Source organism: Pygocentrus nattereri, chromosome 11 (genome assembly GCF_015220715.1).
Source record: "Pygocentrus nattereri isolate fPygNat1 chromosome 11, fPygNat1.pri, whole genome shotgun sequence".
In the NCBI taxonomy this organism is placed as follows: domain Eukaryota; kingdom Metazoa; phylum Chordata; class Actinopteri; order Characiformes; family Serrasalmidae; genus Pygocentrus; species Pygocentrus nattereri.
The window spans coordinates 824427-895341 of record NC_051221.1 but is presented as its reverse complement, the minus strand read 5'-3'; the positions used below and the strand labels follow the sequence as shown (position 1 = coordinate 895341).

General features: G+C 44.1%; 2 protein-coding genes across 2 annotated transcripts; one reads left to right on the top strand and one right to left on the bottom strand.

Annotated features, from left to right (window-relative positions):
• Nucleotides 1-54875: 54875 nt before the first annotated feature.
• Nucleotides 54876-60370, top strand: LOC108415561 (MYC binding protein). The gene is made up of 5 exons (XM_017688606.2): nucleotides 54876-55003; nucleotides 56896-56968; nucleotides 57262-57310; nucleotides 58983-59112; nucleotides 60073-60370. Exons 1-5 carry the CDS (start codon nucleotides 54989-54991, stop codon nucleotides 60115-60117), a joined length of 312 nt encoding a protein of 103 aa, XP_017544095.1. The 5' UTR covers nucleotides 54876-54988; the 3' UTR covers nucleotides 60118-60370.
• A 6713-nt stretch (nucleotides 60371-67083) lies between these two features.
• On the bottom strand, nucleotides 67084-70631 carry LOC108415560 (gap junction alpha-9 protein-like). The gene is made up of 3 exons (XM_037542912.1): nucleotides 70552-70631; nucleotides 68977-69238; nucleotides 67084-68344 (listed from the first exon to the last, which is right to left on the bottom strand). The coding sequence occupies exons 2-3, from the start codon at nucleotides 69217-69219 to the stop codon at nucleotides 67097-67099; spliced, it is 1491 nt and encodes a 496-aa protein (XP_037398809.1). The 5' UTR covers nucleotides 69220-69238; nucleotides 70552-70631; the 3' UTR covers nucleotides 67084-67096.
• Between the last annotated feature and the right edge of the window lie 284 nt (nucleotides 70632-70915).

The following is a 70915-nucleotide window of genomic DNA, read 5'->3' as shown; positions in this document are numbered from 1 at the left end:
GGGAAAGTGGCAAAAGACGCCACAGAGGTAAAACTCCTATTGCTGACTCCCATCCTGAATCTACTAAATCTACTGAAATGAGCACTGAAGTGGTGACCTTTTCTGAAAGTTCCAAAAGTCTGAGGTCCCATGAGGAAGGCAAAAGTAGGGAAAGTGGCAAAAGACGCCACAGAGGTAAAACTCCTATTGCTGAATCCCATCCTGAAACTCCTAAATCCTCTGAAATGAGCACTGCAGTGGTGACCTCTTCTGAAAGTTCCAAAAGTCAGAGGTCCCATGAGGAAGGCAAAAGTAGGGAAGGTGGCAAAAGACGCCACAGAGGTAAAACTCCTATTGCTGAATCCCATCCTGAAACTACTGAATCTACTGAAATGAGCACTGCAGTGGTGACCTCTTCTGAAAGTTCCAAAAGTCAGAGGTCCCATGAGGAAGGCAAAAGTATGGAAAGTGGCAAAAGACGCCACAGAGTTAAAACTCCTATTGCTGAATCCCATCCTGAAACTCCTAAATCTACTGAAATGAGCACTGCAGTGGTGACCTCTTCTGAAAGTTCCAAAAGTCAGAGGTCCCATGAGGAAGGCAAAAGTAGGGAAGGTGGCAAAAGACGCCACAGAGGTAAAACTCCTATTGCTGAATCCCATCCTGAAACTACTGAATCTACTGAAATGAGCACTGCAGTGGTGACCTCTTCTGAAAGTTCCAAAAGTCAGAGGTCCCATGAGGAAGTCAAAAGTATGGAAAGTGGCAAAAGACGCCACAGAGTTAAAACTCCTATTGCTGAATCCCATCCTGAAACTCCTAAATCTACTGAAATGAGCACTGCAGTGGTGACATTTTATGAAAGTTCCAAAACCCCGAGGTCCCATGAAGAAGGCAAAAGTGGGGAAAGTGGCAAAAGACGCCACAGAGGTAAAACTCCTATTGCTGAATCCCATCCTGAAACTACTAAATCTACTGAAATGAGCACTGAAGTGGTGACCTCTTCTGAAAGTTCCAAAAGTCAGAGAACCCATGAGGAAGGCAAAAGTAGGGGAAGTGGCAAAAAACGCCACAGAGTTAAAACTCCTTTTGCTGACTCCAATCCTGAAACTCCTAAATCTACTGAAATGAGCACTGCAGTGGTGACCTCTTCTGAAAGTTCCAAAAGTCTGAGGTCACATGAGGAAGGCAAAAGTAGGGAAAGTGGCAAAAGACGCCACAGAGTTAAAACTCCTATTGCTGAATCCCATCCTGAAACTACTAAATCTACTGAAATGAGCACTGCAGTGGTGACCTCTTCTGAAAGTTCAAAAAGTCCAAGCTCACATAAGGAAGGCAAAAGTAGGGAAAGTGGCAAAAGACGCCACAGAGTTAAAAGACCTTTTGTTGAATCCCATCCTGAAACTACTAAATCTTCTGGACTGAGCACTGAAGTGGTGAAATTTTCTGAAAGTTCCAAAAGTCTAAGGTCAAATGAGGAAGGCAAAAGTAGGGAAAGTGGCAAAAGACGCCACAGAGGTAAAACTCCTATTAGTGAGTCCCATCCTGAAACTACTATATCTACTGAAATGAGCACTGCAGTGGTGACCTCTTCTGAAAGTTCCAAAAGTCAGAGGTCACATGAGGAAGGCAAAAGTAGGGAAAGTGGCAAAAGACGCCACAGAGGTAAAACTCCTATTGCTGAATCCCATCCTGAAACTCCTAAATCTACTGAAATGAGCACTGCAGTGGTGACCTTTTCTGAAAGTTCCAAAAGTCCAAGCTCCCATGAGGAAGGCAAAAGTAGGGAAAGTGGCAAAAGACGCCACAGAGTTAAAAGACCTTTTGTTGAATCCCATCCTGAAACTACTAAATCTACTGGACTGAGCACTGAAGTGGTGAAATTTTCTGAAAGTTCCAAAAGTCTAAGGTCAAATGAGGAAGGCAAAAGTAGGGAAAGTGGCAAAAGACGCCACAGAGGTAAAACTCCTATTAGTGAGTCCCATCCTGAAACTACTATATCTACTGAAATGAGCACTGCAGTGGTGACCTCTTCTGAAAGTTCCAAAAGTCAGAGGTCACATGAGGAAGGCAAAAGTAGGGAAAGTGGCAAAAGACGCCACAGAGGTAAAACTCCTATTGCTGAATCCCATCCTGAAACTCCTAAATCTACTGAAATGAGCACTGCAGTGGTGACCTCTTCTGAAAGTTCCAAAAGTCCAAGCTCCCATGAGGAAGGCAAAAGTAGGGAAAGTGGCAAAAGACGCCACAGAGGTAAAACTCCTATTGCTGAGTCCCATCCTGAAACTACTATATCTACTGAAATGAGCACTGCAGTGGTGAAATTTTATGAAAGTTCCAAAAGTCCAAGGTCCCATGAGGAAGGCAAAAGTGGGGAAAGTGGCAAAAGACACCACAGAGGTAAAACTCCTATTGCTGAATCCCATCCTGAAACTCCTAAATCTACTGAAATGAGCACTGCAGTGGTGACCTCTTCTGAAAGTTCCAAAAGTCAGAGGTCCCATGAGGAAGGCAAAAGTAGGGAAGGTGGCAAAAGACGCCACAGAGGTAAAACTCCTATTGCTGAATCCCATCCTGAAACTACTAAATCTACTGAAATGAGCACTGCAGTGGTGATCTCTTCTGAAAGTTCCAAAAGTCTGAGGTCGCATGAGGAAGGCAAAAGTGGGGAAAGTGGCAAAATACGCCACAGAGGTAAAATTCCTATTGCTGAATCCCATCCTGAAACTACTAAATCTAGTGAAATGAGCACTGAAGTGGTGACCTCTTCTGAAAGTTCCAAAAGTCCAAGCTCCCATGAGGAAGGCAAAAGTAGGGAAAGTGGCAAAAGACGCCACAGAGGTAAAACTCCAATTGCTGAATCCCATCCTGAAACTACTAAATCTACTGAAATGAGCACTGAAGTGCTGACCTTTTCTGAACGTTCCAAAACTCTGAGGTCCCATGAGGAAAGCAAAAGTAGGGAAGTTGGCAAAAGACGCCACAGAGGTAAAACTCCTATTGCTGAATCCCATCCCGAAACTACTACATCTACTGAAATGAGCACTGCAGCTGTGACCTTTTCTGAAAGTTCCAAAAGTCCAAGCTCCCATGAGGAAGGCAAAAGTGGGGAAAGTCACGAAACTGGCAAAAGTCGTGGAAGTGGAGAAAGTACTACTCCTGAATCACCTACTGAAACAACAAAAGATACTGAAATGAGCACTGCAGCTGTAACCTTTTTTGCACATTCCACAAGTCCAAGCTCCCATGAGAAAGGTAAAAGTGGGGAAAGTCATGATATTGGCATAAGTCACAAAAGTGGTGCAAGTACTGTTGTTGGATCCTCAGCTGAAAGTACAAAAGCTAATGAATTGAGCACTGCAGCCATAACCTTTTCTGAAAGTTCCAAAAGTCCAAGCTCCCATGAGGAAGGCAAAAGTGGGGAAAGTGGCAAAAGACGCCACAGAGGTAAAACTCCTATTGCTGAATCCCATCCTGAAACTACTAAATCTACTGAAATGAGCACTGCAGTGGTGAAGTTTTCTGAAAGTTCCAAAAGTGCGAGGTCCCATGAGGAAGGCAAAAGTGGGAAAAGTGGCAAAAGACGCCACAGAGGTAAAACTCCTATTGCTGAATCCCATCCTGAAACAACTGAATCTACTGAAATGAGCACTGCAGTGCTGACCTTTTCTGAAAGTTCCAAAAGTCTGAGGTCCCATGAGGAAGGCAAAAGTAGGGAAAGTGGCAAATTACACCACAGAGGTAAAACTCCTATTGCTGAATCCCATCCTGAAACTACTAAATCTACTGGACTGAGCACTGAAGTGGTGAAATTTTCTGAAAGTTCCAAAAGTCTAAGGTCAAATGAGGAAGGCAAAAGTAGGGAAAGTGGCAAAAGACGCCACAGAGGTAAAACTCCTATTAGTGAGTCCCATCCTGAAACTACTATATCTACTGAAATGAGCACTGCAGTGGTGACCTCTTCTGAAAGTTCCAAAAGTCAGAGGTCACATGAGGAAGGCAAAAGTAGGGAAAGTGGCAAAAGACACCACAGAGGTAAAACTCGTATTGTTGAATCCCATCCTGAAACTACTAAATCTACTGAAATGAGCACTGAAGTGGTGACCTCTTCTGAAAGTTCCAAAAGTCAGAGAACCCATGAGGAAGGCAAAAGTAGGGAAAGTGGCAAAAAACGCCACAGAGTTAAAACTCCTTTTGCTGACTCCAATCCTGAAACTCCTAAATCTACTGAAATGAGCACTGCAGTGGTGACCTCTTCTGAAAGTTCCAAAAGTCCAAGCTCACATGAGGAAGGCAAAAGTAGGGAAAGTGGCAAAAGACGCCACAGAGGTAAAACTCCTCTTGCTCAATCCTATCCTGAAACTACTATATCTACTGAAATGAGCACTGAAGTGGTGACCTCTTCTGAAAGTTCCAAAAGTCTGAGGTCACATGAGGAAGGCAAAAGTAGGGAAAGTGGCAAAAGACGCCACAGAGTTAAAACTCCTATTGCTGAATCCCATCCTGAAACTCCTAAATCTACTGAAATGAGCACTGCAGTGGTGACATTTTATGAAAGTTCCAAAACCCCGAGGTCCCATGAAGAAGGCAAAAGTGGGGAAAGTGGCAAAAGACGCCACAGAGGTAAAACTCCTATTGCTGAATCCCATCCTGAAACTACTAAATCTACTGAAATGAGCACTGAAGTGGTGACCTCTTCTGAAAGTTCCAAAAGTCAGAGAACCCATGAGGAAGGCAAAAGTAGGGGAAGTGGCAAAAAACACCACAGAGTTAAAACTCCTTTTGCTGACTCCAATCCTGAAACTCCTAAATCTACTGAAATGAGCACTGCAGTGGTGACCTCTTCTGAAAGTTCAAAAAGTCCAAGCTCACATAAGGAAGGCAAAAGTGGGGAAAGTGGCAAAAGACGCCACAGAGTTAAAAGACCTTTTGTTGAATCCCATCCTGAAACTACTAAATCTTCTGGACTGAGCACTGAAGTGGTGAAATTTTCTGAAAGTTCCAAAAGTCTAAGGTCAAATGAGGAAGGCAAAAGTAGGGAAAGTGGCAAAAGACGCCACAGAGGTAAAACTCCTATTAGTGAGTCCCATCCTGAAACTACTATATCTACTGAAATGAGCACTGCAGTGGTGACCTCTTCTGAAAGTTCCAAAAGTCAGAGGTCACATGAGGAAGGCAAAAGTAGGGAAAGTGGCAAAAGACGCCACAGAGGTCACTCTTCTGAAAGTTCCAAAAGTCCAAGCTCCCATGAGGAAGGCAAAAGTAGGGAAAGTGGCAAAAGACGCCACAGAGGTAAAACTCCTATTGCTGAGTCCCATCCTGAAACTACTATATCTACTGAAATGAGCACTCCAATGGTGAAATTTTATGAAAGTTCCAAAAGTCCAAGGTCCCATGAGGAAGGCAAAAGTGGGGAAAGTGGCAAAAGACACCACAGAGGCAAAACTCCTATTGCTGAATCCCATCCTGAAACTCCTAAATCTACTGAAATGAGCACTGCAGTGGTGACCTCTTCTGAAAGTTCCAAAAGTCAGAGGTCCCATGAGGAAGGCAAAAGTAGGGAAGGTGGCAAAAGACGCCACAGAGGTAAAACTCCTATTGCTGAATCCCATCCTGAAACTACTAAATCTACTGAAATGAGCACTGCAGTGGTGATCTCTTCTGAAAGTTCCAAAAGTCTGAGGTCGCATGAGGAAGGCAAAAGTGGGGAAAGTGGCAAAATACGCCACAGAGGTAAAATTCCTATTGCTGAATCCCATCCTGAAACTACTAAATCTACTGAAATGAGCACTGCAGTGGTGACCTCTTCTGAAAGTTCCAAAAGTCCAAGCTCACATGAGGAAGGCAAAAGTAGGGAAAGTGGCAAAAGACGCCACAGAGGTAAAACTCCTCTTGCTCAATCCTATCCTGAAACTACTATATCTACTGAAATGAGCACTGAAGTGGTGACCTCTTCTGAAAGTTCCAAAAGTCTGAGGTCACATGAGGAAGGCAAAAGTAGGGAAAGTGGCAAAAGACGCCACAGAGTTAAAACTCCTATTGCTGAATCCCATCCTGAAACTCCTAAATCTACTGAAATGAGCACTGCAGTGGTGACATTTTATGAAAGTTCCAAAACCCCGAGGTCCCATGAAGAAGGCAAAAGTGGGGAAAGTGGCAAAAGACGCCACAGAGGTAAAACTCCTATTGCTGAATCCCATCCTGAAACTACTAAATCTACTGAAATGAGCACTGAAGTGGTGACCTCTTCTGAAAGTTCCAAAAGTCAGAGAACCCATGAGGAAGGCAAAAGTAGGGGAAGTGGCAAAAAACACCACAGAGTTAAAACTCCTTTTGCTGACTCCAATCCTGAAACTCCTAAATCTACTGAAATGAGCACTGCAGTGGTGACCTCTTCTGAAAGTTCAAAAAGTCCAAGCTCACATAAGGAAGGCAAAAGTGGGGAAAGTGGCAAAAGACGCCACAGAGTTAAAAGACCTTTTGTTGAATCCCATCCTGAAACTACTAAATCTTCTGGACTGAGCACTGAAGTGGTGAAATTTTCTGAAAGTTCCAAAAGTCTAAGGTCAAATGAGGAAGGCAAAAGTAGGGAAAGTGGCAAAAGACGCCACAGAGGTAAAACTCCTATTAGTGAGTCCCATCCTGAAACTACTATATCTACTGAAATGAGCACTGCAGTGGTGACCTCTTCTGAAAGTTCCAAAAGTCAGAGGTCACATGAGGAAGGCAAAAGTAGGGAAAGTGGCAAAAGACGCCACAGAGGTAAAACTCCTATTGCTGAATCCCATCCTGAAACTCCTAAATCTACTGAAATGAGCACTGCAGTGGTGACCTCTTCTGAAAGTTCCAAAAGTCCAAGCTCCCATGAGGAAGGCAAAAGTAGGGAAAGTGGCAAAAGACGCCACAGAGGTAAAACTCCTATTGCTGAGTCCCATCCTGAAACTACTATATCTACTGAAATGAGCACTCCAATGGTGAAATTTTATGAAAGTTCCAAAAGTCCAAGGTCCCATGAGGAAGGCAAAAGTGGGGAAAGTGGCAAAAGACACCACAGAGGCAAAACTCCTATTGCTGAATCCCATCCTGAAACTCCTAAATCTACTGAAATGAGCACTGCAGTGGTGACCTCTTCTGAAAGTTCCAAAAGTCAGAGGTCCCATGAGGAAGGCAAAAGTAGGGAAGGTGGCAAAAGACGCCACAGAGGTAAAACTCCTATTGCTGAATCCCATCCTGAAACTACTAAATCTACTGAAATGAGCACTGCAGTGGTGATCTCTTCTGAAAGTTCCAAAAGTCTGAGGTCGCATGAGGAAGGCAAAAGTGGGGAAAGTGGCAAAATACGCCACAGAGGTAAAATTCCTATTGCTGAATCCCATCCTGAAACTACTAAATCTACTGAAATGAGCACTGAAGTGGTGACCTCTTCTGAAAGTTCCAAAAGTCCAAGCTCCCATGAGGAAGGCAAAAGTAGGGAAAGTGGCAAAAGACGCCACAGAGGTAAAACTCCAATTGCTGAATCCCATCCTGAAACTACTAAATCTACTGAAATGAGCACTGAAGTGCTGACCTTTTCTGAACGTTCCAAAACTCTGAGGTCCCATGAGGAAAGCAAAAGTAGGGAAGTTGGCAAAAGACGCCACAGAGGTAAAACTCCTATTGCTGAATCCCATCCCGAAACTACTACATCTACTGAAATGAGCACTGCAGCTGTGACCTTTTCTGAAAGTTCCAAAAGTCCAAGCTCCCATGAGGAAGGCAAAAGTGGGGAAAGTCACGAAACTGGCAAAAGTCGTGGAAGTGGAGAAAGTACTACTCCTGAATCACCTACTGAAACAACAAAAGATACTGAAATGAGCACTGCAGCTGTAACCTTTTTTGCACATTCCACAAGTCCAAGCTCCCATGAGAAAGGTAAAAGTGGGGAAAGTCATGATATTGGCATAAGTCACAAAAGTGGTGCAAGTACTGTTGTTGGATCCTCAGCTGAAAGTACAAAAGCTAATGAATTGAGCACTGCAGCCATAACCTTTTCTGAAAGTTCCAAAAGTCCAAGCTCCCATGAGGAAGGCAAAAGTGGGGAAAGTGGCAAAAGACGCCACAGAGGTAAAACTCCTATTGCTGAATCCCATCCTGAAACTACTAAATCTACTGAAATGAGCACTGCAGTGGTGAAGTTTTCTGAAAGTTCCAAAAGTGCGAGGTCCCATGAGGAAGGCAAAAGTGGGAAAAGTGGCAAAAGACGCCACAGAGGTAAAACTCCTATTGCTGAATCCCATCCTGAAACAACTGAATCTACTGAAATGAGCACTGCAGTGCTGACCTTTTCTGAAAGTTCCAAAAGTCTGAGGTCCCATGAGGAAGGCAAAAGTAGGGAAAGTGGCAAAATACACCACAGAGGTAAAACTCCTATTGCTGAATCCCATCCTGAAACTACTAAATCTACTGGACTGAGCACTGAAGTGGTGAAATTTTCTGAAAGTTCCAAAAGTCTAAGGTCAAATGAGGAAGGCAAAAGTAGGGAAAGTGGCAAAAGACGCCACAGAGGTAAAACTCCTATTAGTGAGTCCCATCCTGAAACTACTATATCTTCTGAAATGAGCACTGCAGTGGTGACCTCTTCTGAAAGTTCCAAAAGTCAGAGGTCACATGAGGAAGGCAAAAGTAGGGAAAGTGGCAAAAGACACCACAGAGGTAAAACTCCTATTGCTGAATCCCATCCTGAAACTCCTAAATCTACTGAAATGAGCACTGCAGTGGTGACCTCTTCTGAAAGTTCCAAAAGTCCAAGCTCCCATGAGGAAGGCAAAAGTAGGGAAAGTGGCAAAAGACTCCACAGAGGTAAAACTCCTATTGCTGAGTCCCATCCTGAAACTACTATATCTACTGAAATGAGCACTGCAGTGGTGATATTTTATGAAAGTTCCAAAAGTCCAAGGTCCCATGAGGAAGGCAAAAGTGGGGAAAGTGGCAAAAGACGCCACAGAGGTAAAACTCCCATTGCTGAATCCCATCCTGAAACTACTAAATCTACTGAAATGAGCACTGCAGCTGTGACCTTTTCTGAAAGTTCCAAAAGTCCAAGCTCCCATGAGGAAGGCAAAAGTGGGGAAAGTCACGAAACTGGCAAAAGTCGTGGAAGTGGAGAAAGTACTACTCCTGAATCACCTACTGAAACTACAAAAGATACTGAAATGAGCACTGCACCTGTAACGTTTTTTGCACATTCCACAAGTGCAAGCTCCCATGAGAAAGGCAAAAGTGGGGAAAATCATGATGTTGGCATAAGTCACAAAAGTGGTGCAAGTACTGTTGCTGGATCCTCAGCTGAAAGTACAAAAGCTAATGAATTGAGCACTGCAGCCATAATCTTTTCTGAAAGTTCCAAAAGTCCAAGCTCCCATGAGGAAGGCAAAAATGGGGAAAGTGGCAAAAGACGCCACAGAGGTAAAACTCCTATTGCTGAATCCCATCCTGAAACTACTAAATCTACTGAAATGAGCACTGCAGTGGTGACCTTTTCTGAAAGTTACAAAAGTCTGAGGTCACATGAGGAAGGCAAAAGTGGGGAAAGTGTCAAAAGACGCCACAGAGGTAAAACTCCTATTGCTGAATCCCATCCTGAAACTACTAAATCTACTGAAATGAGCACTGCAGTAGTGACCTCTTCTGAAAGTGCCAAAAGTCTGCGGTCCCGTGAGGAAGGCAAAAGTGGGGAAAGTGGCAAAAGACGCCACAGAGGTAAAACTCCTATTGCTGAATCCCATCCTGAAACTACTAAATCTACTGAAATGATCACTGCAGTGGTGACCTTTTCTGAAAGTTACAAAAGTCTGAGGTCACATGAGGAAGGCAAAAGTGGGGAAAGTGTCAAAAGACGCCACAGAGGTAAAACTCCTATTGCTGAATCCCATCCTGAAACTACTAAATCTACTGAAATGAGCACTGCAGTAGTGACCTCTTCTGAAAGTGCAAAAAGTCTGCGGTCCCGTGAGGAAGGCAAAAGTGGGGAAAGTGGCAAAAGACGCCACAGAGGTAAAACTCCTATTGCCGAATCCCATCCTGAAACTACTAAATCTACTGAAATGAGCACTGCAGCTGTGACCTTTTCTGAAAGTTCCAAAAGTCCAAGCTCCCATGAGGAAGGCAAAAGTGGGGAAAGTCACGAAACTGGCAAAAGTCGTGGAAGTGGAGAAAGTACTACTCCTGAATCACCTACTGAAACTACAAAAGATACTGAAATGAGCACTGCACCTGTAACGTTTTTTGCACATTCCACAAGTGCAAGCTCCCATGAGAAAGGCAAAAGTGGGGAAAATCATGATGTTGGCATAAGTCACAAAAGTGGTGCAAGTACTGTTGCTGGATCCTCAGCTGAAAGTACAAAAGCTAATGAATTGAGCACTGCAGCCATAATCTTTTCTGAAAGTTCCAAAAGTCCAAGCTCCCATGAGGAAGGCAAAAATGGGGAAAGTGGCAAAAGACGCCACAGAGGTAAAACTCCTATTGCTGAATCCCATCCTGAAACTACTAAATCTACTGAAATGAGCACTGCAGTGGTGACCTTTTCTGAAAGTTACAAAAGTCTGAGGTCACATGAGGAAGGCAAAAGTGGGGAAAGTGTCAAAAGACGCCACAGAGGTAAAACTCCTATTGCTGAATCCCATCCTGAAACTACTAAATCTACTGAAATGAGCACTGCAGTAGTGACCTCTTCTGAAAGTGCCAAAAGTCTGCGGTCCCGTGAGGAAGGCAAAAGTGGGGAAAGTGGCAAAAGACGCCACAGAGGTAAAACTCCTATTGCTGAATCCCATCCTGAAACTACTAAATCTACTGAAATGATCACTGCAGTGGTGACCTTTTCTGAAAATTACAAAAGTCTGAGGTCACATGAGGAAGGCAAAAGTGGGGAAAGTGTCAAAAGACGCCACAGAGGTAAAACTCCTATTGCTGAATCCCATCCTGAAACTACTAAATCTACTGAAATGAGCACTGCAGTAGTGACCTCTTCTGAAAGTGCAAAAAGTCTGCGGTCCCGTGAGGAAGGCAAAAGTGGGGAAAGTGGCAAAAGACGCCACAGAGGTAAAACTCCTATTGCTGAATCCCATCCTGAAACTACTAAATCTACTGAAATGATCACTGAAGTGGTGACCTCTTCTGAAAGTGCCAAAAGTCAGAGAACCCATGAGGAAGGCAAAAGTAGGGAAAGTGGCAAAAGACGCCACAGAGGTAAAACTCCTATTGCTGAATCCCATCCTGAAACTACTATATCTACTGAACTGAGCACTGCAGTGGTGACCTCTTCTGAAAGTTCCAAAAGTCCAAGCTCTAATGAGGAAGGCAAAAGTAGGGAAAGTGGCAAAAAAGGCCACAGAGGTAAAACTCCTATTGCTGAATCCCATCCTGAAACTACTAAATCTACTGAAATGAGCACTGCAGTGGTGACCTTTCCTGAAAGTTCCAAAAGTCTAAGGTCCCATGAGGAAGGAAAAATTAGGGAAAGTGGCAAAAGAGGCCACAGAGGTAAAACTCCTATTGCTGAATCCGATCCTGAAACAACTGAATCTACTGAAATGAGCACTGCAGTGGTGACCTCTTCTGAAAGTTCCATAAGTCCGAGGTCCCATGAGGAAGGCAAAAGTGGGGAAAGTGGCAAAAGACGCCACAGAGTTAAAACTCCTATTGTTGAATCCCATCCTGAAACTACTAAATCTACTGAAATGAGCACTGAAGTGGTGACCTTTTCTGAAAGTTCCAAAAGTCTGAGATCCCATGAGGAAGGAAAAATTAGGGAAAGTGGCAAAAGAGGCCACAGAGGTAAATCTCCTATTGCTGAATCCCATCCTGAAACTCCTAAATCTACTGAAATGAGCACTCCAGTGGTGAACTTTTCTGAAAGTTCCAAAAGTCTGAGGTCCCATGAGGAAGGAAAAAGTAGGGAAAATGGCAAAAGAGGCCACAGAGGTAAAATTCCTATTGCTGAATCCCATCCTGAAACAACTGAATATACTGAAATGAGCACTGAAGTGGTGACCTCTTCTGAAAGTTCCAATAGTCAGAGAACCCATGAGGAAGGCAAAAGTAGGGGAAGTGGCAAAAGACGCCACAGAGGTAAAACTCCTTTTGCTGACTCCCATCCTGAAACTACTAAATCTACTGAAATGAGCACTGCAGTGGTGACCTCTTCTGAAAGATCCAAAAGTCCAAGGTCACATGAGGAAGGCAAAAGTAGGGAAAGTGGCAAAAAAGGCCACAGAGGTAAAACTCCTATTGCTGAATCCCATCCTGAAACAACTGCATCTACTGAAATGAGCACTGCAGTGGTGACCTCTTCTGTAAGTTCCAAAAGTCCGAGGTCCCATGAGGAAGGCAAAAGTAGGGAAAGTCACGAAACTGGCAAAAGTCGTGGAAGTGGAGAAAGTACTGCTCCTGAATCACCTACTGAAACTACAAAAGATACTGAAATGAGCACTGCAGCTGTAACGTTTTTTGCACATTCCACAAGTCCAAGCTCCCATGAGAAAGGCAAAAGTGGGGAAAGTCATGATATTGGCATAAGTCACAAAAGTGGTGCAAGTACTGTTGCTGGATCCTCAGCTGAAAGTACAAAAGCTAATGAATTGAGCACTGCAGCCATAATCTTTTCTGAAAGTTCCAAAAGTCCAAGCTCCCATGAGGAAGGCAAAAGTGGGGAAAGTGGCAAAAGACGCCACAGAGGTAAAACTCCTATTTCTGTATCCCATCCTGAAACTACTAAATCTACTGAAATGAGCACTGCATTGGTGACCTTTTCTGAAAGTTCCAAAAGTGCGAGGTCCCATGAGGAAGGCAAAAGTGGGGAAAGTGGCAAAAGACGCCACAGAGGTAAAACTCCTATTGCTGAATCCCATCCTGAAACTACTAAATCCACTGAAATGAGCACTGCAATAGTGACCTCTTCTGAAAGTGCCAAAAGTCCGCGTTCCCGTGAGGAAGGCAAAAGTGGGGAAAGTGGCAAAAGACGCCACAGTGGTAAAACTCCTATTGCTGAATCCCATCCTGAAACTACTAAATCTACTGAAATGAGCACTGAAGTGGTGAACTTTTCTGAACGTTCCAAAAGTCTGAGGTCCCATGAGGAAGGCAAAAGTGGGGAAAGTCATGAAACTGGCAAAAGTCGTGGAAGTGGAGAAAGTACTACTCCTGAATCACCTACTGAAAATACAAAAGATACTGAAATGAGCACTGCAGCTGTAACCTTTTTTGCACATTCCACAAGTCCAAGCTCCCATGAGAAAGGCAAAAGTGGGGAAAGTCATGATATTGGCATAAGTCACAAAAGTGGTGCAAGTACTGTTGTTGGATCCTCAGCTGGAAGTACAAAAGCTAATGAATTGAGCACTGCAGCCATAACCTTTTCTGAAAGTTCCAAAAGTCCAAGCTCCCGTGAGGAAGGCATAAGTGGGGAAAGTGGCAAAAGACGCCACAGAGGTAAAACTCCTATTGCTGAATCCCATCCTGAAACTACTAAATCTACTGAAATGAGCACTGCAGTGGTGACCTCTTCTGAAAGTTCCAAAAGTCCGAGGTCCCATGAGGAAGGCAAAAGTAGGGAAAGTGGCAAAGGACGGCACAGAGGTAAAACTCCTATTGCTGAATCCCATCCTGAAACTCCTAAATCTACTGAAATGAGCACTGAAGTGGTGAACTTTTCTGAAAGTTCCAAAAGTCCAAGCTCCCATCAGGAAGGCAAAAGTAGGGAAAGTGGCAAAAAAGGCCACAGAGGTAAAACTCCTATTGCTGAATCCCATCCTGAAACTCCTAAATCTACTGAAATGAGCACTGCAGTGGTGAACTTTTCTGAAAGTTCCAAAAGTCTGAGGTCCCATGAGGAAGGAAAAAGTAGGGAAAATGGCAAAAGAGGCCACAGAGGTAAAACTCCTATTGCTGAATCCCATCCTGAAACAACTGAATCTACTGAAATGAGCACTGAAGTGGTGACCTCTTCTGAAAGTTCCAAAAGTCAGAGAACCCATGAGGAAGGCAAAAGTAGGGAAAGTGGCAAAAGAGGCCACAGAGGTAAAACTCCTATTGCTGAATCCCATCCTGAAACTACTAAATCTACTGAAATGAGCACTGAAGTGGTGATCTTTTATGAAAGTTCCAAAACTCTGAGGTCCCATGAGGAAAGCAAAAGTAGGGAAGTTGGCAAAAGACGCCACAGAGGTAAAACTCCTATTGCTGAATCCCATCCTGAAACTACAAAATCTACTAAAATGAGCACTGCAGCTGTGACCTTTTCTGAAAGTTCCAAAAGTCCAAGCTCCCATGAGGAAGGCAAAAGTGGGGAAAGTCACGAAACTGGCAAAAGTCGTGGAAGTGGAGAAAGTACTACTCCTGAATCACCTACTGAAACTACAAAAGATACTGAAATGAGCACTGCAGCTGTAACCTTTTTTGCACATTCCACAAGTCCAAGCTCCCATGAGAAAGGTAAAAGTGGGGAAAGTCATGATATTGGCATAAGTCACAAAAGTGGTGCAAGTACTGTTGCTGGATCCTCAGCTGAAAGTACAAAAGCTAATGAATTGAGCACTGCAGCCATAATCTTTTCTGAAAGTTCCAAAAGTCCAAGCTCCCATGAGGAAGGCAAAAGTGGGGAAAGTGGCAAAAGACGCCACAGAGGTAAAACTCCTATTTCTGTATCCCATCCTGAAACTACTAAATCTACTGAAATGAGCACTGCATTGGTGACCTTTTCTGAAAGTTCCAAAAGTGCGAGGTCCCATGAGGAAGGCAAAAGTGGGGAAAGTGGCAAAAGACGCCACAGAGGTAAAACTCCTATTGCTGAATCCCATCCTGAAACTACTAAATCCACTGAAATGAGCACTGCAATAGTGACCTCTTCTGAAAGTGCCAAAAGTCCGCGTTCCCGTGAGGAAGGCAAAAGTGGGGAAAGTGGCAAAAGACGCCACAGTGGTAAAACTCCTATTGCTGAATCCCATCCTGAAACTACTAAATCTACTGAAATGAGCACTGAAGTGGTGAACTTTTCTGAACGTTCCAAAAGTCTGAGGTCCCATGAGGAAGGCAAAAGTGGGGAAAGTCATGAAACTGGCAAAAGTCGTGGAAGTGGAGAAAGTACTACTCCTGAATCACCTACTGAAAATACAAAAGATACTGAAATGAGCACTGCAGCTGTAACCTTTTTTGCACATTCCACAAGTCCAAGCTCCCATGAGAAAGGCAAAAGTGGGGAAAGTCATGATATTGGCATAAGTCACAAAAGTGGTGCAAGTACTGTTGTTGGATCCTCAGCTGGAAGTACAAAAGCTAATGAATTGAGCACTGCAGCCATAACCTTTTCTGAAAGTTCCAAAAGTCCAAGCTCCCGTGAGGAAGGCATAAGTGGGGAAAGTGGCAAAAGACGCCACAGAGGTAAAACTCCTATTGCTGAATCCCATCCTGAAACTACTAAATCTACTGAAATGAGCACTGCAGTGGTGACCTCTTCTGAAAGTTCCAAAAGTCCGAGGTCCCATGAGGAAGGCAAAAGTAGGGAAAGTGGCAAAGGACGGCACAGAGGTAAAACTCCTATTGCTGAATCCCATCCTGAAACTCCTAAATCTACTGAAATGAGCACTGAAGTGGTGAACTTTTCTGAAAGTTCCAAAAGTCCAAGCTCCCATCAGGAAGGCAAAAGTAGGGAAAGTGGCAAAAAAGGCCACAGAGGTAAAACTCCTATTGCTGAATCCCATCCTGAAACTCCTAAATCTACTGAAATGAGCACTGCAGTGGTGAACTTTTCTGAAAGTTCCAAAAGTCTGAGGTCCCATGAGGAAGGAAAAAGTAGGGAAAATGGCAAAAGAGGCCACAGAGGTAAAACTCCTATTGCTGAATCCCATCCTGAAACAACTGAATCTACTGAAATGAGCACTGAAGTGGTGACCTCTTCTGAAAGTTCCAAAAGTCAGAGAACCCATGAGGAAGGCAAAAGTAGGGAAAGTGGCAAAAGAGGCCACAGAGGTAAAACTCCTATTGCTGAATCCCATCCTGAAACTACTAAATCTACTGAAATGAGCACTGAAGTGGTGATCTTTTATGAAAGTTCCAAAACTCTGAGGTCCCATGAGGAAAGCAAAAGTAGGGAAGTTGGCAAAAGACGCCACAGAGGTAAAACTCCTATTGCTGAATCCCATCCTGAAACTACAAAATCTACTAAAATGAGCACTGCAGCTGTGACCTTTTCTGAAAGTTCCAAAAGTCCAAGCTCCCATGAGGAAGGCAAAAGTGGGGAAAGTCACGAAACTGGCAAAAGTCGTGGAAGTGGAGAAAGTACTACTCCTGAATCACCTACTGAAACTACAAAAGATACTGAAATGAGCACTGCAGCTGTAACCTTTTTTGCACATTCCACAAGTCCAAGCTCCCATGAGAAAGGTAAAAGTGGCGAAAGTCATGATATTGGCATAAGTCACAAAAGTAGTGCAAGTACTGTTGTTGAATCCTCAGCTGAAAGTACAAAAGCTAATGAATTGAGCACTGCAGCCATAACCTTTTCTGAAAGTTCCAAAAGTCTGAGGTCCCATGAAGAAGGCAAAAGTGGGGAAAGTGGCAAAAGAGGCCACAGAGGTAAAACTCCTATTGCTGAATCCCATCCTGAAACAACTGAATCTACTGAAATGAGCACTGCAGTGGTGACCTTTTCTGAAAGTTCCAAAAGTCTGAGGTCCCATGAGGAAGGCAAAAGTAGGGAAAGTGGCAAAAGACGCCACAGAGTTAAAACTCCTATTTTTGAATCCCATCCTGAAACTACTAAATCTACTGGACTGAGCACTGAAGTGGTGAAATTTTCTGAAAGTTCCAAAAGTCTAAGGTCAAATGAGGAAGGCAAAAGTAGGGAAAGTGGCAAAAGACGCAACAGAGGTAAAACTCCTATTAGTGAGTCCCATCCTGAAACTACTATATCTACTGAAATGAGCACCGCAGTGGTGACCTCTTCTGAAAGTTCCAAAAGTCCGAGGTCACATGAGGAAGGCAAAAGTAGGGAAAGTGGCAAAAGACGCCACAGAGGTAAAACTCCTATTGCTGAATCCCATCCTGAAACTCCTAAATCTACTGAAAAGAGCACTGCAGTGGTGACCTCTTCTGAAAGTTCCAAAAGTCCAAGCTCCCATGAGGAAGGCAAAAGTAGGGAAAGTGGCAAAAGACGCCACAGAGGTAAAACTCCTATTGCTGAATCCCATCCTGAAACTACTAAATCTACTGAAATGAGCACTGAAGTGGTGATCTTTTATGAAAGTTCCAAAACTCTGAGGTCCCATGAGGAAGGCAAAAGTAGGGAAGTTGGCAAAAGACGCCACAGAGGTAAAACTCCTATTGCTGAATCCCATCCTGAAACTACAAAATCTACTAAAATGAGCACTGCAGCTGTGACCTTTTCTGAAAGTTCCAAAAGTCCAAGCTCCCATGAGGAAGGCAAAAGTGGGGAAAGTCACGAAACTGGCAAAAGTCGTGGAAGTGGAGAAAGTACTACTCCTGAATCACCTACTGAAACTACAAAAGATACTGAAATGAGCACTGCAGCTGTAACCTTTTTTGCACATTCCACAAGTCCAAGCTCCCATGAGAAAGGTAAAAGTGGGGAAAGTGGCAAAAGACGCCACAGAGGTAAAACTCCTATTGCTGAATCCCATCCTGAAACTACTAAATCTACTGAAATGAGCACTGCAGTGGTGAAGTTTTCTGAAAGTTCCAAAAGTCTGAGGTCCCATGAAGAAGGCAAAAGTGGGGAAAGTGGCAAAAGAGGCCACAGAGGTAAAACTCCTATTGCTGAATCCCATCCTGAAACAACTGAATCTACTGAAATGAGCACTGCAGTGGTGACATTTTCTGAAAGTTCCAAAAGTCTGAGGTCCCATGAGGAAGGTAAAAGTGGGGAAAGTGTCAAAAGACGCCACAGAGGTAAAACTCCTATTGCTGAATCCCATCCTGAAACTACTATATCTACTGAAATGAGCACTGCAGTGGTGACCTCTTCTGAAAGTTCCAAAAGTCAGAGGTCACATGAGGAAGGCAAAAGTAGGGAAAGTGGCAAAAGACGCCACAGAGGTAAAACTCCTATTGCTGAATCCCATCCTGAAACTCCTAAATCTACTGAAATGAGCACTGCAGTGGTGATCTCTTCTGAAAGTTCCAAAAGTCCAAGCTCCCATGAGGAAGGCAAAAGTAGGGAAAGTGGCAAAAGACGCCACAGAGAGAAAACTCCTATTGCTGAGTCCCATCCTGAAACTACTATATCTACTGAAATGAGCACTGCAGTGGTGATATTTTATGAAAGTTCCAAAAGTCCAAGGTCCCATGAGGAAGGCAAAAGTGGGGAAAGTGGCAAAAGACGCCACAGAGGTAAAACTCCCATTGCTGAATCCCATCCTGAAACTACTATATCTACTGAAATGAGCACTGAAGTGGTGACCTTTTCTGAAAGTTACAAAAGTCTGAGGTCCCGTGAGGAAGGCAAAAGTGGGGAAAGTGGCAAAAGACGCCACAGAGGTAAAACTATTGCTGAATCCCATCCTGAAACTACTAAGTCTACTGAAATGAGCACTGAAGTGGTGACCTCTTCTGAAAGTTCCAAAAGACAGAGAAGCCATGAGGAAGGCAAAAGTAGGGGAAGTGGCAAAAGACACCACAGAGGTAAAACTCCTATTGCTGAATCCCATCCTGAAACTACTAAATCTACTGAAATGAGCACTGCAGTGTTGACCTCTTCTGAAAGTTCCAAAAGTCCAAGCTCCCATGAGGAAGGCAAAAGTAGGGAAAGTCACGAAACTGGCAAAAGTCGTGGAAGTGGAGAAAGTACTACTCCTGAATCACCTGCTGAAACTACAAAAGATACTGAAATGAGCACTGCAGTTGTAACCTTTTTTGCACATTCCACAAGTCCAAGCTCCCATGAGAAAGGCAAAAGTGGGGAAAGTCATGATATTGGCATAAGTCACAAAAGTGGTGCAAGTACTGTTGTTGGATCCTCAGCTGGAAGTACAAAAGCTAATGAGTTGAGCACTGCAGCCATAACCTTTTCTGAAAGTTCCAAAAGTCCAAGCTCCCATGAGGAAGGCAAAAGTGGGGAAAGTGGCAAAAGACGCCACAGAGGTAAAACTCCTATTGCTGAATCCCATCCTGAAACTACTAAATCTACTGAAATGAGCACTGCAGTAGTGACCTCTTCTGAAAGTGCCAAAAGTCTGCGGTCCCGTGAGGAAGGCAAAAGTGGGGAAAGTGGCAAAAGACGCCACAGAGGTAAAACTCCTATTGCTGAATCCCATCCTGAAACTACTAAATCTACTGAAATGATCACTGCAGTGGTGACCTTTTCTGAAAGTTACAAAAGTCTGAGGTCACATGAGGAAGGCAAAAGTGGGGAAAGTGTCAAAAGACGCCACAGAGGTAAAACTCCTATTGCTGAATCCCATCCTGAAACTACTAAATCTACTGAAATGAGCACTGCAGTAGTGACCTCTTCTGAAAGTGCAAAAAGTCTGCGGTCCCGTGAGGAAGGCAAAAGTGGGGAAAGTGGCAAAAGACGCCACAGAGGTAAAACTCCTATTGCTGAATCCCATCCTGAAACTACTAAATCTACTGAAATGAGCACTGAAGTGGTGATCTTTTATGAAAGTTCCAAAACTCTGAGGTCCCATGAGGAAGGCAAAAGTAGGGAAGTTGGCAAAAGACGCCACAGAGGTAAAACTCCTATTGCTGAATCCCATCCTGAAACTACAAAATCTACTAAAATGAGCACTGCAGCTGTGACCTTTTCTGAAAGTTCCAAAAGTCCAAGCTCCCATGAGGAAGGCAAAAGTGGGGAAAGTCACGAAACTGGCAAAAGTCGTGGAAGTGGAGAAAGTACTACTCCTGAATCACCTACTGAAACTACAAAAGATACTGAAATGAGCACTGCAGCTGTAACCTTTTTTGCACATTCCACAAGTCCAAGCTCCCATGAGAAAGGTAAAAGTGGGGAAAGTGGCAAAAGACGCCACAGAGGTAAAACTCCTATTGCTGAATCCCATCCTGAAACTACTAAATCTACTGAAATGAGCACTGCAGTGGTGAAGTTTTCTGAAAGTTCCAAAAGTCTGAGGTCCCATGAAGAAGGCAAAAGTGGGGAAAGTGGCAAAAGAGGCCACAGAGGTAAAACTCCTATTGCTGAATCCCATCCTGAAACAACTGAATCTACTGAAATGAGCACTGCAGTGGTGACATTTTCTGAAAGTTCCAAAAGTCTGAGGTCCCATGAGGAAGGTAAAAGTGGGGAAAGTGTCAAAAGACGCCACAGAGGTAAAACTCCTATTGCTGAATCCCATCCTGAAACTACTATATCTACTGAAATGAGCACTGCAGTGGTGACCTCTTCTGAAAGTTCCAAAAGTCAGAGGTCACATGAGGAAGGCAAAAGTAGGGAAAGTGGCAAAAGACGCCACAGAGGTAAAACTCCTATTGCTGAATCCCATCCTGAAACTCCTAAATCTACTGAAATGAGCACTGCAGTGGTGACCTCTTCTGAAAGTTCCAAAAGTCCAAGCTCCCATGAGGAAGGCAAAAGTAGGGAAAGTGGCAAAAGACGCCACAGAGAGAAAACTCCTATTGCTGAGTCCCATCCTGAAACTACTATATCTACTGAAATGAGCACTGCAGTGGTGATATTTTATGAAAGTTCCAAAAGTCTGAGGTCCCATGAGGAAGGTAAAAGTGGGGAAAGTGTCAAAAGACGCCACAGAGGTAAAACTCCTATTGCTGAATCCCATCCTGAAACTACTATATCTACTGAAATGAGCACTGCAGTGGTGACCTCTTCTGAAAGTTCCAAAAGTCCAAGCTCCCATGAGGAAGGCAAAAGTGGGGAAAGTCACGAAACTGGCAAAAGTCGTGGAAGTGGAGAAAGTACTACTCCTGAATCACCTACTGAAACTACAAAAGATACTGAAATGAGCACTGCAGTGGTGACCTCTTCTGAAAGTTCCAAAAGTCAGAGGTCACATGAGGAAGGCAAAAGTAGGGAAAGTGGCAAAAGACGCCACAGAGGTAAAACTCCTATTGCTGAATCCCATCCTGAAACTCCTAAATCTACTGAAATGAGCACTGCAGTGGTGACCTCTTCTGAAAGTTCCAAAAGTCCAAGCTCCCATGAGGAAGGCAAAAGTAGGGAAAGTGGCAAAAGACGCCACAGAGAGAAAACTCCTATTGCTGAGTCCCATCCTGAAACTACTATATCTACTGAAATGAGCACTGCAGTGGTGATATTTTATGAAAGTTCCAAAAGTCCAAGGTCCCATGAGGAAGGCAAAAGTGGGGAAAGTGGCAAAAGACGCCACAGAGGTAAAACTCCCATTGCTGAATCCCATCCTGAAACTACTATATCTACTGAAATGAGCACTGAAGTGGTGACCTTTTCTGAAAGTTACAAAAGTCTGAGGTCCCGTGAGGAAGGCAAAAGTGGGGAAAGTGGCAAAAGACGCCACAGAGGTAAAACTATTGCTGAATCCCATCCTGAAACTACTAAGTCTACTGAAATGAGCACTGAAGTGGTGACCTCTTCTGAAAGTTCCAAAAGACAGAGAAGCCATGAGGAAGGCAAAAGTAGGGGAAGTGGCAAAAGACACCACAGAGGTAAAACTCCTATTGCTGAATCCCATCCTGAAACTACTAAATCTACTGAAATGAGCACTGCAGTGTTGACCTCTTCTGAAAGTTCCAAAAGTCCAAGCTCCCATGAGGAAGGCAAAAGTAGGGAAAGTCACGAAACTGGCAAAAGTCGTGGAAGTGGAGAAAGTACTACTCCTGAATCACCTGCTGAAACTACAAAAGATACTGAAATGAGCACTGCAGTTGTAACCTTTTTTGCACATTCCACAAGTCCAAGCTCCCATGAGAAAGGCAAAAGTGGGGAAAGTCATGATATTGGCATAAGTCACAAAAGTGGTGCAAGTACTGTTGTTGGATCCTCAGCTGGAAGTACAAAAGCTAATGAGTTGAGCACTGCAGCCATAACCTTTTCTGAAAGTTCCAAAAGTCCAAGCTCCCATGAGGAAGGCAAAAGTGGGGAAAGTGGCAAAAGACGCCACAGAGGTAAAACTCCTATTGCCGAATCCCATCCTGAAACTACTAATTCTACTGAAATGAGCACTGCAGTGGTGAAGTTTTCTGAAAGTTCCAAAAGTCTGAGGTCCCATGAAGAAGGCAAAAGTGGGGAAAGTGGCAAAAGAGGCCACAGAGGTAAAACTCCTATTTTTGAATCCCATCCTGAAATAACTGAATCTACTGAAATGAGCACTGCAGTGGTGACCTTTTCTGAAAGTTCCAAAAGTCTGAGGTCCCATGAGGAAGGCAAAAGTGGGGAAAGTGGCAAAATACGCCACAGAGGTAAAACTCCAATTGTTGAATCCCATCCTGAAACTACTAAATCTACTGGACTGAGCACTGAAGTGGTGAAATTTTCTGAAAGTTCCAAAAGTCTAAGGTCAAATGAGGAAGGCAAAAGTAGGGAAAGTGGCAAAAGACGCCACAGAGGTAAAACTCGTATTGCTGAGTCCCATCCTGCAACTACTATATCTACTGAAATGAGCACTGCAGTGGTGACCTCTTCTGAAAGTTCCAAAAGTCAGAGGTCACATGAGGAAGGCAAAAGTAGGGAAAGTGGCAAAAGACGCCACAGAGGTAAAACTCCTATTGCTGAATCCCATCCTGAAACTCCTAAATCTACTGAAATGAGCACTGCAGTGGTGACCTCTTCTGAAAGTTCCAAAAGTCCAAGCTCCCATGAGGAAGGCAAAAGTAGGGAAAGTGGCAAAAGACACCACAGAGGTAAAACTCCTATTGCTGAGTCCCATCCTGAAACTACTATATATACTGAAATGAGCACTGCAGTGGTGACCTTTTCTGAAAGTTCCAAAAGTCCAAGGTCCCATGAGGATGGCAAAAGTGGGGAAAGTGGCAAAAGACGCCACAGAGGTAAAACTATTGCTGAATCCCATCCTGAAACTACTATGTCTACTGAAATGAGCACTGAAGTGGTGACCTCTTCTGAAAGTTCCAAAAGACAGAGAAGCCATGAGGAAGGCAAAAGTAGGGGAAGTGGCAAAAGACACCACAGAGGTAAAACTCCTATTGCTGAATCCCATCCTGAAACTCCTAAATCTACTGAAATGAGCACTGCAGTGTTGACCTCTTCTGAAAGTTCCAAAAGTCCAAGCTCCCATGAGGAAGGCAAAAGTAGGGAAAGTCACGAAACTGGCAAAAGTCGTGGAAGTGGAGAAAGTACTACTCCTGAATCACCTGCTGAAACTACAAAAGATACTGAAATGAGCACTGTAGTTGTAACCTTTTTTGCACATTCCACAAGTCCAAGCTCCCATGAGAAAGGCAAAAGTGGGGAAAGTCATGATATTGGCATAAGTCACAAAAGTGGTGCAAGTACTGTTGTTGGATCCTCAGCTGGAAGTACAAAAGCTAATGAGTTGAGCACTGCAGCCATAACCTTTTCTGAAAGTTCCAAAAGTCCAAGCTCCCATGAGGAAGGCAAAAGTGGGGAAAGTGGCAAAAGACGCCACAGAGGTAAAACTCCTATTGCCGAATCCCATCCTGAAACTACTAATTCTACTGAAATGAGCACTGCAGTGGTGAAGTTTTCTGAAAGTTCCAAAAGTCTGAGGTCCCATGAAGAAGGCAAAAGTGGGGAAAGTGGCAAAAGAGGCCACAGAGGTAAAACTCCTATTTTTGAATCCCATCCTGAAATAACTGAATCTACTGAAATGAGCACTGCAGTGGTGACCTTTTCTGAAAGTTCCAAAAGTCTGAGGTCCCATGAGGAAGGCAAAAGTGGGGAAAGTGGCAAAATACGCCACAGAGGTAAAACTCCAATTGTTGAATCCCATCCTGAAACTACTAAATCTACTGGACTGAGCACTGAAGTGGTGAAATTTTCTGAAAGTTCCAAAAGTCTAAGGTCAAATGAGGAAGGCAAAAGTAGGGAAAGTGGCAAAAGACGCCACAGAGGTAAAACTCCTATTGCTGAGTCCCATCCTGAAACTACTATATCTACTGAAATGAGCACTGCAGTGGTGACCTCTTCTGAAAGTTCCAAAAGTCAGAGGTCACATGAGGAAGGCAAAAGTAGGGAAAGTGGCAAAAGACGCCACAGAGGTAAAACTCCTATTGCTGAATCCCATCCTGAAACTCCTAAATCTACTGAAATGAGCACTGCAGTGGTGACCTCTTCTGAAAGTTCCAAAAGTCCAAGCTCCCATGAGGAAGGCAAAAGTAGGGAAAGTGGCAAAAGACACCACAGAGGTAAAACTCCTATTGCTGAGTCCCATCCTGAAACTACTATATATACTGAAATGAGCACTGCAGTGGTGACCTTTTCTGAAAGTTCCAAAAGTCCAAGGTCCCATGAGGAAGGCAAAAGTGGGGAAAGTGGCAAAAGACGCCACAGAGGTAAAACTCCTATTGCTGAGTCCCATCCTGAAACTACTAAGTCTACTGAAATGAGCACTGAAGTGGTGACCTCTTCTGAAAGTTCCAAAAGACAGAGAAGCCATGAGGAAGGCAAAAGTAGGGGAAGTGGCAAAAGACACCACAGAGGTAAAACTCCTATTGCTGAATCCCATCCTGAAACTCCTAAATCTACTGAAATGAGCACTGCAGTGTTGACCTCTTCTGAAAGTTCCAAAAGTCCAAGCTCCCATGAGGAAGGCAAAAGTAGGGAAAGTCACGAAACTGGCAAAAGTCGTGGAAGTGGAGAAAGTACTACTCCTGAATCACCTGCTGAAACTACAAAAGATACTGAAATGAGCACTGCAGTTGTAACCTTTTTTGCACATTCCACAAGTCCAAGCTCCCATGAGAAAGGCAAAAGTGGGGAAAGTCATGATATTGGCATAAGTCACAAAAGTGGTGCAAGTACTGTTGTTGGATCCTCAGCTGGAAGTACAAAAGCTAATGAGTTGAGCACTGCAGCCATAACCTTTTCTGAAAGTTCCAAAAGTCCAAGCTCCCATGAGGAAGGCAAAAGTGGGGAAAGTGGCAAAAGACGCCACAGAGGTAAAACTCCTATTGCCGAATCCCATCCTGAAACTACTAATTCTACTGAAATGAGCACTGCAGTGGTGACCTTTTCTGAAAGTTCCAAAAGTCCAAGGTCCCATGAGGAAGGCAAAAGTGGGGAAAGTGGCAAAAGACGCCACAGAGGTAAAACTCCTATTGCCGAATCCCATCCTGAAACTACTAATTCTACTGAAATGAGCACTGCAGTGGTGACCTTTTCTGAAAGTTCCAAAAGTCCAAGCTCCCATGAGGAAGGCAAAAGTAGGGAAAGTCACGAAACTGGCAAAAGTCGTGGAAGTGGAGAAAGTACTACTCCTGAATCACCTACTGAAACTACAAAAGATACTGAAATGAGCACTGCAGCTGTAACCTTTTTTGCACATTCCACAAGTCCAAGCTCCCATGAGAAAGGTAAAAGTGGCGAAAGTCATGATATTGGCATAAGTCACAAAAGTAGTGCAAGTACTGTTGTTGAATCCTCAGCTGAAAGTACAAAAGCTAATGAATTGAGCACTGCAGCCATAACCTTTTCTGAAAGTTCCAAAAGTCCAAGCTCCCATGAGGAAGGCAAAAGTGGGGAAAGTGGCAAAAGACGCCACAGAGGTAAAACTCCTATTGCTGAATCCCATTCTGAAACTACTAAATCTACTGAAATGAGCACTGCAGTAGTGAAGTTTTCTGAAAGTTCCAAAAGTCTGAGGTCCCATGAAGAAGGCAAAAGTGGGGAAAGTGGCAAAAGAGGCCACAGAGGTAAAACTCCTATTGCTGAATCCCATCCTGCAACAACTGAATCTACTGAAATGAGCACTGCAGTGGTGACTTTTTCTGAAAGTTCCAAAAGTCTGAGGTCCCATGAGGAAGGCAAAAGTAGGGAAAGTGGCAAAAGACGCCACAGAGTTAAAACTCCTATTTTTGAATCCCATCCTGAAACTACTAAATCTACTGGACTGAGCACTGAAGTGGTGAAATTTTCTGAAAGTTCCAAAAGTCTAAGGTCAAATGAGGAAGGCAAAAGTAGGGAAAGTGGCAAAAGACGCCACAGAGGTAAAACTCCTATTGCTGAGTCCCATCCTGAAACTACTATATCTACTGAAATGAGCACTGCAGTGGTGACCTCTTCTGAAAGTTCCAAAAGTCAGAGGTCACATGAGGAAGGCAAAAGTAGGGAAAGTGGCAAAAGACGCCACAGAGGTAAAACTCCTATTGCTGAATCCCATCCTGAAACTCCTAAATCTACTGAAATGAGCACTGCAGTGGTGACCTCTTCTGAAAGTTCCAAAAGTCCAAGCTCCCATGAGGAAGGCAAAAGTAGGGAAAGTGGCAAAAGACACCACAGAGGTAAAACTCCTATTGCTGAGTCCCATCCTGAAACTACTATATATACTGAAATGAGCACTGCAGTGGTGACCTTTTCTGAAAGTTCCAAAAGTCCAAGGTCCCATGAGGAAGGCAAAAGTGGGGAAAGTGGCAAAAGACGCCACAGAGGTAAAACTATTGCTGAATCCCATCCTGAAACTACTAAGTCTACTGAAATGAGCACTGAAGTGGTGACCTCTTCTGAAAGTTCCAAAAGACAGAGAAGCCATGAGGAAGGCAAAAGTAGGGGAAGTGGCAAAAGACACCACAGAGGTAAAACTCCTATTGCTGAATCCCATCCTGAAACTCCTAAATCTACTGAAATGAGCACTGCAGTGTTGACCTCTTCTGAAAGTTCCAAAAGTCCAAGCTCCCATGAGGAAGGCAAAAGTAGGGAAAGTCACGAAACTGGCAAAAGTCGTGGAAGTGGAGAAAGTACTACTCCTGAATCACCTGCTGAAACTACAAAAGATACTGAAATGAGCACTGCAGTTGTAACCTTTTTTGCACATTCCACAAGTCCAAGCTCCCATGAGAAAGGCAAAAGTGGGGAAAGTCATGATATTGGCATAAGTCACAAAAGTGGTGCAAGTACTGTTGTTGGATCCTCAGCTGGAAGTACAAAAGCTAATGAGTTGAGCACTGCAGCCATAACCTTTTCTGAAAGTTCCAAAAGTCCAAGCTCCCATGAGGAAGGCAAAAGTGGGGAAAGTGGCAAAAGACGCCACAGAGGTAAAACTCCTATTGCCGAATCCCATCCTGAAACTACTAATTCTACTGAAATGAGCACTACAGTGGTGAAGTTTTCTGAAAGTTCCAAAAGTCTGAGGTCCCATGAAGAAGGCAAAAGTGGGGAAAGTGGCAAAAGAGGCCACAGAGGTAAAACTCCTATTTTTGAATCCCATCCTGAAATAACTGAATCTACTGAAATGAGCACTGCAGTGGTGACCTTTTCTGAAAGTTCCAAAAGTCTGAGGTCCCATGAGGAAGGCAAAAGTGGGGAAAGTGGCAAAATACGCCACAGAGGTAAAACTCCAATTGTTGAATCCCATCCTGAAACTACTAAATCTACTGGACTGAGCACTGAAGTGGTGAAATTTTCTGAAAGTTCCAAAAGTCTAAGGTCAAATGAGGAAGGCAAAAGTAGGGAAAGTGGCAAAAGACGCCACAGAGGTAAAACTCCTATTGCTGAGTCCCATCCTGAAACTACTATATCTACTGAAATGAGCACTGCAGTGGTGACCTCTTCTGAAAGTTCCAAAAGTCAGAGGTCACATGAGGAAGGCAAAAGTAGGGAAAGTGGCAAAAGACGCCACAGAGGTAAAACTCCTATTGCTGAATCCCATCCTGAAACTCCTAAATCTACTGAAATGAGCACTGCAGTGGTGACCTCTTCTGAAAGTTCCAAAAGTCCAAGCTCCCATGAGGAAGGCAAAAGTAGGGAAAGTGGCAAAAGACACCACAGAGGTAAAACTCCTATTGCTGAGTCCCATCCTGAAACTACTAAATATACTGAAATGAGCACTGCAGTGGTGACCTTTTCTGAAAGTTCCAAAAGTCCAAGGTCCCATGAGGAAGGCAAAAGTGGGGAAAGTGGCAAAAGACGCCACAGAGGTAAAACTCCCATTGCTGAATCCCATCCTGAAACTACTAAATCTACTAAAATGAGCACTGCAGCTGTGACCTTTTCTGAAAGTTCCAAAAGTCCAAGCTCCCATGAGGAAGGCAAAAGTAGGGAAAGTCACGAAACTGGCAAAAGTCGTGGAAGTGGAGAAAGTACTACTCCTGAATCACCTACTGAAACTACAAAAGATACTGAAATGAGCACTGCAGCTGTAACCTTTTTTGCACATTCCACAAGTCCAAGCTCCCATGAGAAAGGTAAAAGTGGCGAAAGTCATGATATTGGCATAAGTCACAAAAGTAGTGCAAGTACTGTTGTTGAATCCTCAGCTGAAAGTACAAAAGCTAATGAATTGAGCACTGCAGCCATAACCTTTTCTGAAAGTTCCAAAAGTCCAAGCTCCCATGAGGAAGGCAAAAGTGGGGAAAGTGGCAAAAGACGCCACAGAGGTAAAACTCCTATTGCTGAATCCCATTCTGAAACTACTAAATCTACTGAAATGAGCACTGCAGTAGTGAAGTTTTCTGAAAGTTCCAAAAGTCTGAGGTCCCATGAAGAAGGCAAAAGTGGGGAAAGTGGCAAAAGAGGCCACAGAGGTAAAACTCCTATTGCTGAATCCCATCCTGAAACAACTGAATCTACTGAAATGAGCACTGCAGTGGTGACCTTTTCTGAAAGTTCCAAAAGTCTGAGGTCCCATGAGGAAGGCAAAAGTAGGGAAAGTGGCAAAAGACGCCACAGAGTTAAAACTCCTATTTTTGAATCCCATCCTGAAACTACTAAATCTACTGGACTGAGCACTGAAGTGGTGAAATTTTCTGAAAGTTCCAAAAGTCTAAGGTCAAATGAGGAAGGCAAAAGTAGGGAAAGTGGCAAAAGACGCAACAGAGGTAAAACTCCTATTAGTGAGTCCCATCCTGAAACTACTATATCTACTGAAATGAGCACTGCAGTGGTGACCTCTTCTGAAAGTTCCAAAAGTCAGAGGTCACATGAGGAAGGCAAAAGTAGGGAAAGTGGCAAAAGACGCCACAGAGGTAAAACTCCTATTGCTGAATCCCATCCTGAAACTACTAAATCTACTAAAATGAGCACTGCAGCTGTGACCTTTTCTGAAAGTTCCAAAAGTCCAAGCTCCCATGAGGAAGGCAAAAGTAGGGAAAGTCACGAAACTGGCAAAAGTCGTGGAAGTGGAGAAAGTACTACTCCTGAATCACCTACTGAAACTACAAAAGATACTGAAATGAGCACTGCAGCTGTAACCTTTTTTGCACATTCCACAAGTCCAAGCTCCCATGAGAAAGGCAAGAGTGGGGAAAGTCATGATATTGGCATAAGTCACAAAAGTGGTGCAAGTACTGTTGTTGGATCCTCAGCTGGAAGTACAAAAGCTAATGAGTTGAACACTGCAGCCATAACCTTTTCTGAAAGTTCCAAAAGTCCAAGCTCCCATGAGGAAGGCAAAAGTGGGGAAAGTGGCAAAAGACGCCACAGAGGTAAAACTCCTATTGCCGAATCCCATCCTGAAACTACTAATTCTACTGAAATGAGCACTGCAGTGGTGAAGTTTTCTGAAAGTTCCAAAAGTCTGAGGTCCCATGAAGAAGGCAAAAGTGGGGAAAGTGGCAAAAGAGGCCACAGAGGTAAAACTCCTATTTTTGAATCCCATCCTGAAATAACTGAATCTACTGAAATGAGCACTGCAGTGGTGACCTTTTCTGAAAGTTCCAAAAGTCTGAGGTCCCATGAGGAAGGCAAAAGTGGGGAAAGTGGCAAAATACGCCACAGAGGTAAAACTCCAATTGTTGAATCCCATCCTGAAACTACTAAATCTACTGGACTGAGCACTGAAGTGGTGAAATTTTCTGAAAGTTCCAAAAGTCTAAGGTCAAATGAGGAAGGCAAAAGTAGGGAAAGTGGCAAAAGACGCCACAGAGGTAAAACTCCTATTGCTGAGTCCCATCCTGAAACTACTATATCTACTGAAATGAGCACTGCAGTGGTGACCTCTTCTGAAAGTTCCAAAAGTCAGAGGTCACATGAGGAAGGCAAAAGTAGGGAAAGTGGCAAAAGACGCCACAGAGGTAAAACTCCTATTGCTGAATCCCATCCTGAAACTCCTAAATCTACTGAAATGAGCACTGCAGTGGTGACCTCTTCTGAAAGTTCCAAAAGTCCAAGCTCCCATGAGGAAGGCAAAAGTAGGGAAAGTGGCAAAAGACACCACAGAGGTAAAACTCCTATTGCTGAATCCCATCCTGAAACTACTATATCTACTGAAATGAGCACTGCAGTGGTGACCTTTTCTGAAAGTTCCAAAAGTCCAAGGTCCCATGAGGAAGGCAAAAGTGGGGAAAGTGGCAAAAGACGCCACAGAGGTAAAACTCCCATTGCTGAATCCCATCCTGAAACTACTAAATCTACTAAAATGAGCACTGCAGCTGTGACCTTTTCTGAAAGTTCCAAAAGTCCAAGCTCCCATGAGGAAGGCAAAAGTAGGGAAAGTCACGAAACTGGCAAAAGTCGTGGAAGTGGAGAAAGTACTACTCCTGAATCACCTACTGAAACTACAAAAGATACTGAAATGAGCACTGCAGCTGTAACCTTTTTTGCACATTCCACAAGTCCAAGCTCCCATGAGAAAGGTAAAAGTGGCGAAAGTCATGATATTGGCATAAGTCACAAAAGTAGTGCAAGTACTGTTGTTGAATCCTCAGCTGAAAGTACAAAAGCTAATGAATTGAGCACTGCAGCCATAACCTTTTCTGAAAGTTCCAAAAGTCCAAGCTCCCATGAGGAAGGCAAAAGTGGGGAAAGTGGCAAAAGACGCCACAGAGGTAAAACTCCTATTGCTGAATCCCATTCTGAAACTACTAAATCTACTGAAATGAGCACTGCAGTAGTGAAGTTTTCTGAAAGTTCCAAAAGTCTGAGGTCCCATGAAGAAGGCAAAAGTGGGGAAAGTGGCAAAAGAGGCCACAGAGGTAAAACTCCTATTGCTGAATCCCATCCTGAAACAACTGAATCTACTGAAATGAGCACTGCAGTGGTGACCTTTTCTGAAAGTTCCAAAAGTCTGAGGTCCCATGAGGAAGGCAAAAGTAGGGAAAGTGGCAAAAGACGCCACAGAGTTAAAACTCCTATTTTTGAATCCCATCCTGAAACTACTAAATCTACTGGACTGAGCACTGAAGTGGTGAAATTTTCTGAAAGTTCCAAAAGTCTAAGGTCAAATGAGGAAGGCAAAAGTAGGGAAAGTGGCAAAAGACGCAACAGAGGTAAAACTCCTATTAGTGAGTCCCATCCTGAAACTACTATATCTACTGAAATGAGCACTGCAGTGGTGACCTCTTCTGAAAGTTCCAAAAGTCAGAGGTCACATGAGGAAGGCAAAAGTAGGGAAAGTGGCAAAAGACGCCACAGAGGTAAAACTCCTATTGCTGAATCCCATCCTGAAACTCCTAAATCTACTGAAATGAGCACTGCAGTGGTGACCTCTTCTGAAAGTTCCAAAAGTCCAAGCTCCCATGAGGAAGGCAAAAGTAGGGAAAGTGGCAAAAGACACCACAGAGGTAAAACTCCTATTGCTGAGTCCCATCCTGAAACTACTATATATACTGAAATGAGCACTGCAGTGGTGACCTTTTCTGAAAGTTCCAAAAGTCCAAGGTCCCATGAGGAAGGCAAAAGTGGGGAAAGTGGCAAAAGACGCCACAGAGGTAAAACTCCCATTGCTGAATCCCATCCTGAAACTACTAAATCTACTAAAATGAGCACTGCAGCTGTGACCTTTTCTGAAAGTTCCAAAAGTCCAAGCTCCCATGAGGAAGGCAAAAGTAGGGAAAGTCACGAAACTGGCAAAAGTCGTGGAAGTGGAGAAAGTACTACTCCTGAATCACCTACTGAAACTACAAAAGATACTGAAATGAGCACTGCAGCTGTAACCTTTTTTGCACATTCCACAAGTCCAAGCTCCCATGAGAAAGGTAAAAGTGGCGAAAGTCATGATATTGGCATAAGTCACAAAAGTAGTGCAAGTACTGTTGTTGAATCCTCAGCTGAAAGTACAAAAGCTAATGAATTGAGCACTGCAGCCATAACCTTTTCTGAAAGTTCCAAAAGTCCAAGCTCCCATGAGGAAGGCAAAAGTGGGGAAAGTGGCAAAAGACGCCACAGAGGTAAAACTCCTATTGCTGAATCCCATTCTGAAACTACTAAATCTACTGAAATGAGCACTGCAGTAGTGAAGTTTTCTGAAAGTTCCAAAAGTCTGAGGTCCCATGAAGAAGGCAAAAGTGGGGAAAGTGGCAAAAGAGGCCACAGAGGTAAAACTCCTATTGCTGAATCCCATCCTGAAACAACTGAATCTACTGAAATGAGCACTGCAGTGGTGACCTTTTCTGAAAGTTCCAAAAGTCTGAGGTCCCATGAGGAAGGCAACAGTAGGGAAAGTGGCAAAAGACGCCACAGAGTTAAAACTCCTATTTTTGAATCCCATCCTGAAACTACTAAATCTACTGGACTGAGCACTGAAGTGGTGAAATTTTCTGAAAGTTCCAAAAGTCTAAGGTCAAATGAGGAAGGCAAAAGTAGGGAAAGTGGCAAAAGACGCAACAGAGGTAAAACTCCTATTAGTGAGTCCCATCCTGAAACTACTATATCTACTGAAATGAGCACCGCAGTGGTGACCTCTTCTGAAAGTTCCAAAAGTCCGAGGTCACATGAGGAAGGCAAAAGTAGGGAAAGTGGCAAAAGACGCCACAGAGGTAAAACTCCTATTGCTGAATCCCATCCTGAAACTACAAAATCTACTAAAATGAGCACTGCAGCTGTGACCTTTTATGAAAGTTCCAAAAGTCCAAGCTCCCATGAGGAAGGCAAAAGTGGGGAAAGTCACGAAACTGGCAAAAGTCGTGGAAGTGGAGAAAGTACTACTCCTGAATCACCTACTGAAACTACAAAAGATACTGAAATGAGCACTGCAGCTGTAACCTTTTTTGCACATTCCACAAGTCCAAGCTCCCATGAGAAAGGTAAAAGTGGGGAAAGTCATGATATTGGCATAAGTCACAAAAGTAGTGCAAATACTGTTGCTGGATCCTCAGCTGAAAGTACAAAAGCTAATGAATTGAGCACTGCAGCCATAACCTTTTCTGAAAGTTCCAAAAGTCCAAGCTCCCATGAGGAAGGCAAAAGTGGGGAAAGTGGCAAAAGACGCCACAGAGGTAAAACTCCTATTGCTGAATCCCATCCTGAAACTAGTAAATCTACTGAAATGAGCACTGCAGTGGTGACATTTTCTGAAAGTTCCAAAAGTCTGAGGTCCCATGAGGAAGGTAAAAGTGGGGAAAGTGTCAAAAGACGCCACAGAGGTAAAACTCCTATTGCTGAATCCCATCCTGAAACTACTATATCTACTGAAATGAGCACAGCAGTGGTGACCTCTTCTGAAAGTTCCAAAAGTCAGAGGTCACATGAGGAAGGCAAAAGTAGGGAAAGTGGCAAAAGACGCCACAGAGGTAAAACTCCTATTGCTGAATCCCATCCTGAAACTCCTAAATCTACTGAAATGAGCACTGCAGTGGTGACCTCTTCTGAAAGTTCCAAAAGTCCAAGCTCCCATGAGGAAGGCAAAAGTAGGGAAAGTGGCAAAAGACACCACAGAGGTAAAACTCCTATTGCTGAGTCCCATCCTGAAACTACTATATCTACTGAAATGAGCACTGCAGTGGTGATATTTTATGAAAGTTCCAAAAGTCCAAGGTCCCATGAGGAAGGCAAAAGTGGGGAAAGTGGCAAAAGACGCCACAGAGGTAAAACTCCCATTGCTGAATCCCATCCTGAAACTACTAAATCTACTGAAATGAGCACTGCAGCTGTGACCTTTTCTGAAAGTTCCAAAAGTCAGAGGTCACATGAGGAAGGCAAAAGTGGGGAAAGTGGCAAAAGACGCCACAGAGGTAAAACTCCTATTGCTGAATCCCATCCTGAAATTACTAAATCTACTGAAATGAGCACTGAAGTGGTGACCTCTTCTGAAAGTTCCAAAAGTCAGAGAACCCATGAGGAAGGCAAAAGTAGGGAAAGTGGCAAAGGACGGCACAGAGGTAAAACTCCTATTGCTGAATCCCATCCTGAAACTCCTAAATCTACTGAAAAGAGCACTGCAGTGGTGACCTCTTCTGAAAGTTCCAAAAGTCCAAGCTCCCATGAGGAAGGCAAAAGTAGGGAAAGTGGCAAAAGACGCCACAGAGGTAAAACTCCTATTGCTCAGTCCCATCCTGAAACTACTAAATCTACTGAAATGAGCACTGCAGTGGTGACCTTTTCTGAAAGTTCCAAAAGTCCAAGCTCCCATGAGGAAGGCAAAAGTAGGGAAAGTCACGAAACTGGCAAAAGTCGTGGAAGTGGAGAAAGTACTACTCCTGAATCACCTACTGAAACTACAAAAGATACTGAAATGAGCACTGCAGCTGTAACCTTTTTTGCACATTCCACAAGTCCAAGCTCCCATGAGAAAGGTAAACGTGGGGAAAGTCATGATATTGGCATAAGTCACAAAAGTGGTGCAAGTACTGCTGTTGGATCCTCAGCTGAAAGTACAAAAGCTAATGAATTGAGCACTGCAGCCATAACCTTTTCTGAAAGTTCCAAAAGTCCATGCTCCCATGAGGAAGGCAAAAGTGGGGAAAGTGGCAAAAGACGCCACAGAGGTAAAACTCCTATTGCTGAATCCCATCCTGAAACTACTAAATCTACTGAAATGAGCACTGCAGTGTTGAAGTTTTCTGAAAGTTCCAAAAGTCTGAGGTCCCATGAAGAAGGCAAAAGTGGGGAAAGTGGCAAAAGAGGCCACAGAGGTAAAACTCCTATTGCTGAATCCCATCCTGAAACAACTGAATCTACTGAAATGAGCACTGCAGTGGTGACCTTTTCTGAAAGTTCCAAAAGTCTGAAGTCCCATGAGGAAGGCAAAAGTAGGGAAAGTGGCAAAATACGCCACATAGGTAAAACTCCTATTGTTGAATCCCATCCTGAAACTACTAAATCTACTGGACTGAGCACTGAAGTGGTGAAATTTTCTGAAAGTTCCAAAAGTCAGAGGTCACATGAGGAAGGCAAAAGTAGGGAAAGTGGCAAAAGACGCCACAGAGGTAAAACTCCTATTGCTGAATCCCATCCTGAAACTCCTAAATCTACTGAAATGAGAACTGCAGTGGTGACCTCTTCTGAAAGTTCCAAAAGTCCAAGCTCCCATGAGGAAGGCAAAAGTAGGGAAAGTGGCAAAAAAGGCCACAGAGGTAAAACTCCTATTGCTGAATCCCATCCTGAAACTACTAAATCTACTGAAATGAGCACTGCAGTGGTGACTTTTTCTGAAAGTTCCAAAAGTGCGAGGTCCCATGAGGAAGGCAAAAGTGGGGAAAGTGGCAAAAGACGCCACAGTGTTAAAACTTCTATTGCTGAATCCCATCCTGAAACTACTAAATCTACTGAAATGAGCACTGCAGCTGTAACCTTTTCTGAAAGTACCAAAAGTCCAAGCTCCCATGAGGAAGGCAAAAGTAGGGAAAGTCACGAAACTGGCAAAAGTCACGAAATTGGCAAAAGTCATGGAAGTGGAGAACGTACTACTCCTGAATACCCTACTGAAACTAAAAAAGATACTGAAATGAGCACTGCAGCTGTAACCTTTTTTGCACGTTCCACAACTCCAAGCTCCCATGAGAAAGGCGAAAGTGGGGAAAGTCATGAAAGTGACAAAAGTCACCAAAGTAGTGCAAGTACTGCTGCTGGATCCTCGGCTGAAACTACAAAAGCTACTGAAATGAGCATTGCAGCCATAACCTTTTCTGAAAGTTCCAAAAGTCCAAAATCCCATGAGGAAGGCAAAAGTGGGGAAAGTGGCAAAAGACGCCACAGAGGTAAAACTCCTATTGTTGAATCCCATCCTGAAACTACTAAATCTACTGAAATGAGCACTGCAGTGGTGACCTCTTCTGAAAGTTCCAAAAGTCCAAGCTCCCATGGGGAAGGCAAAAGTAGGGAAAGTGGCAAAAGACGCCACAGAGGTAAAACTCCTATTGCTGAATCCCATGCTGAAACTACTAAATCTACTGAAATGAGCACTGCAGTCGTGACCTCTTCGGAAAGTTCCAAAAGTCAGAGGTCCCATGAGGAAGGCAAAAGTAGGGAAAGTGGCAAAAGACGCCACAGAGGTAAAACTACTATTGCTGAATCCCGTCCAGAAACTATTAAATCTACTGAAATGAGCACTGAAGTGGTGAAATTTTCTGAAAGTTCCAAAATTCCGAGGTCCCATGAGGAAGGCAAAAGTGGGGAAAGTGGCAAAAGACGCCACAGAGGTAAAACTCCAATTGCTGAATCCCATCCTGAAACTACTAAATCTACTGAAATGAGCACTGCAGCTGTAAACTTTTCTGAAACTTCCAAAAGTATAAGGTCCCATGAGGAAAGCAAAAGTAGGGAAAGTGGCAAAAGACACCACAGTGGTAAAACTATTGCCGAATCCTATCCTGAAACTACTAAATCTACTGAAATGAGCACTGCAGCTGTAACCTTTTCTGGAATTTCCAAAAGTCCAAGCTCCCATGAGGAAGTCAAAAGTGGGGAAAGTCACGAAACTGGCAAAAGTCGTAAAAGTGGGGAAAGTACTACTCCTGAATCACCTACTGAAACTACAAAAGGTACTGAAATGAGCACTGCAGCTGTAACCGTTTCTGCCAGTTCCACAAGTCCAAGCTCCCATGAGAAAGGCAAAAGTGGGGAAAGGCATGAAATTGGCATAAGTCACAAAAGTGGTCCAAGTACTGTTGCTGTATCTTCAGCTGAAACTAAAAAAGCTACTGAAATGAGCACTGCAGCCATAACCTTTTCTGAAAGTTACAAAAGTCCAACCTCCCACGAGGAAGCCAAAAGTGGGGAAAGTGGCAAAAGACGCCACAGAGGTAAAACTCCTATTGTTGAATCCCATCCTGAAACTACTAAATCTACTGAAATGAGCACTGCAGTCGTGACCTCTTCGGAAAGTTCCAAAATTCCGAGGTCCCATGAGGAAGGCAAAAGTGGGGAAAGTGGCAAAAGACACCACAGAGGTAAAACTCCTATTGCTGAATCCCATGCTGAAACTACTAAATCTACTAAAATGAGCACTGCAGTGCTGACCTTTTCTGAAAGTTCCAAAAGTCTGAGGTCCCATGAGGAAGGCAAAAGTGGGGAAAGTGGGAAAAGACGCCACAGAGGTAAAACTCCTATTGCTGAATCCCATCCAGAAAATAATAAATCTACTGAAATGAGCACTGTAGCTGTAACCTTTTCTGGAATTTCCAAAAGTCCAAGCTCCCATGAGAAAGGCAAAAGTGGGGAAAGGCATGAAATTGGCATAAGTCACAAAAGTGGTCCAAGAACTGTTGCTGTATCTTCAGCTGAAACTAAAAAAGCTACTGAAATGAGCACTGCAGCCATAACCTTTTCTGAAAGTTACAAAAGTCCAACCTCCCACGTGGAAGCCAAAAGTGGCAAAAGACGCCACAGAGGTAAAACTCCTATTGTTGAATCCCATCCTGAAACTACTAAATCTACTGAAATGAGCACTGCAGTCGTGACCTCTTCGGAGGGTTCCAAAAGTCAGAAGTCCCATTAGGAAGGCAAAAATAGGGAAAGTGGCAAAATACGCCACAGAGGTAAAACTCCTATTGCTGAATCCCGTCCAGAAACTATTAAATCTACTGAAATGAGCACTGAAGTGTTGAACTTTTCTGAAAGTTCCAAAATTCCGAGGTCCCATGAGGAAGGCAAAAGTGGGGAAAGTGGCAAAAGACACCACAGAGGTAAAACTCCTATTGCTGAATCCCATGCTGAAACTACTAAATCTACTAAAATGAGCACTGCAGTGCTGACCTTTTCTGAAAGTTCCAAAAGTCCTAGGTCCCATGAGGAAGGCAAAAGTGGGGAAAGTGGGAAAAGACGCCACAGAGGTAAAACTCCTATTGCTGAATCCCATCCAGAAAATAATAAATCTACTGAAATGAGCACTGCAGCTGTAACCTTTTCTGAAATTTCCACAAGTCCAAGCTCCCATGAGAAAGGCAAAAATGGGGAAAGTCACGAAAGTGGTAAAAGTCACGCAATTGGCAAAAGTCGTGGAAGTGGAGAAAGTACTACTCCTGAATCACCTACTGAAACTACAAAAGATACTGAAATGAGCACTGCAGCTGTAACCGTTTCTGCAAGTTCCAAAAGTCCAAGCTCCCATGAGAAAGGCAAAAGTGGAGAAAGGCATGAAATTGGCATAAGTCACAAAAGTGGTGCAAGTACTGTTGCTGGATCTTCAGCTGAAACTAAAAAAGCTACTGAAATGAGCACTGCAGCCATAACCTTTTCTGAAAGTTCCAAAAGTCCAAGCTCCCACGAGGAAGGCAAAAGTGGCGAAAGTGGCAAAAGACGGCAAAGTGGTAAAACTCCTATTGCTGAATCCCATCCTGAAACTACTAAATCTACTGAAATGAGCACTGCAGCTGTAACCTTTTCTGAAAGTACCAAAAGTCCAAGCTCCCATGAGGAAGGCAAAAGTAGGGAAAGTCACGAAACTGGCAAAAGTCACGAAATTGGCAAAAGTCATGGAAGTGGAGAACGTACTACTCCTGAATACCCTACTGAAACTAAAAAAGATACTGAAATGAGCACTGCAGCTGTAACCTTTTTTGCACGTTCCACAACTCCAAGCTCCCATGAGAAAGGCGAAAGTGGGGAAAGTCATGAAAGTGACAAAAGTCACCAAAGTAGTGCAAGTACTGCTGCTGGATCCTCGGCTGAAACTACAAAAGCTACTGAAATGAGCATTGCAGCCATAACCTTTTCTGAAAGTTCCAAAAGTCCAAAATCCCATGAGGAAGGCAAAAGTGGGGAAAGTGGCAAAAGACGCCACAGAGGTAAAACTCCTATTGTTGAATCCCATCCTGAAACTACTAAATCTACTGAAATGAGCACTGCAGTGGTGACCTCTTCTGAAAGTTCCAAAAGTCCAAGCTCCCATGGGGAAGGCAAAAGTAGGGAAAGTGGCAAAAGACGCCACAGAGGTAAAACTCCTATTGCTGAATCCCATGCTGAAACTACTAAATCTACTGAAATGAGCACTGCAGTCGTGACCTCTTCGGAAAGTTCCAAAAGTCAGAGGTCCCATGAGGAAGGCAAAAGTAGGGAAAGTGGCAAAAGACGCCACAGAGGTAAAACTACTATTGCTGAATCCCGTCCAGAAACTATTAAATCTACTGAAATGAGCACTGAAGTGGTGAAATTTTCTGAAAGTTCCAAAATTCCGAGGTCCCATGAGGAAGGCAAAAGTGGGGAAAGTGGCAAAAGACGCCACAGAGGTAAAACTCCAATTGCTGAATCCCATCCTGAAACTACTAAATCTACTGAAATGAGCACTGCAGCTGTAAACTTTTCTGAAACTTCCAAAAGTATAAGGTCCCATGAGGAAAGCAAAAGTAGGGAAAGTGGCAAAAGACACCACAGTGGTAAAACTATTGCCGAATCCTATCCTGAAACTACTAAATCTACTGAAATGAGCACTGCAGCTGTAACCTTTTCTGGAATTTCCAAAAGTCCAAGCTCCCATGAGGAAGTCAAAAGTGGGGAAAGTCACGAAACTGGCAAAAGTCGTAAAAGTGGGGAAAGTACTACTCCTGAATCACCTACTGAAACTACAAAAGGTACTGAAATGAGCACTGCAGCTGTAACCGTTTCTGCCAGTTCCACAAGTCCAAGCTCCCATGAGAAAGGCAAAAGTGGGGAAAGGCATGAAATTGGCATAAGTCACAAAAGTGGTCCAAGTACTGTTGCTGTATCTTCAGCTGAAACTAAAAAAGCTACTGAAATGAGCACTGCAGCCATAACCTTTTCTGAAAGTTACAAAAGTCCAACCTCCCACGAGGAAGCCAAAAGTGGGGAAAGTGGCAAAAGACGCCACAGAGGTAAAACTCCTATTGTTGAATCCCATCCTGAAACTACTAAATCTACTGAAATGAGCACTGCAGTCGTGACCTCTTCGGAAAGTTCCAAAATTCCGAGGTCCCATGAGGAAGGCAAAAGTGGGGAAAGTGGCAAAAGACACCACAGAGGTAAAACTCCTATTGCTGAATCCCATGCTGAAACTACTAAATCTACTAAAATGAGCACTGCAGTGCTGACCTTTTCTGAAAGTTCCAAAAGTCTGAGGTCCCATGAGGAAGGCAAAAGTGGGGAAAGTGGGAAAAGACGCCACAGAGGTAAAACTCCTATTGCTGAATCCCATCCAGAAAATAATAAATCTACTGAAATGAGCACTGTAGCTGTAACCTTTTCTGGAATTTCCAAAAGTCCAAGCTCCCATGAGAAAGGCAAAAGTGGGGAAAGGCATGAAATTGGCATAAGTCACAAAAGTGGTCCAAGAACTGTTGCTGTATCTTCAGCTGAAACTAAAAAAGCTACTGAAATGAGCACTGCAGCCATAACCTTTTCTGAAAGTTACAAAAGTCCAACCTCCCACGTGGAAGCCAAAAGTGGCAAAAGACGCCACAGAGGTAAAACTCCTATTGTTGAATCCCATCCTGAAACTACTAAATCTACTGAAATGAGCACTGCAGTCGTGACCTCTTCGGAGGGTTCCAAAAGTCAGAAGTCCCATTAGGAAGGCAAAAATAGGGAAAGTGGCAAAATACGCCACAGAGGTAAAACTCCTATTGCTGAATCCCGTCCAGAAACTATTAAATCTACTGAAATGAGCACTGAAGTGTTGAACTTTTCTGAAAGTTCCAAAATTCCGAGGTCCCATGAGGAAGGCAAAAGTGGGGAAAGTGGCAAAAGACACCACAGAGGTAAAACTCCTATTGCTGAATCCCATGCTGAAACTACTAAATCTACTAAAATGAGCACTGCAGTGCTGACCTTTTCTGAAAGTTCCAAAAGTCCTAGGTCCCATGAGGAAGGCAAAAGTGGGGAAAGTGGGAAAAGACGCCACAGAGGTAAAACTCCTATTGCTGAATCCCATCCAGAAAATAATAAATCTACTGAAATGAGCACTGCAGCTGTAACCTTTTCTGAAATTTCCACAAGTCCAAGCTCCCATGAGAAAGGCAAAAATGGGGAAAGTCACGAAAGTGGTAAAAGTCACGCAATTGGCAAAAGTCGTGGAAGTGGAGAAAGTACTACTCCTGAATCACCTACTGAAACTACAAAAGATACTGAAATGAGCACTGCAGCTGTAACCGTTTCTGCAAGTTCCAAAAGTCCAAGCTCCCATGAGAAAGGCAAAAGTGGAGAAAGGCATGAAATTGGCATAAGTCACAAAAGTGGTGCAAGTACTGTTGCTGGATCTTCAGCTGAAACTAAAAAAGCTACTGAAATGAGCACTGCAGCCATAACCTTTTCTGAAAGTTCCAAAAGTCCAAGCTCCCACGAGGAAGGCAAAAGTGGCGAAAGTGGCAAAAGACGGCAAAGTGGTAAAACTCCTATTGCTGAATCCCATTCTGAAACTACTAAATCTACTGAAATGAGCACTGCAGTCGTGACCTCTTCTGAAAATTCCAAAAGTCCAAGGTCCCATGAGGAAGGCAAAAGTAGGGAAAGTGGCAAAAGACGCCACAGAGGTAAAACTCCTATTGCTGAATCCCATCCTGAAACTACTAAATCTACTGAAATGAGGACTGCCGTTGTGACCTTTTCTGAAAGCTCCAGAAGTCCGAGGTCCCATGAGGAAAGCGAAAGTAGGGAAAGTGGCAAAAGACACCACAGAGGTAAAACTCCTATTGCTGAATCCCAACCTGAAACTATTAAATCTACTGAAATGAGCACTGAAGTGGTGAACTTTTCTGAACGTTCCAAAAGTCTGAGGTCGCATGAGGAAGGCAAAAATAGGGAAAGTGGCAAAAGACACCACAGAGGTAAAACTCCTATTGCTGAAACCCATCCTGAAACTACTAAATCTACTGAAATGAGCACTGCAGCTGTAACCTTTTCTGGAATTTCCACAAGTCCAAGCTCCCACGAGAAAGGCAAAATTGGGGAAAGTCACGAAATTGGCAAAAGTCATGGAAGTGGAGAAAGTACTACTCCTGAATCACCTACTGAAACTACAAAAGATACTGAAAGGAGCACTGCAGCTGTAACCGTTTCTGCAAGTTCCACAAGTCCAAGCTCCCATGAGAAAGGCAAAAGTGGGGAAAGGCATGAAATTGGCATAAGTCACAAAAGTGGTCCAAGTACTGTTGCTGGATCTTCAGCTGAAACTAAAAAAGCTACTGAAATGAGCACTGCAGCCATAAACTTTTCTGAAAGTTCCAAAAGTCCAAGCTCCCACGAGGAAGGCAAAAGTGGGGAAAGTGGGAAAAGACGCCACAGTGGTAAAACTCCTATTGCTGAATCTCATCCTGAAACTACTAAATCTACTGAAATGAGGACTGAAGCTGTAACCTTTTCTGAAACTTCCAAAAGTCAAATCTCCCATGAGGAAGGCAAAAGTGGGGAAAGTGGCAAAAGACACCACAGACGTAAAACTCCTATTGCTGAATCCCATCCTCAAACTAGTAAATCTACTGAAATGAGCACAGCAGCTGTAACCTTTTCTGTAACTTCCAAAAGTCCAAGCTCCCATGAGAAAGGCAAAAGTGGGGAAAGTCACGAAAGTGGCAAAAGTCACGAAATTGGCAAAAGTCGTGGAAGTGGAGAAAGTACTACTCCTGAATCACCTACTGAAACTACAAAAGATACTGAAATGAGCACTGCAGCTGTAAGGTTTTTTGCACGTTCCACAAGTCCAAGTTCCCATGAGGAAGGCAAAAGTGGGGAAAGTGGCAAAAGACGCCACAGAGGTAAAACTCCTATTGCTGAATCCCATCCTGAAACTACTAAATCTACTGAAATGAGCACTGCAGTGGTGAACTTTTCTGAAAGTTCCAAAAGTCCGAGGTCTCTTGAGGAAGGCAAAAGTAGGGAAGGTGGCAAAATACACCACAGAGGTAAAACTCCTATTGCTGAATCCCGTCCTCAAACTACTAAATCTACTGAAATGAGCACTGCAGCTGTAACCTTTTCTGAAACTTTCAAAAGTCCAAGCTCCCATGAGAAAGGCAAAAGTGGGGAAAGTCACGAAAGTGGCAAAAGTCACGAAATTGGCAAAAGTCGTGGAAGTGGAGAAAGTACTACTCCTGAATCACCTACTGAAACTACAAAAGATACTGAAATGAGCATTGCAGCTGTAACCGTTTCTGCAAGTTCCACAAGTCCAAGCTCCCATGAGAAAGGCAAAAGTGGGGAAAGTCACAAAATTGGTGCAAGTACTGTTGCTGGATCTTCAGCTGAATCTAAAAAAGCTACTGAAATGAGCACTGCAGCCATAACCTTTTCTGAAAGTTCCAAAAGTCCAAGCTCCCACGAGGAAGGCAAAAGTGGGGAAAGTGGCAAAAGACGGCACAGTGGTAAAACTCCTATTGCTGAATCCCATCCTGAAACTACTATATCTACTGAAATGAGCACTGCAGTGGTGACCTCTTCTGAAAGTTCCAAAAGTCAGAGGTCACATGAGGAAGGCAAAAGTAGGGAAAGTGGCAAAAGACGCCACAGAGGTAAAACTCCTATTGCTGAATCCCATCCTGAAACTCCTAAATCTACTGAAATGAGCACTGCAGTGGTGATCTCTTCTGAAAGTTCCAAAAGTCCAAGCTCCCACGAGGAAGGCAAAAGTGGGGAAAGTGGCAAAACACGCCACAGAGGTAAAACTCCTATTACTGAATCCCATCCTGAAACTACAAAATCTACTGAAATGAGCACTGAGGCTGTAACCTTTTCTGAAAGTTCCAAAAGTCTGCGGCCTCATGAGGAAGGCAAAAGTAGGGAAGGTGGTAACAGACGCCACAGAGGTAAAACTCCTATTGCTGAATCCCATCCTGAAACTACTAAATCTACTGAAATGAGCACTGCAGTGGTGACCTTTTCTGAAAGTTCCAAAAGTCCAAGCTCCCATGAGGAAGGCAAAAGTGGGGAAAGTGGGAAAAGACACCACAGAGGTAAAACTCCTATTGCTAAATCCCATCCCGAAACTACTAAATCTACTGAAATGAGCACTGCAGTGGTGACCTTTTCTGAAAGTTCCAAAAGTCCAAGCTCCCATGAGGCAAGCAAAAGTGGGGAAAGTGGCAAAAGTCGCCACAGAGGTAAAACTCCTATTGCTGAATCCCATCCTGAAACTACTAAATCTACTGAAATGAGCACTGAAGTGGTGACCTTTTCTGAAAGTTCCAAAAGTCCAAGCACCCATGAGGAAGGCAAAAGTGGGGAAAGTCACGAAAGTGGCAAAAGTCACGAAATTGGCAAAAGTCGTGGAAGTGGAGAAAGTACTGTTCCGGAATACCCTACTGAAACTACAAAAGATACTGAAATGAGCACTGAAGTGGTGACCTTTTCTGAAAGTCCCAAAAGTCCGAGGTCCCATGAGGAAGGCAAAAGTGGGGAAAGTGGCAAAAGACGCCACAGAGGTAAAACTCCTATTGCTGAATCCCATCCTGAAACTACTAAATCTACTGAAATGAGCACTGCAGTGGTGACCTTTTCTGAAAGTTCCAAAAGTCAGAGGTCACATGAGGAAAGCAAAAGTAGGGAAAGTGGCAAAAGTCGCCACAGTGGTAAAACTCCTACTGCTGAATCCCGTCCTGAAACTACTAAATCTACTGAAATGAGCACTGCAGCCATAACCTTTTCTGTTCAAAGGTCCAAAGTTCCAAGCTCCCATGAGGAAGGCAAAAGTGGGGAAAGTCACGGAACTGGTGGAAGTCCTTTTGCTGAATCCTGAAAATTGTAAAGCTACTGAAAAAAGCAAGCTAAAAGTGGGTGAATTGGCAAAAGTGGCAAAAGCTATTTGAAATGAGCACTACATCTGTAAACTTTTTTGTAGCTTCCACAAGTCTTGCTGTATGAACATCAACAATAGCAGCATCAGCTGCATCTACTGCAACAGCAGCCGCAGCCCAAGCAACAACTGTAACAGCATGCAACAATGAAGCACCATTGCAACGAGTTCTGTTGTCATTGCTAGTTCAACTGTAGAAACAACATCAGAAGTAACAACTGTTGCTCAATCCCTTTCAACAACCACATCTGCTCAGACAACAACCAAAACTCTTGTAACGACAAAACCTTCTGAAATTAGCACTACTACCATAACCATTTTTGCACCTTCCACAACTTCAAGAGCACCAACCATATCAACATCAGCTTCTTCAAGCTCAACAATTTCACCTCACACAACAGATTTGAGTGCTACAATCACTGAAATGAGCACCAGAAAAATGATTTCAGTTGCTGCTACAAGCACAACTGCAGAAGCAACACCACTGACTTTGATTGCTTGATCCACTTTAACACCCACAGCTGCATCTCAGACAACAACCAAGATGCCTTCAACTACAAAACATCAGCTTCAGGAACAGCAATACCAGGGGTATTCAATTCAATGTCAATGCCACCTCAAACTACAACTGCAACAACATTTGAAATAACCACCTCTACAGAAATGTCTTTACTTGCTGCTACAAGTTCAACTGCAGAAAGAACACCAGCACTGACTTCTACTGCACCTGCTCGTTCCACTTCAACAAACAAAATAGCAGTACGAACTACCACAAAAACTCCTGACATAACAAAACTTACTTAAAAGAGCACTGCAGCCGTAACCTTTTCATCGCTTTCCACAAGTTTAGCTGTAGGAACAACACCAGGTGCTTCCATTGCAACATCAGCAACACCGCAAACTACCACTGCAACATCTGAAATAACTGCTACTGCTGAAATGTCTTTAGTTGCTGCTACACATTCAATGGCAGAAAAAACACCAACACTGACTTCTACTGTTCGTTCCACTTCAACAAACACAACAGCAGCTCAAACTATAACAAAAACCCCTAGAACTACAAAAGCTACTGAAATGGCCACTGCATCTATGATTGCTGCAACAGCTATCACTTATCAAAACAAGTACAGCAATGACCTGATCAGTCTCTGTAACAAGCTCACATGCAGAGACAATCACACCAGTAAGAACTCCTGTAGTTGCCTTAACTACAACAATTTACTCTGCAGAAAGTACAATCTCCACATCTTCAACTGTTATAATCCCGAATCATGACCACTGACTTGAGCTTCCATAAATGTGACAATCTGTGAGGACTTCTGTGGTTGGCTCCAGTGCAACAGTCATTAAATTAGCACCAAATGCTACTTACACTTACAAAATGCAGTGGTACTATGGTTCGAATGAGAGGGCAAACATTCTATAAAAGTGTAATGGTAGACATTCTTCTAGAAGAATGTGCATGGGGAGCACTCTAAAACAATGGAAATAGGTGTGGAGGGGGGCCTAGTTCTGATGGGGTGGTAGTAATGATTTGCAAATACTATGTTTTCTGTAGTGCAAGTTTCTAATAAACACTGTGCTACCTTGTTCTCCTTCATTCTCTGTGTCTTTGTGATTAAAATAGTTTAAAAAAAATACAAAAACATACCTGGAAAAATAACTGGTGAAACCAAAATCTCCACATTTCATTTTATAGAGTGCTACAAACTTTTACATCTGCTCAGTGCAGAACTGATCCTGGGTTTATGTCAGGGCTATTTCAATTTCAGCGTAGGCTTTCCTTCAGTTTGCAATGTATCCCACACACAAACTTTATATCTAACAACATGGATTAATTTCCAGACTCACATCTACGTCAAACGAATGGTGTCGCCTTTGAACAGAATTATGTTTTGGCCCATCTAAAGAGATTTTAACCAAAAGTCAGATTAGATTTTCTGAATTTTCTTTTGGTGGTTCTTATGTATAATTGCAGTGGGTTCCAAAAGTCTTGAGACCACCTTAAAACAGATTTTTCCGCCCTTCTTTTAAACCTGGCTATCAATAACAGAATTCAAGTATTTAGAAACATTTCAAACAAAGTCACGATAAGAAAATTAATAAAACAAATTCAAGACTCTGCACTATTTCTGTCACATTTGTAAAACTGACCATGTTAAGGCCTTCTTGCAAAAAGATCAGACTTATATTTAGTCTGATATCTCCTAGTGAAGGTCATGTTCTGACAACTCTCAGGTCGTTTTTTTCTGCTGATCAGAGACGTTTATGCAAACTTGTTGAGCTCATAACAGCTTGAGTGTCTTTAAAGCAACAGAAGAACATCCTGAACCAAATTCACTCAAGTTGATAGAATATGTCCTATAAAAATAAAAACACTATAATACTTGATCATCAACATTAACAAGGGAAGGTGATCAGAGGGGCGGTGGAGGTCGAGTTGGCAGCGTCTGAGATGTTTAAAACGCAGAGTTAGAAGAGAAAAACATCTCCCAGTGAAAGCCGCGTTTTACAGTAGAAATAAATGGAGCTCATTATGCTGGTAGTGAACTAAAAACTATAGAAACGGACCTTAAACAGAAGTCAGGACCCTGCCATCATTTTAAAACAATTTAAAGCAGAAGCGTGCCAGCTAAAAACTCAGTGTTTTCCACACAAGCATGTAATTATAGATCTGATGACTTGTAGTCAGCATGTAAAGAGATTTTCATTAGATATCTGAGTAGAGTGAGAATATAAACACTTCAGTCTTTATGATCAGAATGAAATTAGATTGGTGCAAAATATTTGGATGTAAACACAGTCAGTGACACATTAGTCCATTTCTTGCTCCCACTGCAATTCAAATCCATAGACAGTGTATATAAATATGACCCAGTCCTCCTGCTGTTTCAAATGGGGACTAGCTGAAGTTAATCATGTTACCACGTGCAGTGGACGACGAGAAAACCCCGCAAGTGCCTTAATGACGCAAATCTCCAGGGTGCAGTTCAAATAACCACACTGGTCTGTAAGAGCTGCCCAGCAACAATTTGTGAACTTGTTGAAGGAACATGAATTATTACAAACATTCCCAAAAGAACAGTACCCTTTTACCAAATAACACATTTTAGTCATTATTTTCTACATCATAAAAACTTGGTACAGAATTTTTTCTTGCTCATTCAACTTTTATAAATTGTAAAGTTATTCTGACTGACATTTTTTTGTCAACGCAACAAGAAACATGTACTTCAGCTAACGAGAACCTTTGTTGTACTAAGAAGCATAACTAGTCTTGAGCGAAGCTCCGAGTTCCGAGAAGCTCCTAACTTTTCTTTCTTTGTTAAACAAAGAAAATTCAGTCTCTGTAACCATAAACAAAGCTTTCTGAGGTTAACTAAAAATACTGTGTTAAATCCAATTTAGTTAGTGCAGTAAGAGTAGAGGATCGCACACAATCTGTTAATCTGGCTTGTTGTATGTAATTTCATACAGTCTCGCCTTCAACATTCACCTAACGCTTGTGTGACTGCGATAATCACAGCAATACCAGACAACCAGAGCAGGCAAAAATAAGCATTTGTGGGATTTATTTTAAAAACGTATTTTCTGAAGTTCTACATCATTCAGTAAGTTTAAGTGTTTTTCATACATCAGTCATAGGGCTGGTTCCACAGTGTATCCCCCTTTTAGCAGCACAGTTTTCTCCCTGTTACAGCTTCTTCCTCAGCCACTCGGACAGCGCCTCTCAGCCGCTGTAACGTCAGTCCCTGAGGACGCCAAGAATATCTCTGAAACAAACCGATGTTATTTACAAATAAAAACATTACTGAACAGCCAATACTTTAAACTAGACTCTCTCTCTCTCTCTCGTTTTAAATGCTGCCTTCCAAATGGGACAGCCTTTGTCTCTGAAGCACAAATGCTGCCTACTCAGACAGCTGCCTCCCAACTGGAACGCACCATATGTACACACTTAATTATGTACAGGTAAGTAGCGATGCTCATTTTCCATTTACTCAGGTCCATTTAATGTATAGCTGCACATCGTAGTTCTGCAGTTGCAGATTGTAGTTGTTCTGTTTCTCTGCATAACTCATTAACCCTTTCACTTTGTTCATCGTCAGGACAACCACAGAACAAGTATTATTAATATTAATCATTTTCAGCAATGCAGTGACACTGGCGAGGTAGTAAGTGTGGTGCTGGTGTGAGGGCATCAGACACAGCAATGCAGTGTCACTGCTGGATTGAGAACCAAAAATATCCAGCCAACAGCGTCCTGTGGGCAACGTCCTGTGGGCAACGTCCTGTGGGCAGCGTCCTGTGGGCAGCGTCCTGTGGGCACTGATGAAGGACCAGAGGATGACCAACACAAACTGTGCAGCAGCAGATGAGCTGTCGTCTCTGACTTTACATCTACAAGGTGGACCGACAAGGTAGGAGAGTCTAATAGAGTGGACAGTGAGTGGACACAGTGTTTAAAAACTCCAGCAGCACTGCTGTGTCTGATCCACTCAGACCAGCACAACACACACTAACACACCACCACCACATCAGTGTTACTGCAGTGCTGAGAATGAAGAACAGCCCATAACAGATGTGGAGGTATATGATCGATTTCTTTGTTTTTATGCACCTGGGAAAAGCTGTAAGTCCTGACCAGCTGAGAACTAGACATTTCTGTCAAGAAGGTTCATGTAGCTGCAAACTGGTGGGTGGGAGGAGCCTGGAAATGAGGAGAAAGAGACTCTGAAACAGGACAATCCCTGCTTCCTGTTCCTGTTTTACCTCACCTGCTCAAGTCTGCAAACCTGTGAATGTCACCCTGTCTCTACCTCAAACTCAACCTGATTCCCTATAGCAAATTAAAATAATGACCCATTAAAACATAAATATGAAATGTCAGATTACCTGTTGGTGAAGGGAACAGAGGGGATTGAAGAGGTGCTGGGTATGTATGGTGTGAAAGACAGAAATGCGGAAGGTCAGATGGTTGTAGATTTTGCAGAGAGAATGGAAATGACTGTGGTGAACACGTATTTTCAGAAGAGGGAAGAACACAGGGTGACATACAAGAGTGGAGGGAGGTGCACACAGGTGGATTATATCCTTAACAGGAGATGCCACCTAAAGGAGATTGGAGATTGTAAAGTGGTGCCAGGGGAAAGTGTAGCAAGGCACCATAGGGTGGTTGTCTGTGGAATGAGATTAGAAACAAAGAAGAGGAAGAGAGTGAAGACAGAGCCAAATATTAGATGGTGGAAGCTGAAGGAGGAGGATGGTTGCAGGCAGTTCAGGGAAAAATTGTAACAGGCCCTTGGGGGCAGTGAGGAGCTACCTGAGGACTGGGAAACTACAGCTCAGGTGGTGAGAGAAACTGGCAGGAATTTGTTGGGTGTTTCGTCTGGTCAGAGGAAAGAAGACAAGGAAAGTTGGTGGTGGAATGAGGAAGTCCAGGAGAGTATTCAGAAGAATAAGGCAGCTAAGAAAAAGTGGGATAACCAGAGAGATGAAGGAAGTAGGCAGGAGTTCTGTGAGGCTAGTCGCATAACGAAAAGAATGGTGGCAAAGGCAAAGGCTCAGGCCTATGATGAGCTGTATGAGAGGCTGGACAGTAAAGAAGGAGTAAAGGACTTGTATCGTTTGGCTAAACAGAGAGATAGAGCTGGAAAGGATGTACAGCAGGTTAGGCTGATAAAGGATAGAGAGGGGAATGTACTAGTGAGTGAACAGAGAGTGTTGAGTAGATGGAAGGAGTACTTTGAAGAACTAATGAATGAGGAAAACGAGAGAGAGAGGAGGACAACGGGGGGAGAGATAGTGGATCAGGAAGTGCAGAGAATTAGTAAGGTGGAAGTGAGGGCAGCTTTAAAAAGGATGAAGAATGGAAAGGCAGTTGGTCCAGATGACATACCTGTGGAGGTATGGAGATGTTTAGGAGAGAAGGCAGTGGACTTTTTAACCAGGTTGTTTAACAGAATCCTGGAGAGTGAGAGGATGCCTGATGAGTGGAGAAGCAGTGTACTGGTCCCCATTTTTAAGAACACGGGTGATGTGCAGAGCTGCAGTAACTACAGAGGTATAAAGTTGATGAGCCACACCATGAAGGTATGGGAAAGAGTTGCTGAAGCAAGGCTAAGGCGAGAGGTTCAGATCAGTGAGCAGCAGTTTTGTTTCATGCCCAGAAAGAGCACCACAGATGCCGTGTTTGCGTTGAGAGTGTTGGTAGAGAAGTACAGAGAAGGTCAGAAGGAGCTGCATTGTGTCTTTGTGGATCTAGAGAAGGCAGATGATAGGGTGCCAAGACAGGAACTGTGGTACTGTATGAGGAAGTCAGGTGTAGCTGAAAAGTATGTTAGGGTGGTGCAGGACATGTATGAGGATAGTGAGACAGTGGTGAGGTGTGCAGTTGGAGTGACAAATGGTTTCAAGGTGAAGGTGGGGTTACATCAGGGATCAGCTTTGAGCCCCTTCCTGTTTGCAATGGTGATGGACAGATTGACAGATGAGGTCAGGCAGGAGGCTCCATGGACCATGATGTTTGCAGATGACATTGTAATCTGTGGTGAGAGTAGAGAGCAGGTGGAAGAGAATCTGGAGAGGTGGAGGTTTGCACTGGAGAGGAGAGGAATGAAGGTCAGTAGAGACAAGACGGAATACATGTGTGTGAATGAGAGGGAGGCAGGTGGAAAGGTGAAGATGCAAGGAGTAGAGGTCGTAAAGGTGGATGACTTGGGTCAACCATCCAGAGCAATGGACAGTGTAGAAAAGAGGTGAAGAAGAGGGTGCAGACAGGGTGGAGCGGGTGGAGACGGGTGTCAGGGCTGATGTGTGACAGAAGGATAGCAGCAAGAGTGAAAGGGAAGGTTTACAAGACAGCAGTGCGTCCTGCTATGATGTACGGTTTGGAGACTGTGGCTCTGTCTAAAAGACAGGAGGCTGAGCTGGAGGTGGCGGAGATGAAGATGCTGAGATTTTCGTTGGGAGTGACAAGGCTGGACAAGATTAGAAATGAGCAGATCAGAGGGACGGTGAAGGTGGAGCAGTTTGGAGAGAAAGCCAGAGAGGCCAGGTTGAGATGGTTTGGACATGTGTTGAGGAGGAATAGTGGATATATTGGGCAAAGAATGTTGGAGATGGAGCTGCCGGGTAGAAGGAGAAGAGGTAGACCTCAGAGAAGGTTTATGGATGTAGTGAAGGTGGACATGGAGATGGTTGGTGTGAAAGTAGAGGAGGCAGTGGATAGGGCAAGATGGAGGCAGATGATCCGCTGTGGCGACCCCTAAAGGGAGCAGCTGAAAGAAGAAGAAGAAGATTACGTCAGTTACTAAACCCCAGATGCTATTAGCGTATAGCAACAATTAGGCAGAAAATTCATAAACACAGTTAAACTCTACAAACCTGCTGCCTTATAATGTAATGCCCTGCTGTCTGGATGTCCCAGTAAAAGCCTCAACAAGCTTCAGCTGGTCCAGAACGCTGCAGCCAGAGTCACAAGAACCAGAAAGTTTGACCATATCAGCCCAGTTTTATCAGCCCTGCACTGGTTACCAGTTAAATTTCACATTGATTATAAAATCCTATTACTGACCTATAAAGCTCTAAACGGACTCGCCCCTCAGTACCTGAGTGACCTTCTCTCCCACTATGAACCATCACGCCTACTTAGATCACAAGGTGCTGCTCACTACTGGTACCTAGAACTAGTAAAGCTCCATCAGGGGGCGGAGCTTCTCATACAAAGCCCCCCAGCTCTGGAATAACCTTCCTGTTAATGTTCAGGACTCAGACTCAGCCTTAGTCTTTAAGTCTAGGCTAAAACCCACTTGTTTACTGAAGCCTTCAGTAATTAGTTTCCCATAGAGTATGATGGTAAGTGGGAGTGTTGGTGCTGTCGTTGCACTGCCTGCCTCACTCACTCACTCACTCACTCAGGTTTGATGACAGGTGGAGTGGAGGGGCGCTGACGTCTCAGGGAGCCTCATGACTCTGTTACCTTTCTGGGTTCTCTCTTTTTGTTAGGCTGTAATAATGAGACCTGCTGGAGTCTCCACTGCTCTGTTTTACTGTAATCTGTGGTCAGCCACTCTTTACAGAACTGACTGTGTTTTTCTTTCCTTTCTCTGCCGAGTTGATCAGCTGCCCATCCTGTGTGTCTGATGCTGCTGCCTCTTCTGCCTCGATGGGTTGCCGCTGCTCACCAGCCTTCTGGACCGGCTTGACCATCACTGAACGTTAGTCTGACACAGGATTTTAAGTCACTTAGAATCCAAATCAATAATAACTTATTGTTTTAACTGCACCTGCAGCTCCAGTGCCTCCCTCAGATTTCTGGCCTGTGCTGTGACGAGCCTCTAGCCTGCTAGCCAGCAACCCAAGAAGCCCAGACATCACAGAAGCTGGTTAGGTTCCCGTTTTCTGTCACTCCAACACCAGAAACTCGGCGTCTCTACCGTCTCTAAGACGTCTCTAACTCAGATTTGAGCCCTTATTCGTCGTGGGTTAGCATAAGTTAGCCGCTCTTCCAACAGCGCTGTTAGCTTAGCCTGCTGACGTCAGATAATAGCGAGCTGACTGGCTACTAGCAGGTGGTGCTTGTTTTCATTTTAACATATAAAGAGTTCAACACTAACAAACAGGGTTAGCTTTTAGTAAAATGTCCGACTGATGCACTTAATATATCAAATAAACCAAGCTTCCCGCCCCTGTGGTGGAACGTTGGTGACGGTGACTCAATACGGGTGGAATATGCCTCAATATGGGTAGAATCGCCTCAATGCAGGTAGAATGTGCCTTAAAATGGGTAGAATCGCCTCAATACGGGTAGAATATGCCTTAAAATGGGTAGAATCGCCTCAATACGGGTAGAATGTGCCTTAAAATGGGTAGAATCGCCTCAATACGGGTAGAATGTGCCTTACAATGGGTAGAATCGCCTCAATACGGGTAGAATGTGCCTTACAATGGGTAGAATCGCCTCAATACGGGTAGAATGTGCCTTACAATGGGTAGAATCGCCTCAATACGGGTAGAATATGCCTTACAATGGGTAGAATCGCCTCAATACGGGTAGAATCGCCTCAATACGGGTAGAATGTGCCTTAGAATGGGTAGAATGTGCCTCAATACGGGTAGAATGTGCCTCAATATGGGTAGAATCGCCTCAATACGGGTAGAATGTGCCTTACAATGTGTAGAATCGCCTCAATACGGGTAGAATGTGCCTTACAATGGGTAGAATCGCCTCAATACGGGTAGAATGTGCCTTACAATGGGTAGAATCGCCTCAATACGGGTAGAATATGCCTTACAATGGGTAGAATCGCCTCAATACGGGTAGAATGTGCCTTAGAATGGGTAGAATGTGCCTCAATACGGGTAGAATGTGCCTCAATATGGGTAGAATCGCCTCAATACGGGAGAATATGCCTTAAAATGGATAGAATCGCCTCAATACGGGTAGAATGTGCCTCAGTCTCGGTAGAATGTGCCTCAATACGGGTAGAATGTGCCTCATGGCTGTTAACTTCTGCAGCAGAAAGATAGTTGTGTGTGTAGTGTTGTACACTGGGCTTGATGTACTTCGTTGTGTACCTCCATATTTAGAACTGGTTGGGCTCTTTTGGGCCCTAGAACTCATGGAAAAGCATTAAATCACCTGGAAATCGCAGCTGAGGCAGCCTGTGTGCTATGAGACGTCATGCAATCAGTCTAGGTTGCCGAGTTCGACCTCGAGGCCACGAGAAAGTTGTGCAAACTGTGTTTGATGTTCAACAGGCGCCTTTCACCACGAACTCAGTCTCAGCCCTTTAACCGAACCGGCGTTCCCCTCTAAACCGGTTTAGAGCGGGGGCTTCCTCATCGGATCGGATCGGGTGATCTGATATCGGGAATATCGGGAAGCGACTGTGATCGATTAAGAGCTCGGCGGCGTTCCCCGCCCCTTCTTGTGTTGCCGGGACAACGGCCTGTTGTGCTCCGCAGTGCGCAGGCGCGGGGAGAGAAAGTTGGCAGCAGTTAGCCACAAAGCTAATCGGTTACCGAAGGACAGTGCAGTGACAATGGCGCATTACAGAGTGAGTAGCGAGCTTTAACCGTCGGTTCGGGGCAGGGCGGCTGCTCGTGGACCGGTTCTGTTTCGTTTCACTCGTGTCTGTGTGCTTTTAGGCGAAACTAGTCATGTCGAAGTTAGCTTCGTGTCCGAACTCCGCGTTCCACCTTAAATGGCGCAGCTGCCGCAGACATGCTCCGACGCCGGGATGGTACTTGTGCACCATTTAAGGTGGAACTGAGAGTTCGAAACCGAAGCCGACTTCATTTCGTACTAACGTTTACCGAGAGTTAAAACGGCTTGTTTTTATCGACACTAGAGACGCAAGTGAACCCCATTCTGCCGTGTTTTGGTGTGAACAGTGTTCAGGGTTTGAGCGGAAGTGGGTTTGTCTTCGATAAACAGGCCAGTTGTTTATTTTTTAAACCTATTGCTTTAACTTGTGTCAGTTTGGACGGAGCGATACCACGTTTCCCGATATATCGATATCAGCCGATACCAACTCTAATAAAGTAGCCTGAAGTCCCGATATTTACAGAGTTACGCCCAGTGAATATATTATAGTGGTAAGAATCTGCCCAGCGTCACTAATGAAACACGCCATGCTGGACTAAATGGCACTGGCTTGTTGGATTATGTGTATTACATGCCTTTAATAAGTGCTTACCATTAAATGTGTGTTCATAAAAAGCAGATCGAACAACTGAAGTAAGTGCTAAATATTTTTATTGTGGAAAACGGAACTGAACAGGTAAACCTGGTGGTGAGAAATGTGATCCGCTTGTACCAGCGCGACACACTACGGGCCGGTTTACAGCCCTGGAGTGAAGTGTAGTGCTTTAATGTGTGTGTGTTCAGTCTTTACTGAGTCCTCAGGTACTCTAGCTAGTTTAAACCGCACGTTTACTAACTCTGGTTAAACCACAAATCCGTAAGTCGTGTCTTAACTAGTAACGTCTAATGTGCACGATGCTCTACAACAGTGCTAATCTGCAGAACCGATCAGGAACCCCGCGGTCACGACGGCACGACGCCAGCTGCTCAGACGATGTTGACCGAACGCTCGTATGCACACTAAATTGAAAGTTACCCAAACGATAATTAGAGTCACTTTGTCTTTTCAACGAAAATCAAACCACTTGGGAGCCACGACATTTTACCGTCTTGGCTGTATGTGGCTCAATACGTGCTAACGTCCTAGTGAAATCCAGAAATATAATGCAGACCAAAAACCGCAGACTCATTCTGCTCCTGCCCAGCTGTAGCCACTTTTCCCGCATCTCCAGTTTGCCTCAAAAGTAGATCAGTTTTTGGTAAAACGTCCCTGAGTGTTCGACGAGGCTGAGGTGAGGTTCACGTTCACATTGTTCTCGTTCCATCTTTAACGCTGCCAGGGTGGAACTGCTGCACCATTTAAGGTAGAACAGGAAAGTTCAAACAAGAAGCTGGAGAACGAGAAACTGACTGTGTTTTTAGTGTTTGACGGGTTCTCGTTGCAGATTAAAGATATCAGGAAACCAGCTGGAGCGACTATAAATGCTAATAAGTCCATTCGTCTCTAAGTTATCGATGTTCGTCTTAAATCTTTCTCCTTGCCTTTTTGCTTTATTTTACCGTAAAGGAGGATTATTTTATTATTACCTATTGATCTAATACTGATGTTGAGCCACACCAGGCCAGTAAAAGAGCCGCAGGTTGCCGACCCCTGAGCTAGCGTGCGGAAGCACTTTGGCTTCTGTAGAGCGTATTCCATCCGTTTTCCGTCCGGTCGTAGTTGTGAAATCAGTCGAGGGGAATTCTCGGTGACGTCACCGGCCCTACGTGTAGCACGTACCGGGCTGTTGTGAAAGCGTGCCGTGCTGGAACGTGCAGTAGATGGGAAAGGGAGTTTAATTTTGGTATCATGTGTTTCTTCAGGCCTCCGAGTCGAAGCGCGAGCAGTTCAGAAGATACCTGGAGAAGGCTGGAGTCCTGGACAGTCTCACTAACGGTATGTCCTGCCCCAAAATGATGCCGATCAGCCGAGAGATGGCCGCGAGAGATGGCCGCTGGAGCTACAGGTGCTCACGTCACTTGACGTGGATTTCCCTTATAGCCTCGTAGCTCCAGTGCTAAAAGTATTGAAGCCAACTTCAGACACCAGTCGTTTCCGGCTGATCGACCACATAGATGAAAAAAGCAAATAACAGCACTACAGCCTAAAAGCCTGTGTGATACTGTAGACTGTGCACGTTTGCAGTAATCCCGCACTAACAACCCGCCCTCTAATGTGTTCCTGTGCAGTGTTGGTGGCGCTGTACGAGGAGACGGAGAAACCCAACAATGCCCTGGAGTATCCTTTACGCTGGGCCTGATGCAGCGAAACAGGCGTATGCAGTGTTTGGACGCACCATGCTGTTGTAGTACTCGAGACCATAAACTAGCGGCCTCCGTCTCGACCTCACTGGGACTCGTCTCCGTCTCGGTTTAAGACTCAAAAATCGCCGTTGAGACCCATCGAGTCGGATGCCTTTGGCACTAGAAGCCGAATAATTATTGAATACCAATAAAACCAGAATAAAGAGTCTTACTCTGTACTGAGCTCCCCGCTCTGATCTTCAGCTGTGGCGCTGATATGCACACATAGTGTTGCTTGGACGCAGACAGAAGCAGCCGAGCAGGAGATCAAACGAAACCGAAAGTTTCAGGCTCCGTTTGAAGCAAGTAACGGGTCATTCTACAGAAACGTCCACTGTCCTGTCTCTCCGTAGGAGTCACTGGAGTTACCGATCCTCATCGATGTTACAGATACAGATTTTTAATGATCAGTGCGTTTTACAGAACATCAAACCGCACGCTGTCCATCAGGGAACGGGAATTTAATCCATTCGTGTTCCTATTTTCCCACAGTGACCTCAGAATAAAGTCGGTCGCACCAGTGACGTCAGCTAGAAGCTTCATATGAGATCATGAGCTGAATGAGAAGATCTCTGAGAACTGAGAGACACAGTGGACTCACCATGAGCTTTTCTCCATAGATCCTCAGAAAACAGGTCAGAGGAGGTCGAGTGATGTCATCAGCGTGACTTTTATTTCAGAATGAGAGACGCAGTAACACCAGTGATGCGACTCCTGGGGACTTTTATTATATAGTTTATAACATTTATTTGGCTGTTGTTTTTATCTCAAAATACGGCCTCAGCCTTCACACACGACTGTGGGGACGAGCTCTTCTGTGGTGACCGGAATTTTATACGACTGATTTAAAAGCCATAAATAAACTATAAGCCTTACATGTTTCTCCAAGTGTAATATATCTGTAAACGCTAGCGACACAAAAACGGACGTTTCTGTAGAACGCCTAATAAAAACGCCACTTTCTTCATTGTGGCACCTGTTGTGTGCACGACGCTGTAAGTAATAGTTTGTTAATAGTTTTTTATTTATAACTGTGAACTTGATGCAGTTTAGCTGGTCACTCAGCTCTATAAGAGTCCGACTTCAGCTGTCCGCAGGCCACTGAGACGTTCAGACGCTATTCAGACACTGCCAGTACAGCTGTAATCTACTCGGAGCAGAAGTTCACTGCCCTCTACACGGATTACAGTCTGTTGATGGAACATCAGGCTCTCCGTATGTAAGACCATTCATTTCGGCCTCGCTCAGGAGCGCCCTCTAGTGTTTGACAAACCCAGAAGGCATTACGGAGGAGTAGTTCTCCTCTATTTCCCACCTCAGCCTTGGCACGAACGCTTTAAACAGTGGCATCACATCACATGACACAGCACTCGTTTAATTTTACTCCTCCAATCGGAACAGTCTGTGTTTGATTACCGGGTTTTGTAAATGAACATTACCCTGAATTTAGATTTCTCAGTAGTCCAGTGACCATGTGAAGCCTTAGCCCTGTGTTCTGTGAGTTCAAACCCAGTCTCATGCTGCTCTGGTTCTGAACGTCTGCGGCAGCTTGGCATGTGGGTGCTGTCCAGCAGAGTGGGTTTGAGCCTTAAACAGAGCCCTGTCAGATTCATAAGGCAGCACCTGGGCACAGGTGAGCCGGACTCGGCTGACGCTGAATCTCTGCGCCTGGAGCTGAAAGAGCTACAGCAGAAACACGACCTGCTACTGGAGGAAAACAAAGACCTGAAGCGCCGGGTAAGAGCTGACGCTACTGCCCCAGGAACAGAATAAATGCCCCGGGAACAGGGTAAGAGCTGACGCCACTGCCCCAAGAACAGAATAAATGCCCCGGGAACAGGGTAAGAGCTGACGCCAGTGCCCCGGGAACAGGGTTAGACCTGACGCCAGTGCCCCAAGAACAGAATAAATGCCCCGGGAACAGGGTAAGAGCTGACGCCAGTGCCCCGGGAACAGGGTTAGACCTGACGCCAGTGCCCCAAGAACAGAATAAATGCCCCGGGAACAGGGTAAGAGCTGACGCCACTGCCCCGGGAACAGAACAAATGCCACAGGAACAGGGTTAGACCTGACGCCAGTGCCCCAAGAGCAGAATAAATGCCCCGGGAACAGGGTAAGGGCTGACGCCAGTGCCCCGGGAACAGAATAAATGCCACAGGAACAGGGTTAGACCTGACGCCAGTGCCCCAAGAACAGAATAAATGCCCCGGGAACAGGGTAAGAGCTGACGCCACTGCCCCGGGAACAGAATAAATGCCACAGGAACAGGGTTAGACCTGACGCCAGTGCCCCAAGAGCAGAATAAATGCCCCGGGAACAGGGTAAGGGCTGACGCCAGTGCCCCGGTGTCTTGGTTAGCAGCACTACTCAATGTTCAGATAGCCGATGTTCGGTGAACGGTGCTCTGAAAATTGTGCATTGCGTTCACTTACTTTGCAGCTGTGTGTGAGAACGAAGTGTTCTGGTATGGTGTGGGGGTCTCCAAACCCCCGCAGGTAGTACCGTATAGCATGGTAATGTCTGGAGAGTGTTTGAAGATTTGAAACAGGTGGTTAGCACCAAACCCCAGCTCTGGACCACTAGATGGAGATGGACTGACAGAAGCTGTATTTACCCCTGAAGGACACTGCAGGACTGATAAACCCCTACAGACTTTTGTTTCTCTCCGTCTCTCTCTCTCTCTCTCTCTCTGTCCAGCTCCTGCAGTACGAGCCATCTGCCGAGGTCGGAGGAGCGGAGTGAAGACTGAAGAGGAAGTCCTCTTTCTTTAGTTTATTATATGAGAAAAGGGAGACTGTCGTTGAGAGTCCAGCTGTGGCGTATTTATTTGCACTTGTGTAATTTTTTGTGACTTTTTTGTAAGATCCTGGAGAAACACTGGAAGGACTAGTTTAGTTGGAGATGTAGCGCCATGTTGGCTTTAGTTAGGGTTCATGTAGGTTTAGTTTGGTATAACGTTAATTCCTGAACTCAATACATATTTTTCTGCATCACCTCCTGTGTGTGAGAGCGGTGTTTCATTTGTTCTACAGATGCTCTGAAGCAGGGAAAAGTGGCCCCGATCTGAGCTTTGTCTCCATATGTGACACAGCTGCGTGTCTGTGTGTCAGTGTGAACAGATAAACACACTGAATCTGATTTCTGAGCTGCTGAGACTCAAAAACATCTCGGCTGTTGTTTGGGAAAATTATATAAACAGTAACGAATAATAAACGTGAAGATCGGTTTTTATCATGGGTTCAAAGTTGACATTATAAATTCAATTCTGTGGGCGGAGCCTTGTTTTAGCTCTGTTCAAAGCTAATATTGTCACTGAAACAGTCACGACTGAAACGTGGTGAAGTTTGGCAGAGTTAAGATTGTTCTGGTAGAGACTAAATGGAATGTTCAGTCATTAATTTTAATAAAATAATCATAATCAAGGTTTAGGGTCACTCAGAGCAGAAGGGTGTAAGTCTAAAGTCTAAATTAAATCAAGTTAAAAGTCCCAAATGTGTTTCAGCTCCGACTCTGAACCAGCTCAGCAGGAATTTATCAATTTGCTTTAATATAGGCTTTAATAATCATTTTAGAAGAAATGTTTTTTCATGTGGTGAGTAGCGAGTCAGATCTAGTCCTCTGAAACCAAACCGAGCAGAAATAGTAATGTTAACGTTCCGCCGATCATCAGAGTGGTAGTCAAACTGGAGTCGCCGTTCCTTCAGCAGATGAATCAGTGAGCTCATCGATTTCACTGTTATGTAATTGTGCCTCCAGCTTATGGACACAGTGATGGGCTGATGGGTTTCTCGCTGGTGGGAACCGCCTGCACGTGTTCTACAGCGTGGACTCCCATTAACTGTTCTTTACAGAGCTTTTTGCGGTTACTTACGTTGTGATGACCAGGCCAACAGAAATGTACAGAAGGCTAAAAAACAGACTCGGTGTCTGCCCGAGTCAGCGTTTATAAGAGAGAACCGCTGAGCAGTGTGACTCTGGGGTGACCGTGCAATGCGACCTCTTCTCTCGCCCTTTGTTGAAGGTCTGTTCAGTTTAGTTGTGGTCAATGCTGGTACAGCATGCTAATGCTTAGCCTTCAGCTCCACAGGGAATCTTTTCACCTGGTCCCTGAAGGCTTATGGTACGGGTCCTCTCACAGCTTCGCCTGGCTACGGCCTGTGCATTTCAAAGAAGGGCTCTGCCGCGCTGCCTTTAGCCAATCAGACGGCTGGCTTTTGTCACGAGTGGCAGCCGTGACTTTCTGTGAGAGCAGAGAAACAGCAGCTCTCTGTCTCTTCTTGAACCCATTGTAGACACAGACCTGTAGAGAGTGAGGATCTGGACAGAAGACGTTTGATTGGATGACGAAAAAATGAACCATACAGAGGTTCCTTGCTGAGCTACCTTGCTAGTGAGATTGACCGAGTGTACGTTTCACCTTCTGTGGACGACGGCTACGTTCTGAAAAGCATGAAGGCCAAATCACTGCTTTCAAAGCAAGCTTTACAGGAGAGGGAGAAAACATACTGTACCCTGAGTGTACGCCAATGGAGCCAGACTTTCCAGGTAATTTTGAAACGTTTCTTTCTGTCCATTCTTCATAAACAATTACTCACAGTGTAAAGAGCAACAGGGATTTTCAAATTAAGTCAAAAACTGATCAACAACAAAAATGGAGATGAGCGGTCTTGTTCTGACAGCAGTGCTGCTGTATGAAGGTGTAAGGTGGTGTTAGTAACCGTTAGAACCAGTAGGTGGCGGTATGCACATTCACCGTTCCTCTTGTTTGCTGTGGCGGCGCCTCCCTGCAATCACAGAGCTGTTTTGTGTTATGAAGGTGAGCCGTGCTGGTTTTGTCTCTGTTAACAATCCATGTTGCGTCTTGGAAAATATCAAACATCCAGTGCTGTTCTGCACAGATTAGAGATGTAGTGACCTCGCCACTTGTTAAGTGGACGTTAGGAATGATTTGTTCATAACCGCTGTAATCTTAAAAGTCGCTCGCTAATCTGAATGTGGGTTTGACACCATCACGCTTTGTTGATCAACTTCATGCAATGTCAGTTGTCTGTAAAAATACAGTTTACATATTTTATTTATTTAAAATGTTAGTTATTCAACTGAACAGGGCTTAAAATATTTCCTAAGCACTTCATGTCTTCCATGAGTTTCACCCTTGAATGTGTTACCTATTGCAGCCACAGTGAATTGAAGAGACTTGTAATAGTGGCTATGTAACTAATTTTATGTAAGCCAATTTTTTTTTCACACACAGCTGCTTGTTTGATGAAGATGGAAACTGCTGCCTGTTGTGATCCAGCTAAGAGAGGTCTGCTAATAAAACAGCGCCACCAGCTGATGCACCAGTTTTGCGCTCCCTGATTTCTTTTATTCCATCACTTCACAGCACAGAGCCTTCCTAGGGAGCTGCTTGAGAAGAAAAGGCTTATATCTGTATTTTAGTCCCACTGTGAGCGTTTGGGTATCAGGTACACTATATTGTCGAAAGTTTTCACTTCCCCATCCAAATCACTGAATTCAGGTGTTCCAGTCACTTCCATGGCCACAGGTGTATAAAGCCGAGCCCCTCGGCCTGCAGACTGCTTCTACGGACATTAGTGAAAGAATGGGTCGCTCTCAGGAGCTCAGTGAATTCCAGCGTGGTACCGTGATCGGACGCCACCTGTGCAGCAAGTCCAGTCGGGAAATTTCCTCACTACTAAATATTCCACAGTCCACTGTCAGTGGGATTATAACAAAGTGGAAGCGATTGGGAACGACAGCAGCTCAGCCACAAAGTGGTCGGCCACGTAAAATGACAGAGCGGTCAGCGGATGCTGAGGGGCATAGTGCACAGAGGTCACCGACTTTCTGCAGAGTCAATCACTACAGACCTCCAAACTTCATGTGGCCTTAAGTTCAGCTCAAGAACAGCGTAGAGAGCTTCATGGAATGGGTTTCCATGGCCGAGCAGCTGCATCCAAGCCTTACATCACCAAGCGCAATGCAAAGCGTGGAATGCAGTGGAGTAAAGCGCCGCCACTGGACTCTAGAGCAGTGGAGACGTGTTCTCTGGAGTGACCAATCACGCTTCTCCATCTGGAAATCCGATGGACGAGTCTGGGTTTGGCGGTTGCCAGGAGACGGTACTTGCCTGACTGCATTGTGCCGAGTGTAAAGTTTGGTGGAGGGGGGATCATGGTGTGGGGGTGTTTTTCAGGAGTTGGGCTCGACCCCTTAGTTCCAGTGAAAGGAACACTTAAAGCTTCAGCACCAAGAGATTTTCAACAATTTCACGCTCCCAACTTTGTGGGAACAGTTTGGGGACGGTCCCTTCCTGTTCCAACATGACTGCACACCAGTGCACAAAGCAGGTCCATAAAGACGTGGATGAGCCAGTTTGGTGTGGAAGAACTTGACTGGCCTGCACAGAGTCCTGACCTCAACCCCATAGAACCCCTTTGGGATGAATTAGAGTGGCGACTGTGAACCAGGCCTTCTCGTCCAACATCACTGTCTGACCTCACAAATGTGCTCCTGGAAGAACGGTCAGAAATTCCCATAAACACTCCTAACCCTTGTGGAAAGCCTTCCCAGAAGAGTTGAAGCTGTTATAGCTGCAAAGGGTGGGCCGACATCATATTAAATCATCTTACTTCCTATGGCGTAAGAATGGGATCTCACTCAAGTTCATATGAAGGCAGAGAGCTGGTTCAGCAGAATGCAGCATGAAAAAGTGCAAGTGGACATGCAGTGAAAGGGTGAGTCTGTAGACCAACTGGTAAACAGAGAGCTTTGCCTTATGGCTCAGCTCCCCCTTCACTACAGTCCAGTAGAGTGACTGCGCTACTGCTGCTGCCTGTCCCAGCCTGTGCTCGATCTCACCATCCCTCTTCCCATCATTCTCAACAAGATCTCAGATACTTAAACTCCTCCACCTGGGGCAGGTCCTCTCCCTTACCTGGAGGGAGTATGCCATCTTATAGTAGAGCCTGATAAAGAGCACAACACTAATGTCATTTTATATCTGGCCCTGGACTATGGGGACCACGGGGACCACGGGGAAATGAGGCCAGAATGGCCAGAGCACAGCTCTCCAGCTAATAGTTCTAGAGCAGAGGTGTCCCATCTAATCCACAAAGGGCCCGTGTGGAGCTGAAGACTGGAGCGGTGATTAAACGAGTACAATCAGCTGAGCTCCTGTTTGTTTGGAATGAAAACCCAGAGCCACGTCCGCCCTTTGTGGGTTAGATTGGACACCCCCCGAGTGATTTGTTGGTGATTGCACATGAACACTCAGGATTCATCTCTGAAGACCCTGATGTGAGGCTGAACTCTTTTTGTGCTTGTGGTTGTTCCAGGGAAAACTGGACGGAAGCATGTACAGTGTAATATTAGTGCCATTTCAGACTTTAGAATGTTTTGGAGGAAAAATGCTGTGCGGTTCCTTTAAGCTTAGTCGTTTACAGCCACCGCTAACTTTAGAGGTCTTTGGAGGCCATCCTCCTTTTCCTCTGCTTTTCAGGAAAGATACCTTCTATCTTCATTTCTACTTTATTTCTCCTCTTAATTCAGTGCTGTCAAGTTTTTTGTGACTCCTGTTGACCATATACATGAAGTTTCTCCAGAAACGTCAAATGAATCAATAATCTATACGACAGCATAAACATTTTTTGAATCAATCTTTAATTAACAAAGAATTACAAGTGAATTTAGTGCAAAGAAAAAGGCAAAAGCATTGCTATTTACTATAGTAGTAGCATTACCTGTCTGACTGTTAAAGAGCTGGTAGCTGTTTGCAGGTGTGGCAGCAGCCGTTGCTTCAGAGGAGCTGAGGGTGGGGCAGAGAATACATAAAAAGTATTCAGAATAATTTCAGAATACCTTCCTCTGCATTACTTTGTGGTTGTGATTCTTATTTAATCCCACTGCTGCTATTACAGTCCCACTGCGGCCCTACAGTCCTACTCCTGCTCCTGTAATCCCACGGCTGCTCCGTAATCCCACTGCTTTTATCATAATCCCATTGTTGCTCCCATAATCCCACTGCTTTTATCATAATCCCATTGTTGCTCCCATAATCCCACTGCTTTTATCATAATCCCATTGTTGCTCCCATAATCCTACTGCTGCTCCTGTAATCCCACCACTACTCTCGTAATCCCACTGTTTTTCCCCATAATTCCACTGCTGCTCCTGTAATCCCACTGCTGCTTATACAAGCCAGTTGTTGCTCCTGGAATCCCACTGTTGCTCCCACAGTCCCACTGCTTTTCCCATAATTCCACCGCTGCTCCCGTAATCCTTTTGCTGCCCCCACAGTCCCACTGTTGCTCCTACAATCCCACTGCTGCTCCCATAATCCCACTGCCACTCTTACAGTCCTACTCCTGCTCCCATAATCCCACTGCTTTCCCCATTATTCCACTGTTGCTCCTGTAATCCCACTAATGCTTACACAATCCCATTGTTACTCCTGTAATCACACTGCTGCTCCCACAATCCCACTCCTGCTCCTGTAATCCCACTGCTGCTCCCACAGTCCTACTCCTTTTCCCATAATTCTACTGCTGCTGCAGTAATCCTACTGCTGCTCCCACAATCCCACTGCTGCTGTACTTATCTCCTAATTTGCCATATTCCAGTAACAAAATCTTGCAAATGTGACTGTAAAATGGGACGCTGTGTGATTTTCAGTAAATGGCCTGTATGTAATTTTCCACAAATCTCCTAATTAATGACTGATCACATGGATTTATGAGTCTATTCATGTCATACAATCCATGTTTGTATTCTAAAAGTAAATGTGTTCTCAATACTTCTGTTACAAAATGTAACTTGGACCGAACACAGACACATAATTTCTGGATTCTGAAATCATGATGCCAAACTTGTTTTCTGTTGCATCCCAACCCTGAAAGAGACATCATTATTTTTGGCAGTATCATCACCTTCTGGCGAGCTGAAACAGCCTTCAGGAGAAAGAACAATGGGCTCTAAAACAGAATAATCAAATGTACTTGGACTGTTGCTGGAAACGAAACAATACAGCACAAACAGAGCCTTAAACCAGCCCCTCCCACAACAGCGCTCTATTAGTCTTGCAAAGCTGATATTCGGTAGATCTGGCAGGCCTTAATTTCACATCCTAAGCCAGTGTTTAAATGATGTTTACAGTGGCGAATGACAGTAGTGTCACTGTGATCTGCATTTTTTTTTTGTCTTTTTCCCTATTTAGTGCACCATACTCATGTCATGAGCAAGATTTTCCCATGCTGACTGAGACGAAATGGCAAATGAAACAGAGGAAAACATACACTAAAATGGTCTGAAGAACCAGCAGTTATTTCTCCAGGCTGTTCTGCATGATAGTGGTGCTGGACTCAAGAAAGCTTTCCAAAGAAAAACTTACAAGATTGATCCTAAAATGACAAAAAAAAGTTCTTAAATCATTTTAAAAAGATAAAGAAGTTAGTTTCTTGTGTAAGTGAGAAGATAAATTTAGAAGAGAAGAATAGCACCTGTTCCTAAAATCGTTCTTTGTTGAAAGAAAAAAAGTTAAATTTTAAATAAAAAAGCTCTTATTTCTTTAGATATACTGCTTTTCTTACTCCAGTAAAGAAAAAAATCTACTGATACTTATCATGATATATCATTTACAATATTAATATAGTTCAGTTACATTTCACTCTGCTGTTAGTAGAAGGTGGCAACTTCTAAGGTTACTTTAAAAGCAGTATTTTTAGATCTGCAGGTCTGTCGCAGCTCTCCTGCTGCTGCCGCTGCTGGCTGGTGAAGTTCGGCGGTTTGTGGAGAGAGCAGGACTTTGCCGTGAATCTGAGCTCCTGTCTGCCACAGAGTCTGGCGTTTGGGGCCGGCTGGATCTCCTGAAGTCCTGTTTAGGGAGGGGCCGGCCATGGACCACAGGATGACCAACGCAGGGCCGAATTCCTGCGGCCGCAGAGCTGCTGCAGGACTCTCCACTGTCTGAAGCATTGCCTTCCAACACTGTACTGCAGTGCCGTGGGCCACTGACCTTCCGGGGTCTCCGAGCACCACTTGTTGGACAGGTAGCGGGGCAGGAAGTGGAGTCAGTCACTGGAAGCGTTGGGTACTCTGAACTCTCAGTTTCAAGCTCCTGCGAATCCACCAGAAGTTGCTCAGGCTTGTCCGGATGGGAGCGAACCTCGTTACTTGTGTTATTGGAGTTGTTGTTGCCCTCTGTGGGACTCTGGACAAGCTTCTTGCCTTCTTTCTGACCTTCCTGTCCCAGCCTCCCTCCAGCTTGACCTTGAATGGGCAGGAAAGCAGATGATCCGCTGGTTAGAGGCAGGAAAGCAGGTCCGTTGGCTTGCTTCTCAAGAAGCAGCGTGTACCCACTTGGCGCTGTAGGGATTGTGGCCTTGCGTCCTTGACTGATGCACACTTGATGCACCACTGAGTTCTTTTTGGACTTGGCACCATAGCAGTCATCCAGGTCATCCTTCAAATGTGGGTAGTAGTCCAGGATGCCTTTCTTGAGTTTCTTGTATCCAAGGTGCAAAATCTCCAGCAAGCTGAGGAAGAGAGAGACAGCTGCTATGACTTGCATGAACACCATGAACACGCTTTTCTCAGTTGGGCGTGAAACAAAGCAGTCCACAACATCCGGGCACGGTTCACGCTCACATTTATACAGTGTTTCCAGCTGGTTCCCGTAGATCAGGTGCTGACCCAGCATAAACCCGATCTCCACCACCGACCGGGTCACTATGTGAGCAATGTAAGTTCGCAGAAGTGATCCCCTAAGGGGAGCCTTGTTCAGTTTGCCCTGCTCCAGCTGCCTCATCTCCCTCTCTACCTTCTTTCGGGCATCTGTCTGGTCCGGGTCCAGTGCCTCCAGCTCCCGTCGCAGTGCCACCTTCTTGCAGTGTCGCTCCTTCTCTAGGGCTCTCAGCTGGTAGATGGCGTGGCCCATGTAGACAAGTGAGGGTGAGGAGACAAAGATGACCTGTTGTGGTATAAAATTAGCCACATGTTAGTTTAAGTTATCTTGACTGCTACTTTCACCCTTTTTATTTTGCAAGACTTAACATGTTTTATCATATTCACTTATCTATTTTGAGATTTCATCATTGGTTTCATCATTTCATCACAGCATATTGGTTCCCAATCCTTATCGTGCTCTAACACACACTTCACAGGGAGAACACCAAGGGAAGAGACACTCCAGGACCAGGGTTAGGAACCAATGGTCCGACACAATCAGAAATTCTCTGGCAGATTTTCTGATGGACTAACGTTATTAGCTGCTGAGACCTTTCTTTATATATCTATATATATGATCCAAATCTGATCTATGTATGATGAGTGGAGAACACATTACATGAGGTAAAAATAAACATTACATCCAAGAAGAGAAAAACAGTTGAGTTAAAACAGATTATAATTCAGATTTCAGATATCTGAGTGGCTGTGCCCCATTAATGACAGATTTCAGCACCCCAGACATATTTTGTCATTAAAACAATACATTTAATCCTGCAAAATTATTAATTACCAAGTTCATGTGGTGTGTTTGAGCAGGACTGGAAGTGTCTGCTATAAAAATAAGCTGAATGGAACTGAATTGAACCCAATGACCTGCAGCACCCAGTAGCGGATGAGAGAGATGGGGAAGGCACGGTCGTAGCAGACGTTGCGGCAGCCAGGCTGCTTGGTGTTGCAGATGAAGTCGGCCTGCTCGTCGTTCCACACATCCTCGGCCGCCACTCCCAGCACCAGCATGCGGAAAATGAAGAGGATGGTCAGCCATATTTTCCCCACCATGGTGGAGTGAATGTGCACCTCCTCGAGGATTCCGCCCAGGAAGTTCCAGTCACCCATCTTCACTCGGACATGGCTACTGTGGAGAGAGGAGTGGTGATCATTTCAGAGAGGAATATAGAGTCAAACGCCGCCCATCTGTCCCAATTCTGGGACATCTTACCTTCGTCTGAAATGTAGTAGTGTTTAATTTTTCACTACGACTCTTGTTAACGTAAAAAAAGTCCTATTTGCGAATATTTTATGTATATTTGTCTGCAACACTCTAAAGAAAAATGGCCCAAAAGACGGGCAGCGCTTTGGAGGAATGTGAGCTCTATGGTTGTATACTGGGACAGCTAGCTTTTCAGAAAAATTCTCTTTGTCCTGTTCAAATTCCATTATCAATTGTCCACTATCTACTATGAGTTGTTCAGCAAACTATCTCAGCTATACTTAGGTTAGAATGTGTAATGAATGTTAGGGTCCGCCAGTGACCAATTGGGTTAAACCACCACCACTTTTTAAAAGTGTACACAGTGGGCTTCAAAAATCCTTAAAAAACGGGGATGTTTTTCATTTAAACCTACAAATAAACAAAATAAAATTTGGAATTTAGAAAGATTTAAAAAGTTATGATGAGAAAAATTAAGTACAAATATTGTAAATTCAGTTCTGTTTGTGTCTATTCAAGCTGAAGTGTATGACTGTCTAGTACAAACAACCCAACATGACCAACTTCAGAGTGTTTTTAGTCTGATCTCTGCCTGTGAAGCTCGTGATCAGACTTTTAAGTGGGTTTGATCTGCTGAACAGAGACTTTTACGAAACTTCTAAAATTCTGAATTCTGAAATTCATGTTCAAATTTGAAATCTACTGTTCACTCAGATTTACCCTATTTCTACTACTTCTATTAATAATGATACACTTTATAAAAAGATGGTTCTTCAAGGGTTCTTCAGTAAAGACAATGGTTCTGTGTAGACCCCTGAACACTTAAAGAACTGCATGCATGCTTCAGCAAACCGGTCTTGGAGTCTTAATGGATCTTCATAGAACCATTGTCTTTACTAAAGAACCTTTGAAGAACCATCTTTCTCAGTGTAACACCTTTCATACATAAAAAAATGCAGCTCAAAGTGATTCACAGTGAAATTAAAAAACTTTTAAAAATTGTGTTAGAAACTAGCAAAACAAAAACAACAGAAAGAAGTTCTTGTTTAATAGTAATAATAATAAAAAGAAATGTAAATAATTAAATATTAAAACAAACTATACATTAAAATGAAAAGAGCAAATAATGTAAGATTGGAAACAAAAACAGGAAGCTAACAGAATGCTAAGTTAAATAAAAGCATTGTCAGCTGCTGAGTGTATTTTACTCAGCATTCCTATTTAAGTCCACTGCTTACCTTGTCTTTGAGAAATGGAATTTTCGTGATGAGCTGCATCAGAGGAAAACACTGCCACTCGCGTCCGAATCCACCGTCATGCATCATGAAAAAGAGGGTAAATGAACTCAGTGAGAGAGCTCGGTTCTACAGCCGTGCTCACTCATGCAGGAGCTGCTCCAACGTCCAGCAGAGCTGCTGTGCTGCGGTCAATTCAGCTCTTTATACCCAGCCTGAAGGGATCAATACAGTTTACAGTGGTGGGAAAGCCTGCTGGTCATCCTGGCAAAGAGGATGCCAAATAATGATAAAATCAGTGTGTGTTTCAACAGTAGAAGCCCCCCAACCACCACCACCCACCCCCAAACTGCAGCATTCATTTAAT

Excerpts from the sequence above, each read along its gene's own strand:
- LOC108415561 (XM_017688606.2), top strand. Across the intron at positions 56,969-57,261 it reads CCTGGACAGTCTCACTAACG|TGTTGGTGGCGCTGTACGAG; the intron begins GTATGTCCTGCC and ends GTTCCTGTGCAG. Across the intron at positions 59,113-60,072 it reads ACAAAGACCTGAAGCGCCGG|CTCCTGCAGTACGAGCCATC; the intron begins GTAAGAGCTGAC and ends CTCTCTGTCCAG.
- LOC108415560 (XM_037542912.1), bottom strand. The coding sequence starts at position 69,219 with ATGGGTGACTGGAACTTCCTGGGCGGAATCCTCGAGGAGGTGCACATT. Across the intron at positions 68,345-68,976 it reads TCCGCTACTGGGTGCTGCAG|GTCATCTTTGTCTCCTCACC; the intron begins GTCATTGGGTTC and ends ATACCACAACAG.